The 65,407-nt window shown below is 41.9% G+C and overlaps 1 protein-coding gene and 1 non-coding gene across 6 annotated transcripts; one reads left to right on the top strand and one right to left on the bottom strand.

Annotated features, from left to right (window-relative positions):
- Positions 1–11,337: 11,337 nt before the first annotated feature.
- Positions 11,338–58,761, top strand: Zdbf2 (zinc finger DBF-type containing 2). Of its 5 annotated transcripts, XM_076550259.1 has the most exons (5): positions 11,338–11,475; positions 15,915–15,967; positions 18,265–18,371; positions 33,327–33,460; positions 44,505–58,761. In XM_076550259.1, exons 3-5 carry the CDS (start codon positions 18,312–18,314, stop codon positions 54,040–54,042), a joined length of 9,732 nt encoding a protein of 3,243 aa, XP_076406374.1. In that variant the 5' UTR covers positions 11,338–11,475; positions 15,915–15,967; positions 18,265–18,311; the 3' UTR covers positions 54,043–58,761. The 5 variants fall into 5 exon arrangements, with proteins under 5 accessions (XP_076406374.1, XP_076406378.1, XP_076406379.1 ...); XM_076550263.1 differs by lacking the exon at positions 18,265–18,371; XM_076550264.1 differs by lacking the exons at positions 11,338–11,475; positions 18,265–18,371 and adding an exon at positions 13,217–13,281.
- On the bottom strand, positions 42,008–42,110 carry LOC121822199 (U6 spliceosomal RNA). Its single transcript, XR_006063209.1, has one exon. It is a non-coding gene; the product is annotated as a U6 spliceosomal RNA (small nuclear RNA).
- Positions 58,762–65,407: the final 6,646 nt, after the last annotated feature.

Raw genomic sequence — 65,407 nt, 5'->3', positions numbered from 1 at the left:
AGGAAGCAGAGTGGGCAAGTGTCATGGAAACAAGAATTTCGATCCTGGACACTCTCCAGTCGGACTAAAAGACTTATCAGAAAGAAATGTCTCAAATCACGGAGGAAAGGCGTTCCTTTCCCTGTGGTGGGGGCCCGGTAGGGTGAAGGAAGCTTCCAGGCATACCTAAATGGTTTTAAGGGAGCGCCATACCCAACAGGAGGGGAGAGACGAGTGCTTAGAATAAGAAGAGGAGAAGTCAGCTGGAGAGATGAGTGAGAGGTGTGTGCCACCAGCCCCGCGGCTCCCCTTTGCTTTCCCGGGAAGAGATTGGCGTGGTGCTGATTTCAAATATTCCAATAACTGAACATAGATTTACAAATAATAAGCTGAAAATAATGATCGCGAACTCCTTGGCAGAGTACATTTCTCCAGGCTGGATGAATCAAGCAGAAATATAAAGTAAGAAATACACACTAGTGTGAAAATAAAATACGACCCACTTGGTGTTTCAGTGGTTAAAAGTGATCTTTACAGTCAGATGAAAAATTTGACACAACTATGGGGTAAACCATTCTATCATTAATGCTTTCAGTTTTCCTTTACCCAACACTAGAAAAAAGGGGGCATTTGAAGCTGCCTAGAAATCCTGCACCCCTGTATGTCTACAGAAACCAGGCCAGACAGAGCTAGTTAGGAATTTCGAGAAAAACATTCGTAAGTCTTTAAAGAATCTGCGGCAGGACATACTTAAAAGGGTCCTGCTTGTAAAGAATCTGAAATCCATCACCAGCACCGTGCTGTCTCTTGGTCCAGTATCAGCCACCCATTTTTCACCTAATCCCTATGGGCTACTGGTTTCAAGTCTTACTGTGAGTCTCTGGTCCCTGGTAGCACTGTGTACCCTGGTACCGCAGTACAGTGTGTCTCTCAAAACCTCCACCAACGGGTCATCTCCAAACCTAATGTCCTTTGGGGGACAGCAGGGACACTGGGTACCACGCTGCTACGTGGGGTGGGGGAAGCCCAAACTGGCTTTTGAGTCAGCTTAGGGGTAGTCAGGCTGACCCATTTCGGGGCATCCGGGCCTCTGGCTCCAAAGAGGCCTCCAGTCTGTCCCTCAAACCAGCTTGGGCAGCACAGGCTTCTATCTGGGGCCACAGCGCTCTCCACAGTCCCGCTGGGCTGCAAAGTGGGCTAACCAGCCCAGGCTTCCAGGTAGCGGATGCAGACTGTCACCACCTGTCAGTGTTAGTTCCTGTAATGCTCCCACCTCAGTTTCCCCAAGTGTGCACTGGGATTTTTTTAGTATTTCGTTCTTATTAAATATCTATAGTACGAAAAATGCCAGTTCCTTTGCCCCAAGTTTGTTTTGTTTTGTTTTTGTTTTTGTTTTCGAGACAGGGTTTCTCTGTGTAGCTTTGGTGCCTGGTCTGGATCTTGCTCTGTAGACCCGGCTGGTCTTGAACTCACAGAGACCCGCCTGGCTGTGTCTCAGGAGTGCTGGGATTAAAGGCATGTGCCCCCGCCATCTGGCTCTAAATTTTATATTATACATAAATACTTACTTTTCTGAGACCAACCCTACCCGGATTCACAGCTAGAGAGATATGAATAAGTAAAATTGTTTCAAGCGCTGGGATTAAAGGGGCAGGAAATCGCCTTTTGGAATTTCCAATTTTGTATCGCGGACCCGAGGTAGAACCGTACTGTTACACATTTTCAAGAACAACAATCTCTCTCATTCAAGACATATTTATAGAAATTGGGGTGATTCGCCTCCGATCCTGTCAGCACTGAATCAGAACAGCTCCCGGGATCTGAAGAGAGAACTGGCATCCCCAGACAGGAAACCTGAGAAGCATCAGCTCCCAAGGAATTTTGGGGGAAGATATGTGAGAAAAAAAAATGGGGTTTCCAGGAACAATCACATCTATCCCATGCATGATTGACAAAAGGACATTAAAACCGCCAAGGGAATCATCAATATCATGAGCGAAAAGACAGTACACAGATCGGTCGCGTGGTCCCAGCGGTATACCGTGTGTTCCTGAAGTCCAATGCTCCTTGCCAAGTGAGACTGTCCCATCTGGAGACCCATTGGACAAGCACTCCTATACTCGTCCAAAACTAGGCCACAGGGCTTCAACATCCTTTTCTCTCTCTCTCTTTTTTTTCTTTGATTTTTTTGAGACATGGTTTCTCTGTGTAGCCTTGGCTGTCTTCGAACTCACAGAGATCTGCCTGCTTCTGCCTTTGGAGTACTGGGATTAAAGGTGTGCGCCACCACCACCCGGCATCATTTTCAGTTTCCCAGACTCAGGAGGCACATAGCTTCTCGGGGACATGAATGGAAATGTCTAAGCAAGCTAAGCTAGCAGGAGGAGGTAAACTGCAGGCAACAGGCTTCCTTGAAAGGAAAAGGCATACCAGGTACAGGCATACGAAGACAAAGGACTGGCTAGTTTGAACAATTTTTGTAGCAACTGTAGAACAATCCTACAGAGTAGATCCCCAGCGGTGGTACCTGGACCGCCATAGTCCTTAGGACAGAGGGGATATCTAATTCAAAGAGGTGATTGGGAGCTGTGAATAGGGAGGGAATGGTTATTTTGCGCAGCAAAGGCAGGTGTACTGGAGTTAAATTTGTGGACAGAGTTAACCCCGGGGCAAAGTGAGTCCTCAGATTGCTGCCTCAGCTTTATCAGGAATGTGGGAGCTAGGGGCCAGTGGGTAAAAGTGCATGGAGTGGCGTCTGGAGTTCTTCGCTCCTCAGAGCACAGTGGAAGGAGAGAACTGACTCCTAAAACCGATCCTCTGAGCTCTGGCACATTCCCATTGTGGCATGCACACACCCGGGCACACACACACGTTGGGGCACATACATGTTGTAGCACACACGCACGCTGCGGAACACACGCACCGTTGACACACGCTGGCACATTTGTGTCATGGCACACATGGACTCCCTGGAGCACTCATGCTGTGGCACGCGCTGGCTGTGGAACGGCCCCGTGCCATGCGCGCATACCCAGTGGCACATTTATACTGTGGTAGTGGTATATGCATGTCACGGCAACACTTGTGCCGTGGTACACATGTGTACCATGGTGCCATGGCTAGTGAACCTCTGCACACACACAGATAAATAGAGTAAAAAAATAACATGAATAGAAACTAGGAACCGAGGCCGAGATCAATGGGAGAGCGTGGGTGCAGCCTTCTCCAGGCGGGAACTCAGTCTCCTCGGCACTGAACTAAAGAAAATCAATAGCACAGCACTCCTGGTGTTCTTCTGACATGATCGACTTTTCTAATACTCTTTGTGTATCACGATACTCGAATGCCATGCCAGTGATAAAAAAAATTTTAGGAATACAGTCTATGGAAAATAAAATTAGCCTCAGTGTTTTCCTCCTCGTAGCGGCTTATGTCTGCACGGAACAATTAGCTCTCTTCCGTGGTGCCTGGGCGGCAGTCAGCTGCTTCCTTCCAGTAGCTTCTTCCCAGCCACCTGCTGCCAGAAACGTGTTGTGGCAGAGTGTGACAGCAAAGCTTCGTACTCCGAGTAGTGTTTGGCCACAAACATTGCTGCTGCCGCTCTGAGTGAGGACTGGAAGGGCTGGGTTTAGGTTTCCGTCAAGCCCAGTGTCCTGTTCTCCTCTGCCGGCTGCTGAGGAAGGGTGATTCCTGTTAGAGACACCGGCAGCACTGTAGAAAGTGCATATCGATTTGAGGTTGAGGTTTTTTTTTTTTTTTTTGTTTTTTTACTAATCTGAATGTTTGTTTGTTTATTTTGTTTTGTTTGAGACAGGGTAAAACTGGCTGTCCTGGAACTCACCATGTAGGCCAGGCTGGCCTCGAACTCCTAGAGATCCACCTGCCTCTCTGCCCCTCAAAGATGTTCTTGGTGATTATAAAAGAAAGAGAGAGAGGGGAAAATGACGAAGGAAAGATAATTTGTGAATCGATCGAAACTCTCTTGTGTTGTAGCATCTTACCAGCCTGGAGCCCACAGAGATCGTGGAATCCATAAGCTTCTCAGCCTGTGAAAAACAGAATGTCTTCAGTATGTTCTAAGAAAAACCTTAAAGGGGACGCCGCTGAGGTGGAGCCCCAGTGAACGCAAGCCTTCAGGAGGCTCTGACCTGAGCTGGTGCAGCGAGTGGCCTCAGCTGCCAGAGAACCTGTGTAGCGTGCAGTGTGTTAACATGGAAACCGCAACAGCATTCCGCCTCAGGTTCTGTGCGTAATGGTGGTGTGGAAGAAAAAAAAAATACTGCTGGGCTCCCAGCACGAGCCTGGATGGAGTAGCTGCAAGTGTGCCTAGTGTGCCAGCTTGCCTAACGGAGTAGCTGCAAGTGTGCCTAGGGTGCCAGCTTGTCTAACTTGCTCACACGAAGACCCTCACAGTGTTTCTGAAGTAGATCTGCGCAACAGGAAAGAAAACAAAACTCTCCGTCTGGGAGAAGGAAAGCCGTTGAAAAGTGTCTCCAAGAAACGCCTCGTAATGCTTCTAGGAGTGTTTTAAGTAGGCCAGAAAATATTACCCACTGGAGTTGCTTTTTTAAAAAAGAATTCATTCTATTAATTTATATAATTTATTATTGTGCCTGCACTACTTCCATGGTGAGCTCTGAGGCTCAAACCCAGGTTGTCGAGGCTCTCCCAGCAGGTGATCTTACCCATCTCATGGGCCCCAGGAGTTCAATTTTAAACACTCAGTGTGCAGTGCTGCGTTGAGCTTGAGAGACAAGCGTTAGGCAATAAGGGGGGCATTTTCTCCGCAGCATTTCTAACGGGTTTTCTTCCGTCTCCGTCGGATCTCCTTTCCTTTGGCTGTTGGATTGGGGGTTTATATTGAAGGCATATGACAGCCTCCACCGGCACAGTACCTTTGATAAAGAACTGGATCTAACTCGCTCTCACATAGCAAGGATTTATAGCCGAGCTCCGAGAGCTAACTGAAGAGCCCTTGTGGTCCTTGGGTGCCCGCGCGGCTTGTTTACCCGGTCCGTAAATACAGCGTTCCTGATTTAGTGAGAAGAAAGAGCAGACACTAAAATCATGACCTGTAATTATGTCGATGAGATCAATCAGTAAGCATATCAGATGGGCGGCAGCTAAGCATTTGGCAGTCAATTTCCTTTGGATATTAGTTATAAATATTATCAATAATTTTAATATACCAGTCATGGTGTTTGTAGTATTTAAAAATTATCTGTAACCTTAATTAGGTTAAAATAATTTATATTTGAAAAGAATGAGTAACACTGATATTAAATCACTACTTTCAGGGATTTGTCTAAAGGGAATATTGTGGCCTTATAATTGCGTTACCTTGTAGAAAATAAAATGCATTTAGTTTAAATGGCTGCTGTCTGTGTGTAAAGACCACTTAACTCTATGCGGATTGTTATTAAGTAATGAGTATCAAGATCCATCCCCGAAGCTCACTGGACGGTTTCTATGGTGTGCAGAAGCAGGACTCCAATATCGCTGTCAGGTCATCACCCCAGTCAGTCAATTTTCTTGTGTCTTGTGTTTTTCATCATTCTTGATTGCTAGATTTAATCTCATTGTTTGGATTTAATTTTTATGGGTTCTTGAAATCAGTTTTATTGTAAGCAAATCTGTGCCTACTTTAAAAGACTGGAAACAGAAAAAGAGAAATCTTTGCCAAGTCAAAACAAAACAAAACAAAACACGCACACACACACAGAAAAATCAAACCCAGGACCAGAAGCACTGGAGACTGAGCATCTTGTTTCTTCATTGTTGTGCAATAGGAACACTGGCTCTCGGGCTCTAAGAAACCACACAGTCGAAGACAGATAAGGGGACCTGCGAGATGGCTCAGCGGGCGAAACAGCTTATTACAAGCCTGCTTTCTGAGAGCTGAGGGCTGCAGCGCGTCTGCACCTGCACACAGACACACAGGATCACCGCTCCTATTACCATTACCTCTGAACAACACAGGCAAGGGAAAAAAAAAAGGCTGTGGACATGCAGAGGTTTTGACTGAGACCAGTTCTCCAAAACACAGGGGAGAAGGAATAATTTTTATTGTCTTAGGTAAGCCAGCGAGGGGACTTGAACAGTGGGGAAGCCTGAAAACTAGACTTTCTGCAGAGCCGGCACAGTGAAACTCAGTTGTTAGGTGTATGCTGGAGCATTTGGTGAGCACCCTGGGCTTGAGCTCCAGCACCATGGAAGGCCTTCATGATTAGAAGTCTTCTATACTGCGTAGCAAGTTTGAGCGATTTTAAAGTCAGTTTGGACTACAAGAGAGCCTGTCTCGCAAAATAAAAAAAATTATAAAAAGGAGGGGGAAAGATCTGTCCAGGACCTTGCTTACTGTGCCTTTGCGCACATCTGACATGCAGGAAGAATTTGTTTGTTTGCAGCACTATTTGACGATTTACTAATTTTGTAGGCACTAGCTATTATGTTTGTTTCCGTGATACGGATTTTACTCTTTTGCAGGCTTTCCCCGTTGCACTCTGGTTCTCACGTGGAGTATTCTGCCAGCCTGTCATATGCCTGTCTTAGAGCCCGGCAGCAGACTCACCCGTCTACCTTTAAGATGCATGCTTTTCACCAACTTTTTTTTGTTGTTGTTGTTGTTTGAACAGGCGGTAAAGCAAGGGCATTATCATCTTTAAATTTTCAAAAATCCTTTGACAGTTTCTACGTTTGTATAAAGAATTTGGGTCGTTTTCACTCTCAGTCCCCTCTCCGCAGTTAAACCCTTATCAACAAGCCCCCTCCTATTTCCATGTCTTCTTTTCTGTGTGACCCACTGAGTTTAATTAGAGTTTCTTGCTGGAGCGTGGGTAGGAGGTAATTTACTGGCGCATTGGCCACTCATCAGTGAGTACATCACTGGAGAAAATGACACCCGCCTCCCCCATCAACCATTAGCTGTGGATAGTCCCTCAGGGAAGGGTCTGGCCTCTAGGACCCCTCTCCCATCCCTGATTAAACGTAGACAGGCCCAATCTTGTGCCGGTTTTGTGTGGATTGTTACAGCTTCGGCGAGTTCGCGATCGCAACAGCTATGCCAAGCACAGAAGATGCTTTTTGCTGTCCATCTCCCACCCCCCCGTGCCGTGGCTCTTGAATTCTTTCCGCGCCCGTCCCCTAACCGTTCCCCGAGCCTTAGAGCTGGCGATACAGCTGTCCCTTTTAGGGAGGCACCCTCCACCATCGTTTACTCTGGGCACTTCAGCCTGTTAGGGGTTTGTGCAATAGCGGCTGCCAGCTGGAACCGGCAGCTTTTCTGACTGCATTATTGTGCTCTCTACCATTCAGACGGAATTCTCGTGTGTTTCTCAGAGAGGAGACAACAGGGCAAAAAAGGCAAATATTTGGTGACCCATCTCATGAGTTTTAAAATTACGATTTAGATGTGAAATAGGAGTGAATCATTAACCCTTAAAAATGACACATGCTTTTTGCTATACTCATGATCAAACACAGGATTTTGCACACACACACACACACACACACACACACACACACACACACACACACGTTGAGCAAGTGATTTAAAGCTAACCTACATGTGCTTCCAACGCCAACATACACCTTTTTTTTTTTTCATTGTTGTTGTTTTGTTTTGTTTTTCAAGACAGGGTTTCTCTGTGTAGCCCTGTTTGTCCTCGAACTCACTCTGTAGACCAGGCTGGCCTCAAACTCACAGAGATCCACCTGCCTCTGCCTCCCACGTGCTGTGATAAAAGGCGTGCGCCACCAGTGCCCTGCTGCAACATACACTATTGTTTTATTTTGCTTTTTGGACAATGACTTCCTGCTGTATAGCCTAGGCTGGCCTCATACGGGTGATCCTCCAGCCTCCTTTAAATTTTCTTTTTGACATAGGCTCCTCACTGTGCCATCCTCGTTGAAGTGGGGCCTGTCAACTCGGTAGGCGGGCTGGTCTCAGACTCACACTAATCTACCTGCCTCTGCCTCTTCTGCACTGGAATTAAAGGCGTTTATGACCATGAATGGCATCTCAACTGCTTTAAAAACATTTTCTTGTGTGTGTGAAGATCGGAGAACATTTTGGCAGTAGTTCTCTCGATGGACTCAGGTTGTCAGACGTGGTGGCAAATGTCTTCACTCACTGAACCGTCATCCTCTTGTGTGTTAGGATTACAGGCATGTGTCCCTCCCTATACCTGATCCACACTCTTTAAAATGGTAAAACGCCAGGCCATTGTTTGAAAGCTTCAGAATGACCCCGTGGACCATGAATAGGTACAATACAGGACACAACAATAGATTTTGGGAAGGGATAACAAAACCCCCAATTTGATGATAGTCTAAATTTGTTTTGTGACTCAACAGTGAGTTCTAGATTGCCTGTACAGTTTTTCCCATAAGACATCAACCTAATGTTAGCTGAAATGACAATCGGAAAGTAGACACCGTGGAAATGATTTCTGGACATAGATGAGCATTCTTTTTATTTAGGGGAAGAAAATCTGAGAGAATACAAAGCTAGGATCCTGTTGTCCTAAGACCAGGTATACTGAGGAGGAGAGGGTGCAAGCAGACCTGTTGACCAAGGAATTGTGGACGAATTCCTGCTGTGTAGAGCTCTATAATGTATTGAAAAGGATGTCACAACGCTTGATCTTACTCTTATTGATCACGACCCCTCCCATCACTTGTTACCAGCAGATGGAAGTTTGATCGGAATGGGCTGCAAATCCGACGAAGCGTGACTCCCCCCCCCCCCCCCCACCATTCTCCTCTTCGCAATGCTGGATAGTATCATACTGGAAGAAAGTTCTGTGCGTCAACCCTCAGCACAGGGAGAGTTGTTATTTTTCCTACATCAATGCACATAAGGAGAAGTAGAAGTAAAATTGGCTAAAATGCCCCCCCTGAAAACTTTCTGGCATTCAGACTTTAATTTTGGTGACTCACACGTTGAGTCAGTTGTTGATTGCTGCGATACAAAATGCCGGTGATGGGCTGATGGGCCGGATGACTCAGCTCGCCTTGCAAACCTGCCTGCCGGCAGGAGTTCAAGCCCTGGAACTCGCGATGGAGGAAGAGATGTGATTCTTTTCAGCTCTCTGACCTCCACTGGGGCTCTGTGACGCACACGCGAGCTCTGTGCCTCGCACACCTACACATGCCCGCTGACCCTCCATATAATACAGTGAAAATGAGTTCTAAACGCTTTGAATGGCTGGTAATGTACGAGAGCTTAGTCATTCAAGCAGCTGACCGTACCCCTCCCTCGAATTTTGATGCCAGCGTTTTCTTCATCTAAGTAGACGGACATCCAAGCCATGCTATTGCTCTTCAGTGTTTTCCATTAAAAGTTTAAAAGGGATTATAAGTGATCAGGCTGGCAATCAGTAATAAAAATGACAGATAGTCAGATAGTCAAGTTGTTTTTTTTGGGGGGGGCACAGAATTAGATTTATAGCTGTATGTGCATGTGTGTTGTTTTTTAAGTCATGGTCTAGCTATGTAGCCCAGGCTGTGGCACGTTGCCCAGCTGGCTTGTCTCAGCTACAGGTCACCCCGAAAACACAGAGAACTAATATCCTCGGTGAATAACTGGGCACTGTCACCAAGGTAACAGACAGCCCATCCTATCACCCTTATTTCAAAGACCCGGAGAAACTGTTTTTGGCTTTAGAAAAATCCTCTTTTTAAGAAAAATCACCCCGTTCCTCAGAAAAATCTCAAGTTTATTGTTTGTGTGTGTGTATGTATGTACATACGTGTGCGCTCGGCTGTGTGTGAGCGCGCACAAGCTTGCGCGTTGTTTTCAAGTTAAAACGACACCCGATGTCTGATAATTCCCTTCCTTGTGGGTTTCATTAAACAATGCATTTTACTTATTTGAAACAAGGACAATTTGAACAGCTGCATACATCTTTTGTATGTGGAAGCAATACTGCCACCTGGCCAACAAAATCAAGAGGCCCCGAGTTTCAAGATGCATTCTGATTTCAGAGATGTTGCAGTGGGAAGATTTAAAAAAAAAAAAAAGAAAAAAGCGTGCCTTCGCTGAAGTACAGTTATGTCCGGAGGGCTGGGTTAATGTATGATCGGGTTTCTTTGATAATCCCAAGGCTGATTTGTGTAAAACAGTTTCTCTGAAAGAAATCTGTGTTTTTGGTGTTTAACAATCTAGGGACTGGGAGGGTTTTGCCTGGCGTGTGTTGGGTTGAGTGGCTGGGATGAGTTTCCAGAAAGGCAACACCAACAGCTCCTTCTAAAGCCATCAAGATTATTACACAAAGCATGGCTACCTAGCCGTGAGCCATGCTTGTACTCCTGGTGAGGAGGCCAGTGCAAGAGAATTGAAAGTTTGAGGCCAGCCTTGGCTATTTAGTGGACACCCTGTCTGCAGAAGAAAAGAGAGAGGAGAGAGAGAGAGGAGAGAAAGAGAGAGGAGAGAGAGAGAGAGAGAGAGAGAGAGAGAGAGAGAGAGAGAGAGAGAGAGAGAGAGAGAGAGAGAGAGGAGAGAGAGAGAGAGAGAAAAGATTGCTTTCAGAGGCTGTCCCTCTTTTAGGTAACGATTATTTTCTTTATCACATATCATTAGTATATATTAAGTAGTGTGTCTGATTTAGTTTTGTGTCCCTCACGACTTAATTGTTTTTGCTCACCACCGCATTTGTAGGAGACAGGGCAGTGAATGTAACTGAGGATTAATAGACATTTGTTAATATTCGTAAATCCTTTCTTGTGCAACATAAGGCTTTGAATACCTTGCCTCTTTAAAGGAGCCTAGGTCCTCGCTTTGTTAAAGGGGGCTCAGGATGCATTTTATGCTTGCTCTTTGGGCAGTGAAACGCAGGACGAGATAGCAACCTTAAAACAGTGTCTTAGCCCTGAGTAAACGGATCTTTGAAAAGCAGCTTTTGGTTGAGGCACCCTCACTGCAGACTCCGGGCAACCGAGCGCGCTCGATTAACCCCTTGAACGCCGGTCTCCTCGCCTGCATTCACATGTTGCTCGGCCAGACATTTTTCAACTGGTCATTTGGCTCCCATTTCTCCCAAAGCTGAAGCTTGGCGCGGAGTCCCTGCCCCAAGCTCCGATTCCGGCGGGGGCCGCGTGGGGCGGCGCCTGCAGGAAGTGTGCGCTTTAAGAGCGGGAGGAAGGGGCTCGCAAAGCAGCGGTGGCGGGGGCTGGCGCGGGGGCCGGGGGGCGGCGCCGGGGCCGTGCGTCAGAAGGGGCCCAGTGTTCGCACCTTGGTTGACGTCAGAGCTGCAGTGGGGCTGCGGAGTCTTGACCAAGCCCCTTGACAGTCGGCAGCCCAGTCGCATCTTGGAGCCCGCGTCGAGCGACACGCGCTCCGCAGAGCTCCTCTCTTCTGTCCCCCGGCGGGCGTGGCCGGGGGGTCTGGCGGCTTCGGGACCCTCGCGGCGCGGCGGAACCCAAGCGGCGGGCAGCGCGCTCAGGCCGGCAACGGCCGGCCGCGGCCCGGAAGGAGCGCAGGCGGCTTCCACGGAGGTGAGTGCCCGTGGCTGGGCGGGCCGTGGGCAGCGCGCGGGGGCCCGGGAAACCCGCTCGCTGCCCGGGAGCAGCGTGGACGGCTTGGCGGGGCTCCCGCGCGCGGCGCGGCGCGGCGCGACGGAGCGGAGCGGCCCTTGGGCACGCAGCTTCGGGGCGGCTGCGGGGCACAGCGGAGGGAGGAGGTGGGCCTCGGGGGGCAGCAGGGGCGCGGGCGGCGGGCGGCGGGCGGCGGGCGGCGGGCGGCGGGCGGCGGGCGGCGGGCGGCGGGCTGCGGGAGGGCCGGGCCGCGAGGCAGTCGGGCGCCACCTGTCCACACACCCCCTTCCCCGCGTTGCCCGCGCGCTCGGTCCCCGGCCTTCCCCGGGGCGCGGAGTTTTGCAGGAGGCCGTCGATGCTGGGGCGTGTGAGTGTGTGTGCGCGTGTTAACGATCGCTTTGCTGCCGTCGTGCAACAGTTGTGTGGAGCTGGTCAAAGACGCCATCGTCTTTGCTAACTCCCAAGAAGGCCCTTTTCAGGTCCTGCGGTTTCTGACGACAGTTCTGGGTAGCTCGCGAAAGAAATGCAAAAGATGCGGGGGTCTCAAGGCACGGAGACGGTTTCGGTCCCCAAATGATAGTATTTTTTATGTGTATCTGTTTTTACTGCAGTTCTGCGCTCCCAGGGGCGGCGAGGGGCATGTAGAAAAAGCCCGTGGCAAATCTCACCCACTGGAGAGAGTCCATTAACAATTTCAGATTATCGGTCCCTTCTTTTTGAGAATGTATAAATTCATGTACTTGATTTATATGCGTGCTTAACGTACGCGGGGGTGTTCATTTTCTGTTCTTTTCACTTAATACATCGAGGACTTTTCTGTATGCTCTGAAACCAAAGCGTAAAAGGCTAGCAAGAAACTCGTTGAAAATTTGATTACGTATCACTGCAGTAGCCAGCCTATTGGCTGGAAGAAAGCTGAAATCAGGGTAGCAACCAGTTTCTATAAAATATTGTTTGCTCTGCCTAATAATTTGGGGCACTGTTCTTCACACTGCAGTTTTCTACAGGTTAGTCAATTGTCAAATTGATTTAATTATTCATGACTAACATTAAAAAAATGAATTAAGATAACATAGAAAGTTCCAGAATGTACAGTACTAGGGTATTGTTTTGTGAAACCTTAAAAAAAAAACTGCGTATGCGTGTGTGTGCGTGCATGTGTGTGTGTGTGTGTGTGCTTGCGCGCACCTCTGCGCGCGCGCGCGCGCGCACGCTCTCAAGCACTGGGTTGTAATATAAAAATGGTATTGCTTCTTATGGTCTCATGCTAAATAAACTTAAAGTCATTAAAGTACTTTAAACATTCAGAATGAGATAAACGATGGAATTAAACTAAATGTTAATTTTATCCTTCCTTCTTTTTGGAGTAGTAGCATTGTGTATTGCACCAAATTTGGTTGTTTATTATTTGTTTTCTTCTAATATTAAAACAATGATTTCTAAATTATTCTAAAATATTTCTAAAAAAAAAAATCAAGAAACGTTTTATGGAACCGAAGCCCCCTTTGCTCAGAGTCACCAGCCACCCCGGGTTTGGTGTGAGACCTGGAACAATATCTCTCCTCTTTCTAAATGTCGTCGGTTTGCCTCCTATCTTTGGATAAGATAATGCATATAAAGCTGTTGACAGCATGCCTGGCTCAGATTAAGTGCTCACGGTTAGCTATTATTATTTTATTAGGACCCAATGGAAGTGTCCAGGATGCTTGTCGCCATCGGGAAGCCAGCATAGCATGGATAATCCAAAAGGAAAAAAAAAAAGCAAAGGTGAAAATTAGCTGATAGTGTTATATGAAGGAAGTGACACTAAATTAAAATATGGTCTTTTTAAATATATGGCTTGGCCATTGTTAAGGTTATGATTGTTTCACATATTTCCTACTGCTAGACAGCTAATTTAGATTGTGGGGTTTGTTTGAAATTTAACTTTTTAATTTATTTTTTGTTTTTGAGACGGGGGTCTCCCTCTGTAGCCCTGGCGGCCCTTGAATTCACGATCCTCCCGTGCCAGTCTCCCAGATGCAGGGTTTTAGGTGTGCACCACCATAAACAGCTCAGACGGTTTTATTTAAAAATCAGATACCCTTCCATTGTCTTTTCTTATTTATTTATTTATTTATTTTTATTGCGTTGATGTCCTTTGTCAGGCAGTTGGGAAGTATTTCCCATGAGGATTCTGAATTTTGCTAGTTCTCGTCACAGGGACACAGCTGGAAGACAGGTATAGCGCCAGACAGTGTCACTGGGTTATCTCGTCGTCGCCCAGTACGCATCTGAGATGTGCGAGAGGTGGTTTTTTTTTTTTTTTTTTGTTTTTTTGTTTTTGTTTTTTTTTTTTTTTTATAAAAAAGAAGCAGCAGCAGCAGCAACAGCAGCATCCCATGCAATTCAGATATCTGTTCAGTGCCCTAGACTGGTTTATACAATTTTAGATGTTACAAAAACCAATGAATGAAGAGTGTAAACATTGTCATTAAAAATAGTATTAGAATTTTTATGAAAAATGGTCTGCTTTGGACTAAAAAAAAAGGCGTTTCTTTCAAAACTATAGCGGGGTGTGACATCTGTAAGAGGTTGGGAAAAATGGAAAACAATCAAATCTTGGATTTGAAAATGTATTTAGGCTCTTGTGTTACAGCAGTAAAAGGGAGGCTTACTGGGAGTGAATCACGTTGGTTTGTGAAAGAAATATGGCTTGAAGTACAGGTTAATTTCCCCCCCTCCCCTCAAAAAGACAAAAACCTCTCTAAACATCGAAGCAAAAAAGAAAAAGAAAACATCTAACCCGATTTTAAACAAATACATATATGTTTTAAATCAAAACACTAAGATTATGTATGTATGTGTTTTAAAAATTGTTGGCTCACCAACGACTGGTTTTTATCTTGTTGAGTGAGAGGTTTTTGTCTTGCACAAATAAAATGAGGGACTAAGCAGCAATCCAACATTGCATTTTGGAGTTCTACGTAATGGCGTGGAAAGGTGCTTATCCTTACGCGTTTAGAGGAAAGCGGAGGGTGACAGATTGGAGTGCCCCATATCAGTCCCTTTCTGTAAAAATGACAAATGGTAAGATAGGGTCGCAGCTTATATTTATATTTATTTACTTGTTTTTACCATTGTGCAACAGAAATGTCTTGTATTAAAAAGGATATTTTAAAGTGAAAAATAGCGTGTATTTTCTTGTTACACAATTTCTTTAAAACATTAATATACCTCTTGTAAAAAAAAAAATCCTACTCTAAATTTTCTTTTGGTTGGCTTTTGAATATGTCCACACTCACCCTACTTTTTCTGTTTTGCTGCCCCGTCAATTCTCAAATCAAACCTTTGTTTCACAGAACTTACTAATTCAGTCTCTCCAAATGCACTTGACGCCTCTTTGTTTTTATACCTATGTTCGTCCATTTGCTTCTTGGACTATTTTTTCCTAACCCTATTGTAAGTAAATTTTACTCATTCACAAAATTTGGTTAAAAACAATACCCGCCTTTATATCCTTAATCACTAGATTTCTCAGTTGATCTTGATAACTTGACCCATTATCACATTTTTATTATTGGCAGTAGTGGATCCAGTCCAAGCCTCTCGCATGCCAGGCAAGGGCTCCAGCACGCAGGCTTACTCTGCCTCATGCGTACTATTTTTACTTCGTCAGTTCTCAGATACCACTTCACACTTTTGCATTGGTTTGCCAGTTCCATCTTACACTCCTCGGTGGCAGGAGAGCTTGTGTTCATCCCCCAAAGCTCCCAGGACAGGGTTCTGTACCAGGCAGGTGCCTGACAACATATGCTTGCGTCGTAAGAAATGGTTTTTTATCGGTTCTTTTGAAACTAAATGTTGGAATTTTTCTTTACAAGTGGTCCTGGGTACAGGTTAACACTTGACCCATAATTACAAGGAATTTTAAAAACCTCGATCATTCTGCATAATTGTCTGCTGATACAGATGGATGATAAGAAGTGACAATTATTTTTTTTTTTTAATTAAAACTAGTATGGTAACTGAGAATTAGGTACCAGGACCAAACTTACGTTTCACGCGTGTGTGTTTTCCTTTCAAAATTTCACCAGAAGCCTACTTTGGTTTTGGGCAATTTTTGTTTCCCTTAACTTGCTGAAGGCACAGGTGTGCCTTCCCTTCTTTTACAGCTGTTGTTCCTGCAGCCCAGAGAGCCAAGTGCATGGGGGCTTGGTGGGTCCACAGTCTCTGCTCTGCCTTTTGGGGAGGTGTATGGTAGTATGTAAAGTGCTTTGTGTTCAGAATTTAATATTTTCTCCTGTTACTGAAAATAATTGTGTTACTTTTCAAATACCAGTCTGACTAGGGAGTGTTTGCTCAGTCAACTATAGATGTGAGACTTACTGTCTAAAGAGTTGTTTTATTTTAATTTACAGACGCTTGTCCAGATTGATGCAGCTGAAGACCTACCTGATCTTTTCTACTCAAGGTAATCCACTTGTTAATTTAAAAAAAAACAAGCAGTCAATCAACCTGGTTCTAGTAGAATTCAAATCTATATAAAAAGACCTATTGACCTATGCAAAGCAGTATAATTCTAGACCCTGGATAAATGATCCTTTTAATAATTAAACTTTTATTAGTTCATAAAAAATGTACTGATGTTCTTGGGTCAATTTAGAATCAGCTTGAATATTTTAATTGTGTAATATATGTGTGTTGTCTTCCTACTCCAAAGGGATTGGATCTGGTAAGTTGTAGGTGAGGTCCTGGAATGTTAAATTTAAAAAATGTCAGCACGTGCTTCTGATCTGTTGTAACTCACCGTGGCGTGAAAGGTGATGGAAACGGCAGCTGCGGGAGCCCTAGAGTTCAAGGCTGTAAGCTTTCATATTTGTGTATGTGACGTTACACTCCTTCTGCCTTCATTTAGTGAATGTTTTAATTAGATAGTAAGTGCTTAAAACATTTGTTATTTTATAATTTTCAAAGTTTAGTTTTATGTTCTAGGATTCACTTAGGATAAAAATTGTCTTATCTACAAATAAAACTATGAGCTTTGTCCTGTTCTCTGGTTTTTTCAGTTAATAAATGAGGTAAATTAATGGGGGGGGGAAAGATCCACTTTTAAAATTTCACATATATTATTTCAGATGTTGGTTTAATTGATTTATTTTCACTATAAGTGTGGGAAGTCAGAAAAGCAATGGTTCTCAGTACAGAGTGATAGGTAAGTGAATATCATGATGGGGTGTTGACTTGACAAAGCTTTTGCTCATTTTATTAGTTTTGAGGTAATTTAATTTTTCAACCATTGGTTTTAATAGTTACACCTTTTACATTGTGGAATAATCTTACTCAGAAGTACAGAGCCAGGCTTGGTGGCACAAGCCTGAAATCTCAGTGCTTGAGATGCTAAGGATTAGGAGTCAAAAGGCAGCCCGGGCAATACATCAAGACTGTTTCCACCTTCTCCCTCTAAATACAGCACATTGAATGATTCTGTTGTATATATCCCAACAGACAAGAATGTTTAAATAATTAGAATTAAACTTTTCACTTTTAACAAAACAGCAAGTCCACTGCGTTGAATTTATTAAAATAGCTGCAACGGTGCGTGTGCGTGTGCGTGTGTGTTGCCAACAAATTAATTGGCTATGTGTGGAGATATCTAGGGAATCAATCTCTCTTTTAGCAGAGTAAATGCACATTCATTTAGAAAAGTAAGAGAGAACGACAGACAGTGGTAAGGACTTCAAGAGAGGAACACCTTTTTATTTTATTTTTGCAAAGCAGCAGGGGTTTCTTTAGAGGCAAAGTACAAGCACAGAAGAGATACACTGTAGGGGAGCAGTGTAAGACTTACTCTGAAGCCCCCCTTTAAACAGCATGGCAAATCTTTAAAAATGCTGAATCCTAGGTGCTAACTCAATTCTACTGATTCAGAATTTGGGGAATGATTTTAGCATTCAGCTTGATTTTGAACTTTGGTATATTATGGAAGACTTAATAGTTTTAGGTACATAAAAACTAGTAAACCATTTATTGGTCAAGAAATCTCAAAAGGTACTACTAATAAAAATTCTCAATTGTTTGTGGTTTATACAGTTAGGAAAGTTTTGATTCAGAGACCACGTCAGTTGCTCTTTATATTTTTAGCAACTCTGATAAATTATAATAGAAGCTTTGAGCTGAGCATAAACTGCCACATGACATCTTTACTCTTATGATAGAGAATTAGATGCTCTCTATGATACCACAAGTTCAGATAACCTGGAGTTTTTGTTATAAGAACTCGGGAAAATAGTCTTTCAGAAGGGTTTAGTAAGTATATTATAGTAATATGGTTTTTAGAAATCTAGTGCTGTATTATTTCATGTGGAATAATTTTCTAGTAACTCAGAGCTATAGAAAATTGATAAGAACCTTCATTGTCTTCAGATAACTGCAGCAAAGTGCTCTTTCCAGTGATGCATATTGACTCAGTAGCTCATGTCTGCTTTGTATTTTTCTCCTCATCAATAGAAACAGGGCAGGTGGAAGTTAGGCATGATAGTGCATGCTTATTATTCCCGTGCTCACGAAGTCGAGGCAGGAGGATTGCGATTTCCAGGCTAGTCTTGGATTACATAGTGAATTCTAGGTCAGCTTAAGGTATATAGTGACATCCTGCCTCAAAAAACAAACAGGAATGATTTTGAGCTATTTTCCTAATAGTAATAAGGAATTATTGTTTATTATTATTATTATTATTATTTTTATTGCTTCTTTTTTCTTCCTTTGTAGTTTGACCATTTGAGCTCAGCCAGTAGCCTCCTGACTGACTAGTTAAGATGCAGAAAAGACAAGGGTACTGCAGCTATTGCCGTGTGCAGTATCCTAACCTGGAACAGGTGAGAGGTTCCCCACACGATCACACTCAGCACCTTAGATGGGAGTTTCTCTTTTCCATTTGAGTAGCTTGGCTCATTCATTCCCTGAATGGACTTTGTTGAGAATCTGCTGGTTCGCAGATACTGCTTAAGAGTATGAGACTATGATCACAAACAAAAACAAAAAAATTTTTTTCATAGAGTTTACAGTATAGTTTAGTAAGACAGAAAATAAGTAATCATATAATTTTAATACATAATATGTCAAATTATGATTAGTTTTATGAGGAAAAGAAGGTAAACGAGAGAGTGTTGGTTAAGTAGAATGGCCAGATAAGGCTTTTTTTTTTTAAAGTGACATTTGAATTGGCATTTGAAAGAAGTTCAGTGCCAGGTTTGCATATATATGGAGGAAGAGTTCAGGCAGAGGAAATACCCTGAAGGAGAAGAGTACTCTGACCGGAGTCAAGAGGCCAGTATGACTCCAGTGGAATTTGGACGATAGGTGCCAGGTACCAGGTGAAAAAGGGAGGGTAATAGAGTCTGTAAAACTCAGTAGGTTCCTGGGCACGGGGCTGCCTGCCCTTAATCCCAGCACAGAGCGGTAGAGGCAGGTGTACAGTGAGATCCTGTCTCAGGAAACGTACAACCATCCTTGTAGGTTAAGGTGAGAACATTGACTTTTATGCCACTGAGGTTGGTGGCCGTCATAGCACTATGAAAAGGGTAACTATTACCGAACTCATATTAAGGATCTTTCTGGATGCTGATGAGAACGGTTGGTATGGGGGTTCTTTCCTATTTATTTTGTTGCAGTGTAATTCTTTCATTATAAACTTCCCCCCTTTAAAGTGAAATTCAGTGACTTTTAGTGTATACACAAAGTGATATATTGTCTAATTTTCATCTTTAAAAGGAAACCACATACCCACCGAACTGTACCCTTGGATCTCTAACCTCTAGCAACCACTAATCTACTTTCTGTTTCAAAATATTTGACTATCCTGGATATTTCCTCAAAATGGAAGCATATGCTTGTGACTTTTGTGCCTGACTTTCCATTTAGCCTAATATATTCAAGGTTCATTCATATCATAGCATTATGATACCTCATTATGGCTGAATAATATTCCATTATAAAAGTAATATCACATTTTATTTATTCATTCAACAATTGATGGATGCTTAGGTTGTTTTTACTTTTTTTGGCTACCATGAATATTGTTGCTATGGATATTTGTGCATAATTTTTTTTGTGTGAACATACATTTTCAGTTCTCTTGGGTATATATGTAGGAGTGGAATTGTTGGGTCATATGATAACTTTTTTTTTTTTTTTGAGGAACTGCCTCACTGTTTTCCAAAGTGGCTCTAGTATTTTATGTTACCTCCAGCAATGCATGAGGGTTCCAGTTTCTCCTCATCCTTGCCAGCACCTTTCTCTCTCTCTTTTTTTTTTTAAATTATAGTCCTTTTGTAGATGTGAAGTGATATCTCATTGTGACTTTGATTTGCATTCACCAGTGTCATTAAGCATGTTTTCATGTGCTTATTGGCTGTTTGTGTACATGCTTTGGACAAATGCCTATTCAGAGCCTGTGTCCATGTTTTAGTCCGTTTTGTCTTTTTTATTTATAGCCAGCCTTTCTTCTGGCTAGCAGACCTTTGTGAAACAATGTGATTGTAATACTTTGTCCTACTTCTGTGGCTTGTCTTTCTACATTGTTGATGGTATGCTTTGATGCGAAAACATTTTAAATTTTGCTAGGTGTGGCAATGCTTGCCTGCATTCCCACAATTTAGGAGCTGAACGCAGGAACATTACAAGTTCCAGGCTGGTTTGGACTACATAGTGAGATCTGTTTCTCCCTCACGCCCCCAAACAATTTCAGTTTGTTTATGTTCTCTTTTCAACATGGAAGACAGTTCTTATGTGCAGCCCAGGCTGGTCTCAGGCTTGAGGAGTCTTCCTCTTTCACCTCCTCAGTGCTGACTGCAGCTCTGTACCACGGAGCCTTTCTTTGTGTTGTCTTTGATGAAAGATTGCCCAGCCCAACATCATGAAGATTTATGCCTGTATTTTCCTCTTAAGAGTTTCATAGTTGCTCTTATAATTAGGTCTTCTGTTCAATTTGAATTAATTTTTATATAGATGAGAGATGGAATCCAGTTTCATTCTTTGGCTTGTGATATCCAGTAATCATTAGACTCTCAGTTGGAAAGAGTAGTCTTTCCTATTCAGTTGTCACATCTGCTGAAAAATCAACTACTTAAAATTGTAAGAGTTTATTTCCTTGTTCTCAGTTCTGTTCTATTGGTCTACATGTGCATCGTAATGCTAGTACCATAGTCTTTTTAAAAACAACATTTTAAACTGGCATATAGTAATTGTATGTACTTATCAGATAATTGTGTGATATTTCAGCACATGTATACAATATGTAATGATCAGATCATGATAATTGGCCTGTCATCTCAGACATGTATTATTTCTTTGTACTAGGAACATTCTCTCTGCTCTTTTGAAATAGACAGTTAATGTATATCATTATATGGTAAAGTAAACCATAGTTACTATTCCTATTCTGTAGAACATTAGAAGTTATTCCACTTATTTACCTGTCCTTCATCCCCATTAACCCTCCTCTTCCCATCCTTCTGTCCTTGTCAAGCTTGGGTGACCACTCTATTCACTCATCCGTCTGTGGACACATGTAGTGATTCCTTTTTTGGCCATTGTGAATATTCTAGAGTAAACGGAAGAATGCAGATGTTGCCTTGGCATACAGATTTTATTTCCTTTACATATGCATCAGTAGTGGGATTTTCTATTATAAGAGGTTCTGTTTTTAGTTTTCCAAGGAACCTCTGTCCTGTTTTCTGTAATGGTTCTACATTTAACATTAGTCTTATAGTAGTGCTCCGCCTTTGCCACATCCCATTATAACTTGCCATTTTAAAAATCTTTTTCTTAGTAGCCCTTCTTACAGGATTGAGAAGATAGCTTATTGTCTTGATTTATATTTACTTGATGATTAATGATATCAAACTTTTTCATATATTGGTTCGCTGTTTGTATATTGTATATTATCTTTTAGATATGTCTATACAGGATATTTGCCCATTTTCAAAACAAATTATATTTTGCTGTTGAGTTGTTTGAGTCCCTTATATATTCTAGAATGAATCCTTTGGGTGGCTAGATAGGGTGGCTCATGCCTTCTCAGCAGTTAGGAAGTGTAGAAGCAAGAGTATCAGGAGATGAAGGCTAGCCTTAGCTACATAATGAGTTTGAGACAAGGCAGAGATACATGAGATCATATCTCAAAAAAACCACTGCCACCACCAAAAACCAATAGTAAAGTCTGGTGAAGTAGCTTGATGGAACACATGCCACACAAACTTCAGGACTGAGTTTGGATCTCTAGAACACTGTAGAGCAAGTCATGGTAGTGTGCTTCTGTACTTGGAGCGCTTCTGTGCCAAGATAGGAGGAGGCAAGGCAAAGAATGATGTGTGGCAGTGAACAAGTACTGGGCAGAGACCCTGTCTTAAAACAAAGTAGAAGGAGAGAGCTGGCACCTGAGGTTGTCCTCTGACTTCCATATGTGCACCATGGCATGTTCATGCCTCTTATGTTTTCTTCTAGTAGTTTCATAGTTGTGGGTCTTAACACTTTCGAGGAGTGTGTCTTAGTTATTGTTCCATTGCTGAGAAGACACACCATATCCAAAGCAGATCTTCATTTTATTATTTATTTACTTATTTATTCATTCATTCATTCATTCATTCATTTACTTTTGGTTTTTTGAGACAGGGTTTCTGTGTGTAGTTTTGGTGCCTGTCCTGGATCTCACTTTGTAGACCAGGCTGGCCTCGAACTCACAGAGATACGCCTGGCTCTGCCTCCCAAGTGCTGGGATTAAAGGCGAATGCCACCACTGTCCAGCCTGAAAGCAACTTTTTTTTTTTAAAAGATTTATTTATTATGTATACAATGTTCTGCCTGCATGTATGCCTGCAGGCCAGAAGAGGGCACCAGATCTCATTACAGATGGTCGTGAGCCACCATCTGCAGGTGCTGGCAATTGAACTCAGGACCTTTGGAAGAGCAGCCAGTGCTCTTAACCTCTGAGCCATCTCTTCAGCCCCCTCAAAGCAACTCTTATAAAAGAAATCATTTAATTAGGGGCTTGCTTACAGTTTTAGAGAGTTAGTCCACTATCATCATGGTGGGGGAGTTTGTTTGTTATGTGTATTCTCCTCAGTTTCACTCTTTTCTTTTTTTTTTTTTTTTAGAATTAAAGAATTAAAGATTTATTTATTTATTATGTATACAGTGTTCTGCCTGCATGTATGCCTGAAGGCCAGGAGAGGGCACCAGGTCTCGTTACAGATGGTTGTGAGCCACCATGTGGGTGCTGGGAATTGAACTCAGGACCTCTGGAAGAACAGCCAGTGCTGTTATCCTCTGAGCCACCTCTTCAGCCCAGTTTCACTCTTTTCATATTTTGTAACTTTCGTTGTAGAGATTACTTATGTCTTTGGTTACTTCATCCTTAGGTGGTATTATTATTATTATTACTACTATTGATAGCTTTCTTGGTAAACTTTTAGCAATATGTAGAATAGCTGCTTTTTGCATGTTTTTGTTGCTCCTGTGGAGGACCTGGGTTTGGTTCTCAGTACCTACATGGCTGTAACTTCACTTTCAGGGGGTCTGGCACTCTTGTCTGGTCTCCATGTGTACCAGGCATACATGTGGTGCACACACATACATGCAGGCAAAACACCTATACACCTATAAATAAATCTTTTTATTTTTTTAAAGATTGCCATCTACAAATGAATAATTTAACACATGTGCATGTAGGTAACTTTTAGTCTATTTCTGCTGTTTGCTATTTATTTCCTCTTACTGCTATGAGTTTGATATGTTCTTAATTCTTTGTTTGTTTTAGATTTATTTATTTTATATATATGTGAGTGCTTTATCTGCATATATGACTTTATGCCAGAAGAGAGCCTCAGATCCCATTAGAGATGGTTGTGGGCCTCCAAGTGCTTGCTGGGAATTGAACTCATGACCTCTGGAAGAGCAGCCCGTGCTCTTAACAGCTGAGCCAACTCTCCAGCCCGTGTTCTTGATTCTTTTAGGTTGTTGATTTGTGGTGGTATTTATTTATTCATTCATTCATTCATTCATTGATTTATTTATTTTACAGAAGAGTCCTAGACTCTTTTTTTTTTTTAAAGATTTATTTATTTATTATGTATACAGCATGTATGACTGCAGGTCAGAAGAGGGCACCAGATCTCATTACAGATGGTTGTGAGCCACCATGTGGTTGCTGGGAATTGAACTCAGGACCTCTGGAGGAGCAGTCAGTGCTCTTAACCTCTCAGCCATCTCTCCAGCCCTGTGGTGGCATTTATTTTAAACACACACATATATACTATATACTATATATAGTATGTATGTATATGTATATATATATATGTATGTATATATATATTATTTCCTTTTGTTGAGTTGAATTTTTTTGTCATTATGTCTTGTTTCTCCAGTTTTTGACTCCAAGTCTGTTGATACTGATACAAATGTGGGTACTCCTTCCTGGTTTTGCTTACATGGTCTGTCTTTTTTTTCTGTCCCTCACCTCTAGGAAGTATTGTCACTTTACTGATGAAATAAGTTTCTTAGAGCAACATAACATTGAGTCTTTTTTTAAAAATCCCTATTGAGGCAGTCTACATCCTTTCTTTTGAGAATGTGATGTTGTTCAAGCTTATTATTGACAAGTAATGATACACTCTTGTTATATTTTTAATGTTTTTTCCTAATTTTTGGTATATGTTTTGTTCCTTACTCATTTTTGTGGTTTGATGACCTTCTGTATGATTCTTCTCTTGTATATCTGAACAACTGTTGAGTTTTATATTTGCATATTTTATGATGGTAGTGGTCTTTACTTTTAGTGTAGAACTCTAACAGACATTTCTTTTAGGGATGGATGGACTGACGGTGGGGAATTACTGCAGTTTTTGTGTTTTGGAAAAACTATATTTCTCCTATATTTCTGAAGGATAGCTTTGCTGGGTATGATATTGGTTGGATTTTTTGTTTTCTTTTTTCCAGAACTTTGAATATTTTTCATCCTATAAGGTTTCTGCTGTCAAATTTTCTTAGTCTAGTGATAATTACCTTTTATATGATTTGATGCTTTTCTGTTGCTATCTTTAGAATTCTCTTATTTTTAGCAACTTGACAGTGATGACTGGGAGCAATTTGTCATCTTTCTGTACCATAACAAAATACTTGAGATAGTCGACTTATGTAGAGAAGTTTGGTTTGGGTTCTCAGTTTGGAGACCCTTGCGTCTGTAATTGATGGGTTCTATTGCTGGGGGCTTGTCGTGACACAACACAGCTTGGCATGGAGTGTAGTGACACAAGATGTTGAGTGGGAAAACCAGACACAACAATGGGACTCCTAAATGTTCGCTGGAGGCATTCTCTGAGTGACCTCAAACCTCCAGTCTAGACTAAAGACCAACCTTTCAATATATGAGCCTTTGAAAAGCATTCAAGATCTCATCTTGTAGTACATATGACCCTTTTGGGTCAAGTTTCAGAGGTCCTTTGATCAGCCACATCTTTTCTAAGATAGACAGTTTTAGTTTGTTAGGTTGAATAGGTTTTCTGTCTTTTTTAGAACACAGATAGACCACCATATCCCCATCTCATCGTCCCCACTAAACACCATAGGCTTTCTCTGTTCTTCAGTTTTTTTCCCCTAAGGTTGGGTTCTTCAGAAAGGCAGGCAGATTCTGATAGGGATTGTGTTGCATCTGCAGAGGAATTTGTGGAGTATCCATCTTGGCATTGAGTCTTCCAATTTGTGAGCAGGGAGTATGTATTTCCATTGTATACAGCTTCTTAAAAACCTTTCAACCTCGTCTTGGGCTTTTCATGGTACAGTTAAATTTATTCATTAATATTGCTGATGCTATTGTTTTGTTAAATATACTTTTGTTTATCTCTAGTGTATAGAACTATAATTACTTTTTAAAATATTGCTCTTACATCATGCAACTTTGTAGAACTTACTAGTTCTAATTTCTTTTGTGAGTCCTTAAGACTTTTTGTATGTAAGATTCTTCCATGTACAAAGTCATCACACTAGTTTTCTAGTCTGGATACCCTTTTTCTTTCCTTGAACCTCTCTAATTTAGTAAGTATCTAGTAGAAGTGGTGAGAATAGGGCTGGAGAGATAGCTCAAAGGTTAAGAGCACCGACTGCTCTTCCAGAGGTCCTGAGTTCAATTCCCAGCAACCACATGGTGGCTCACAACCATCTGTAATGAGATCTGGCGCCCTCCTCTGTATACATAATAAATAAATAAATCTTTAAAAAAAAAAAAAGAAGTGGTGAGAATAGATTATCTCTTGTCTCTCTTGATCTTAGGGAGAAAGCTTTCATCCTGTCAATATTAAATATGATACATAGTGTGGTTTTATATAGAAGACCTTGTTAGATTTAGGAAATGATCTTCTGTCTCAGTTTATTTCCTAGTTTATTGAGTGTTTCCTTATGAAAGAGTGCAGGATTTGTCACATGCATATTTGTTATATAAGTGTAGTAGCTCAGGCTGCCATTAAAAAACATGGTAGTACTAGCTGGCTTAAACAACTTGAATTTTTTTCTTAGTGTTCTAAAGGCTAGGAAGTCCAAGAGCAAGATACTAGCTGACTTATTTATGTACTTTCCTAGCTTGTACATGGCTGCCTTCTCAATGTGTCTTCCCTTGTGCAGGGAGGATAATCTCTCTTCCTCTTATAAGTTCAACAATCAATGCTGTATTAGAACTTCATCCTTTTGGTGTCATGTAATCCTAATTCCTTAAATTGTATCTAAATTTAGTCATATTAGGGGTTTTGGTTAGCTGTGGGTCAGTGTGTAGTACAGACTGATTTTTTTGGATGTTACCCTACTCTTAACATTCCTGGGATAGATCTTACTTGGTTATGGCATACAGTTAGTTCTCTTTTGATGTTGCTGGATTTTGTTTGTTAATATTTTTTTTGAGGATTTTTACATATATATTTGTAAGGAGTGTTGGTGTGTGAATTTCTTGTGGTGTCTTTTGTGTCATTTTGGTATTAGGGTAATAACAGTTTCATAGACTGAATTGAATAGTGCTCCCTTCCATTTTTGTTGAAAGAGTTTTACTGACTGTTGTATATATTTTGACACAAGTATTCGTGGTAGTAGTAGCTACTGTTTTCTGACCAGGGTTGTTCGTTTAGAAGTGTCTCAAGTTTTTCTTCTGGGTCTAAGCTATAACTTTGTACATGTGAAACAGTTTATAATGATGTTCTGGTTTTATAAATGCTGACTTGTTTTTATCTTAGATGATATCTAAGATAACTGTATAATATGTGGTGGCATTTGTCTTCTTTATCTAATAGAAATCAATTAATTTCATAGTAAAAAGTTTTTTTGTTGTGATTTTTTTTAACCCCTCTATTCTTTTAATTTTTTTTTTTAATGCTGGTCATAAACATGAGGCAGAAAATAAATGAAGTCTCTTTGTCTTTCTCTTATGAATGATAAATTGTTTCATTACATGACTGGACATGTTGAACCTTTGGCAGTTTTCAAACATTACTTCTTTAACTACAGGTTCTATTCAATAAAGATTTGATGCAATTTCTTTTTTTTTGCCTAACATTTAAAGTATTTTTTATTCATTTGGACACTCTTGCACTAAATTGGGATTTAAAAACATTCTGTTGATGACAGCCAGGATAATTTATATTAACTTTGAAAACTTGGGAAAAAAAATATATATGTGTGTGTGTATATATATATACATAAAATATATATATTATAAAATATATATATATTATATATATTATATACACACACACACACACATATATATATATTTCAAGGCTTTGGAAAACTACTAAGGCAGTGAAGAAATATGGGGCCAAGACCTAGTGGAGTATTTGATAGAAAAAAATGGGAGCCAAAAGAAAAAACAACCGCCAACTTAGAATTCTCTACTCAATAAGTATAACTTTTAAACATAAGGTAAAATAAAAATATTTTCAGGAAATAAAAATTAAGGGAATTTGTCACCAGCAGACCCTCACTAAAGGAAAAACTAAAAGGAGTTCTTCAGGCAGAAGGAAAATGATTCCAGATGGAAGCTCAGAGCTATCAGGAAGTAATGAAGAACAATGGACAGGTAAATATGTAGGCAATCAATAAATCATGTTTGTGGGATTAAGAGCGATGTAGGTTGGGAGGGTAGTAAGTGGAGTTAATTTCTAAGGACCTTACATGGTTTAAGGAGAGAATAAGGTAGTAATTGTAGACTTTGATAGTTTAGACTTGTCATTTGTCCCTACTGGTAGACTGTGAAGAGAGTCTATAACTACCGAGCTAACAAAATGGGGAAATTAGAATAATGAAGAAGAAGAAAGAAGAGAGAAAATACCCATAAGAATCATAAATACCAGACTGCCAAGTATACCTAAGTGAAAATAGACTTACTGCTTCAATTAAAAATCTATCCAGTGACTACAGTGTGTGCGCGTGTTTCCTTCTGTGGTAGAGCACTTGCCTGCTCTAGATGACGGCAGCTCAAAGGTAAAACTAGAGCTCTGTTTAATTCTTTATGGGAGGCCTTAGTCACAGAAGTAAGAAAGAAAAAGATAAAAATGACTAAAATGATCAAGATAATTGGGTAAGAAGATAAAAAGCAGTTAGTTGTCATAACATGATGGTGAACTAGAAAACAAAAAATAGATAAACTATTAGAATTGATGAGTTTAAAAGCTTGTTGGAGCTGGATGTGGTAGTGCATGCCTGTGGTCCTAACTTCTGGAGAGCCGAAATAGGAGGATCATTTGAATCTTTCTGTGCATTTGGCATCAGCCTGGGCACCATGGGGAGCCTTTGGCTAAAAACAAACCAAAAAACCAAGGTGGTTGGAACAACAGAAAAAGTATATTCATATGAATATGCAGATACTCTGCAGAAAATGAGATCTAAAGATATCATTTACAGTAACATTCATGAAAATAAAATTCTGAGGAATAATTATAATAAAATATGTATAAAATGTTTACATACAATCTGTAAACACTGAAGGCTGAGGATTTAGCTCAGTTGATAGCATGCCTGCTTTAGCATACTTTAGGCTAGGTTTAATCCCCAGCACTGGGCAGGAGAAGGACGTAATGTTTTCATGGATTGAAAGAGTTAATATTAAAAATGTCCAGTTTCCCCAAATTATTGTACTTATTCAATGAAATTACAGTGAAACTCACACAAATTAATGAAAATTAAGCCAATATAAATGTGGAAATGAAAAAGATGAGTACTAGATTTGAAGAAGATCTGAGTGAGATGGTGTATAGTAGCAGCGAACCATTCTTTTTCACCTTTACTCATTAGACAAGGCAGTCTTGGTGCAAAGGTAGAAAGAGCATAGAAACAGAGTCCAGAGATGGAGGAGTGTGTGGACTGGATTTGGGGCAAACGCGACACTGCAGAGCAGCCGGGAACAAGACTTGCTGCTAGTAGATGCTGATGAGTAACTAGTTGGGAAAAAAATGAAAGTGTTGTTGAATCATCTTGTGTGTAAAAATCATTCCAAAAGAATTATAGATGTGAATGTTGGAGGCAATATAATAAAGGAACTAATAACAGACTGGAGAAACACTTTATAATTTGTGAGGAAGAGCTTTCTGTTAACAAAATACATTAAAAGAAAATTAAGAAAGTGGCTGCAATAAAATTAAGATGGTGGTAGATGGTTAAAAAAGTGGGAAAACAAGACCAGCTACAGGAAGGCAGTAAGAAGACCAGCTACAGGAAGGAAGTGGGAAGACCAGACTAACTACAGAAAGGAAGTGAGAAGACCAGACCAGCTACAGAAAGGAAGTGAAAAGACCAGACCAGCTACAGGAAGGAAGTAAGAAGACCAGACCAACTACAGAAAGGAAGTGAGAAGACCAGCTACAGGAAGGAAGTGAGAAGACAAGACCAGCTACAGGAAGGAAGTGAGAAGACAAGACCAGCTACAGAAAGGAAGTGAGAAGACAAGACCAGCTACAGGAAGGAAGTGAGAAGACCAGCTACAGGAAGGAAGTGAGAAGACCAGACCAGCTACAGGAAGGAAGTGAGATGACCAGACCAGCTACAGAAAGGAAGTGAGAAGACTAGACCAACTATAGAAAGGAAGTGAGAAGACCAGACCAACTATAGAAAGGAAGTAAGACGATAAGACCAGCTACAGAAAGGAAGTGAGAAGACAAGACCAGCTACAGGAAGGAAGTGAGAAGACAAGACCAGCTACAGAAAGGAAGTGAGAAGACAAGACCAGCTACAGAAAGGAAGTGAGAAGACCAGCTACAGGAAGGAAGTGAGAAGACCAGCTACAGGAAGGAAGTGAGAAGACAAGACCAGCTACAGAAAGGAAGTGAGAAGACCAGCTACAGGAAGGAAGTGAAAAGACCAGACCAGCTACAGGAAGGAAGTGAGAAGACCAGACCAGCTACAGAAAGGAAGTGAGAAGACCAGACCAGCTACAGAAAGGAAGTGAGAAGACCAGACCAGCTACAGGAAGGAAGTGAGAAGACCAGACCAGCTACAGAAAGGAAGTGAGAAGACCAGACCAGCTACAGAAAGGAAGTGAGAAGACCAGACCAGCTACAGGAAGGAAGTGAGAAGACCAGACCAGCTACAGGAAGGAAGTGAGAAGACAAGACCAGCTACAGGAAGGAAGTGAGAAGACAAGACCAGCTACAGGAAGGAAGTGAGAAGACCAGACCAGCTACAGGAAGGAAGTGAGAAGACCAGACCAGCTACAGGAAGGAAGTGAGAAGACCAGACCAGCTACAGAAAGGAAGTGAGAAGACCAGACCAGCTACAGAAAGGAAATGAGAAGACCAGACCAGCTACAGGAAGGAAGTGAGAAGACAAGACCAGCTACAGAAAGGAAGTGAGAAGACCAGACCAGCTACAGAAAGGAAGTGAGAAGACCAGACCAGCTACAGGAAGGAAGTGAGAAGACCAGCTGCAGGAAGGAAGTGAGAAGACAAGACCAGCTACAGAAAGGAAGTGAGAAGACCAGACCAGCTACAGGAAGGAAGTGAGAAGACCAGACCAGCTACAGGAAGGAAGTGAGAAGACAAGACCAGCTACAGGAAGGAAGTGAGAAGACCAGACCAGCTACAGGAAGGAAGTGAGAAGACCAGACCAGCTACAGGAAGGAAGTGAGAAGACCAGACCAGCTACAGGAAGGAAGTGAGAAGACCAGACCAGCTACAGGAAGGAAGTGAGAAGACAAGACCAGCTACAGAAAGGAAGTGAGAAGACCAGACCAGCTACAGAAGGGAAGTGAGAAGACAAGACCAGCTACAGGAAGGAAGTGAGAGGACCAGACCAGCTACAGAAGGGAAGTGAGAAGACAAGACCAGCTACAGGAAGGAAGTGAGAGGACCAGACCAGCTACAGGAAGGAAGTGAGAAGAGAAGACCAACTATAGAAAGGAAGTGAGACAATAAGACCAGCTACAGAAAGGAAGATGATACTTGAAAGGAGATTGTGTCCAGAATAAATAAATTCTACAAGTTAATAAAGAAGACAATCTATTTGAAAAACAGGAAGAGGAGCTGGCATGGTAGCATTTGCTTGTAACCCAACATTCTAGAGACAAGGATACTGAATTCAAGGCTAACCTGAGCTACATAATGAAGACCCCACCTTGGGAAAAAAAAGGACATCAGGAAAAAATTTGAATGGAGCCATAATTAGACACAATCTGTACTGCCAGCAAAAATGAAAAGCTGTCAATCAGATTATGGATTAAGACCACAATATATGGCATTGAACACCTTCCACAATAGCTAAAATGTAAAAAAGAGAAGACTGAGTGTTGATGATGAAGGAGAGCAATGCAAAGATAAAGATATACTGTTGGTTGAGGCATAAGTTGTTCCAACTACTTTGGAAAACTAGATACTGAAGCTAAACATACATGCACTGTATGGCACAGAAATTCTACTCCTAGTAATCTATCCCCCAAAATACACGTGCCTTGTCACACAAGACAAATAACAAGGTTCATTGCAGCATTCTTTATAATATCCAAAATCTATCAAGAGCAGAATGCACAAAATAGGATACATTCATACAACAGAGTTCAGATGTGTACTTGAAGGTGAACAGAGTACAACTAATGTTGAATAATAATATAAATGCAGTGCTGAAGGAGAGGAACCCAGTACAAAAGAATACATTTTGTATGGTGTCATTTATATAAATTTCAGAACCTTTCAGAACTACAGTATCAGAAATCAGGGTTATAGTTACACTTGGCTAAGAGAGAAGGGCTGTTAGATTGGTATGGGGCAGTAAAGGGTTTTCTAGGTGCTATATTTGTGGATAGATGCTTATGGATGTGTTTGTTCTGTGATGGGGTAGTGTGCTACATACAAGTATTTTGTGTGTTTTATGTGATCTCTGCTGGAAAATTCTCGTGAGCCCACGTGGGGCATGTATAATGTGGCTCTTGTAGCTCACACAGGCGCACTTCTCCATTCACATTGCTCTTCTTTGTTGGCCTTAGCAGAGAGGGCAGGGTTAGATTTTAGTGGAATCTCTGTTCCCTTGTGCACTTGTCCTCTTTATTACCAGCAGCCTAGCTCTGGTGATGGGTCCTGGACAGTGGGGGAGTGTGTAGCGAGAGGATTTTGAGGCTGGCATACTTGATTTTCCTGGGGCTAAGGTAACATTGCAGGAGGAGTCTCACATCAGCATGATGGGGCATAATTTCAAGCGTTGTAACAGTGGTCAGGAACTAGCAACCTGTTTTTTGTTTTTTGTTTTTTGTTTTTTTTTAATAGTACCTTAACTATGATATATGAAAACATGGTTTTTCTTAGGTATTGTTAAAACATGTTATTGTATTATAAAGAACATATGTGATTAATATGCCATTTATACTAGCCATGTGACAGTGAAAAGCACATAAACTACAGTTTGACTCACATTCAGATCCTGGCTTTGTTGTTTGCTGGGTACAGAACCTAAGGCGGTTTGCTTTTATTTTTTTATTTTTTGTGCCCCACTCTCTTTGTGTCAAAAGAGGGCACTGTTCTTGCGGAGTGAAACGCAGTGAGCTTTTGAGAGGGATTGAATAGCCCTGTGTGTGGCATTTGGTCCGTTTCAGCCTGTGGTAGAGTCCTTCTTACTGTGTTGCTAATCCACTAATACTAGTATCTGTGCAAAGCTGAAGACTTTAATGTGCTTACACTAATATTCTGCCAAGGCAGGATTCTTCTTAATCACTGAAGGAAAAGAAATGAAGGGGTTTGAGTTATCTTTGTTCTTTTTTAATACCATAATCCAACCCTGTTCTCTCTTTTCACAGTTTTTTTTAATTGTAAAAATACTCATTGGAAAATATAAAAATTGTAAGAAAAATTAAAAATTATCCAAAAGTATATCACTTAAAAGTATGCTTTTAAGATTTTAGTTCGTTTTCTTCCATTTGCTTGTCTGAATATTTTTAAACTGTAGTTTGAGATAGAGCCACACGTATGATTTTCTTTTAATACTTAGCATTTCTTTATGTTATTATGGTTTCTTTATTATTTTAGGTAGCCGCATGGTATTACATCTTAATGTACACTGTCATTTAAGGATATTCTTACGCAGTTTCCTGTTGAATACTATATGGTGTGCTAAGGTTCTTTTTTGAGATCATCCTTAGGATGGATTTAGAGGAACGTGACAACTGTATTTAGGGAGACACACTGTTATGGTGTTAGGTACATGTATTAGAAGTGCTAGATGGAAAGAATGTCAGCTTCTGCAAGAAATGCATGCATGAGTCCGTATTGTGCTGCACGAGTAGCAGTTACTCATTTGCAATCCCCCGTTTGTCTTTGTAGCACTTGTTCAGTGCTCAGCATAGAAGCCTGACCAGACAGAGCCGTCGTCGGACAGCCACCAGTAACACTTTGATGGAACGCTTCCTGCAGGATGTACTTCGACACCACCCGTACAATTACCAAGACAACAACGGGTAAGGCAGTTCAGTGCAGTCTTGGGTTTGTGTCGGTGTCACAGTCCACCCACCCTGCCGTCTTGCTTTGTAGCCCAGACTAGCTCCATTCACACTGTTTTCAGGAGATGAGATTATATGAATGCCACCATACCTACCTTTTAAGGTCTGTAATTGAATTAAAAAAAAAATAGAAAGTACAGCCAGGCAGTGGTGGTGCAGATCTTTAATCCCAGCACTCAGGAAGAAGAAGCAGGTGGATTTCGGTCAGTTGAGGCCAGCCTGGTCTACAAAGCAATTTCCAGGACAGCCTGGGGTACATAGAGAAACCCTGTCTTGAAAGATCAAAAAAAAAAAAAAAAAAAAAAAGGTGCAAAATTTTTTGCTTTTATGGTACTAGGGATTTAACCTCAGGGCTCAAACATGCCAGGCAAACACTTTACTGTGGATGTATTCTCAGCTCTGTAGTGAACTGTCTTATTTAACCAATAAAAACAAATACTTGGAAATGAAAGTTATTGAATACAATTTTGTTTTCTTAAGAAATTTTTAAATTTTATTGTCTTTATTAAGAATTTTTTATTCATTTTACATACCAACCACCTATCCCCCTCTCATCCCTTTTCTCCCTTACCCCCCATCCCACCCCCATCCCCTCCTCTGAAAAAGTAAGGCCTCCCATGGGGAGTCAGCAAAGCCTGGTACATTCAGGTGAGGCAGGTCCAAGCCCCTCCTCCCTGCATCAAGGCTGTGCAAGGTGTCCCACCATAGGTAACGGGCTCCAGAAAGCCAGTTCATGCACTAGGGATAGATCCCGATCCCACTGCCGGGAGCCTTTCAAACAGACCCAGCTACACAACTGTCTCACTTAGTCCAGTCCCATGGAGGCTCCATAGCTGTTGGTCTAAAGTTCATGAGTTCCCACTAGCTTGGTTCATTTGTCTCTGTAGGTTTCCCCATCATGATCTTGATGCCCCTAGCTCATAGAATCCCTCTTCCCTCTCTTCAGCTGGACTCTTAGAGCTCAGCCTGATACTTGGCTATGGATCTCTGCATCCGCTTTCGTCAGTGACTGGGTGAAGGCTCTATGATGACAGTTAGGGTAGTCACCAATCTGATTCCCGAGGTAGGCCAGCTCAGGCACCCTCTCCACTATTGCTAGTTGTCTAAGCTGGGGTCATCCTTGTGGATTCCTAGGAACTTCCCTAGCACCAGGTTTCAACCTATCCCCGTAATGTCTCTATCAGGATATCCCTTTCATTGCTCTCCCACTCTGTCCCTGTTCCAGCTTGACCATCCCATTACCTTATGTTCTCATCCCCCATCCCTTGCCCTCCATTACTGCCCCCCCCCCAGTTTACTCATGGAGATCTCATCTATTTCCCCTTCCCAGGGTGATTCATGGGTCCCTCTTTGGGTCTTCCTTGTTAGCTAGCTTCTCTGGAGTTATGGGTTGTAGTCTGGTTAATTGGATACAATTTTGATTTAGGGCTAGGAGAAGAGTTAGTACTTACCTAGCCCTAAAGTGAAGTTTTATCTAGTAACTTCCATTTCCAATTGTTTATTTTACTTATGTCTTTAAAGATTTATTTGTAGGGGGTCTGGAGTGATGGCTTAGTGGTTAAGAGAACTTGCTCTTGCAGAGAACCTGGGTTCAGTTCCTAGCACCCACACATTGGCTCACAACCACCTGTAACTCTAGTTCCAGGGGATCTGACACCTTCTTTGGACCTCTGTAGTCATGTATGTGGTGCACATACATACAGGCAAAACATTCATAGACATATTGTAAGAATAAGTATTTTTAAATTTATTTTTAAACATCAACTTGTGTGTGTGCTTACATGTGCTAGCACGTGTGCGAGAGCATACGTGTGTGCATGTGCACCTGCATGCCGAGGTTAGTGTTTTCTGGGCTAGGCTAAAAAGTCATCAAGTCTCAGCAATCCCCCTGTTTCTACAGACCACCTCTGAGCTACTTTTATAGGCCTGTGTAGAAGCCTAGCTTGTTATATGGCTATTGGGATCCAAACTTTCGTCCTTATGACTATGTAGTAAGTCCTCTTGCCTGCCGACCCATTTCTCCACCTCAATTATTTGTATGATATTTCAGTGTAGGTCTGGGAGTGTTAGCTGAGTTGTACAGTGCCTGTCTAGTAGTAGTGAATCCCTGGCTTCGGTCCTCAGTCCTGGTAATAAAAACAATCCACTGCAGAAAATATGGCCATAACTATGCTTTTTTCCTAAGTAAATGTCTTCGGCTGATAAGTGATTATGTGTTCTTAAGGTGCTTTTTAGGTGTGTCATAAGATTAAATGTTGGATGGAGGTGGTGGAGCAAAATGCTTTGGAAGATTAGTAACATAAAAGTGAGGTCATAATAGGGTAAGATAGTAAAAGTGAAAATCTAAGTCAGTTCTATATAATGGAACTGAGTGCTGATTGAGTGGAGGATGTGTTAGGTTGAAAGGACTCTTTTTTTGTTTGTTTGTTTGTTTTTGAGACAAGGTTTCTCTGTGTAGTTTTGGAGCCTGTCCTGATCTCACTCTGTAGACCAGGCTGGCCTCGAACTTACAGAGATCCGCCTGACTCTGCCTCCCAAGTGTTGGGATTAAAGGTGTGCAACCACCACCACCCAGGGAATGGTCTCTTAATATATCAGGATCTTAATGTCTTTTCAAAAGATTTTTGATTACATTTTTATTATATTTATTTATTTGTTCATTTGTGTATATGTGGAAGTTAGAGGACAACTTGCAGGAGCTAGTTTTCTCTTTTAAGTACCATGTATGTTTTGGAAATCACACATAGGCTTGGTGACAAATATCTTTACCCTTGAAGCTGTCTTTCTGGCCTTTGATAGCTCCCCCCACCAATCAGCTTGTTTTGGTGGTTTTAATAAAAAGAAACATTTGATAACACTTAAAAGTTAATGGTTAATTTTCTGGGCTAAAAAAGCCTAGCAATCAGATTATGAAAAGTATACAAGATAAAGCAAAATGGGAACATATCTATCTATGAAGAATTAGTTGAGGTGCACACCAGTAGTAGAAAAAGAAACTTATGTTTTGCAAGATACTAACCTAGAATGATGAAATGATGAAAATGTTTTAATAGGGAAACGTTTTTTCAAATGTTGTTTCTTATAAGAGATTAGATTAACCATGGGATCGTACATAAGACTTTCTGACTTAGAAACCTTATAAGCATTTCTTCAACAAATATGTTTGTACAACTGTCCAAGATACTTTTTTTCTTCTGTGATAAGACTCCTTGGCCAAGGCAACTTAAAAAAGAAAGCATTTAACCTGGGACTCTTGGTTCCTGAGGGTTAGAGTCCAGACTATCATAGCATCATGGCAGGGAACATGATAACAAGCAGGCATGGTGCTGGAGCAGTAACTGAGAGCTTAAATCTGATCCACAATCCACAAGCAAGAGACACAGAGAGAGAGAGGGAGGGAGGGAGGGAGGGAGGGAGGGAGGGAGGGAGGGAGGGAGGGAGAGAGGGAGAGAGAGAGAGAGGGAGAGAGAGAGAGAGAGAGAGAGAGAGAGAGAGAGAGAGGGAACGTGTGAGCGCTAACTGGGAACAGTGTGGGCTTTTGAAGCCTCAAAGCCCACCCCCTGTGACATACTTCCTCCAACAAGGCCACACCTCTTAATCCTTCCCAAATACTTCCACCAACTGGGGACCAAGTATTCAAACATATGAGCCTATGGAGGTTATTATCATTCAGATCATCACAACAACTATTTCTATAGTTTAATTTCATAGGATTTGAATTTCTAGGCTAAAGTGTATAGATCATTATAAAGCAGCAGTTTTCAACATGTAGGTCATGATCTCTTTGGGGGTCAAAGGGCCCTTTCATAGGGGTCACCTAAGACCAACAGAAAACACAGATGTTTACATTAAGATTTATAGCAGTAGGGGCTGGTGAGAAGGCTAGGAGCACTGACTGCTCTTCCAGTGATCCTGAATTCAGTTCCCAGCAATCACATGGTGGCTCACAACCATCTGTAATGGGATCTGATGCTCTTTTCTGGCATGCAGGTGTACATGCAGGCAGAGTACTCATACATAAAAAATAATTAAAACAAAATAAGGATTTATAACAGTACAAAAATTACAGTTATGAAGTAGCAACAGAAATAATTTAATGCTTGGGGGTCACCACACCATGAGGAACTGAATCAAAGGGTCACAGCATCAGGAAGTTTGAGAACCACTGTTATAGTCTTTATTTTTTAACTTTTCATTTTGGGATAACATATAAGGCTTACCAAAAACATTTGTAAAAGTGTTAGAAGGAATTTGAGCCCTAACTGTGCAATCTAAAGTGAGCACAGTGTAATTCTCTAAACTAGGAACCACTTTGCTGGATGCTGCTAGCTTGTCTGTAGATGTACCCTTTGTCATGCCGTTGCCCTGTGCTTGGGACCACCCATGCTCACACACTGCAGTGAATGTCTGTCTCCTCAGTCTCCCTTCATCTCTATCGTTTCACTATTACTTAGTTACTTATTAAGACTATGACACTTTAAGAGCACTGGGCTTATTTATTTTATGGACAACACCCCAATTTGGGCTTGTCTGATGTTTTCCCATGACTACTAAGAGTATACATTTTGGGCAGTAGTTCCTTAGAGCTGAGATTGTATCCTTTGAGGCACAAGATGTTGACATATTTAATTGCTGGTGATGTTTTTGAAAGATGACTAATCTCATTTAGTTAGGCTACACAAGAATGGATTTCATTGTGACATTCTGTTGTGTGTGTGCTGTTGTACTTTGCTTGCAGTCACCCCTACTGCCCTTGGTGTTCCCACTCCTGCTAGTCCATCCTTCAAACATGGATGGTGTTAACTTGGTTGACTTGCTTGATTAAAGCTGTGCCTGCCAACTTACCCACTGAGCCAGTAGTCCTTAAAGTACTCCCTTAGCTTAAGAGTGGTGTACAAGAGTGGGTTTGTTGTTGTTGTTGTTGTTTTGTTGTTTTTTTTTTAACTTTTAATAGTTGTATATTTGAAGGGTTTTTTTTGTGGTAAAATGACAAATGACTAGAAATTGAATTATAATTTGTTACTATTAAATACAGATATAGATGCACATGGAAGCTTCTAGGTGGTAGATGCCATATCATTCTATCTTTTCTCCTCCTCTTAGTTTTGGTTCCTTCCATTTTCTGTATTGTCTTGTTAAAGAAGTAGTTATAAGTATGTTGTGATAGACTTTAAAACACATGAAGGTAGCCAGGAGGTGGTGGCACACAGCTTCAATCTAACACTCAGGAGGCAGAGGCAGGCAGATCCCTGAGTTTGAGGCCAGGCTGGTCTACAGCGTGAGTTCCAGGACAGCCAGGGATACACAGAGAAGCCCTTTCTCAAAAAACAAACAACAAACCAAATGAAGGTAATCCAGAGTTTTGAAAAAGAGGTGAAAGTGGTTCTTGCATTATCATCTCATTGATTAGAAGTCAAAGTTGTTTTTAACCATTACGTAATGCTGTTTGATGACAGTTACCTTTTTTATTACACATATTCCAAATTAGTATTAAATAAAATGAATTATCAAGGGGATGGAGTGATAGCTCAGCAATTAAGAGAACTTCCTGCTCTTGCAGAGGATCCAGATTGAGTTCTCAGCACCCACATGATGGCTTACAACCATCTTTTACTCCAGTTCCAGGGGATCCAACACCCTCTTCCTACCTCAACAGGCACAAGGCACACACATTGTGCACTTAGATACACACAGGCAAAACACTCATACACATAAAATAAATTTAAAAACCTTTTTAAAAAGATGACTGTTTTAGTTAGGGTTTCTATTGCTATGAGGAGACCCTATTACCACAGCAACTCTTATAAAGGAAAGCATTTAATTGGGGCTGGCTTATAGTTTCAGAGGTTTAGTCCATTATTATCATGGTGGATCATGGTGGCATGCAGGCAGACATGGTGCAGGAGAAGGAGCTGTGAGTTCTACATCTCGGTCTGTAGGCTGCAGGAGGCGTCTGGGTGTGGTTTGAGTATCAGAGAACTAAAAGCCTGCTCCCACAGTGACATACTTCCTCCACAAGGCCACACCTCCTAATAGTGACACTCCCTATAGGCCAAGCATTCAAACATGAGTCTGTGGGGGATATACCTATTCAAACCACCACAGTGACTTATGGAATGACAGCAGTATTACTTCTGATAGGTTAATAAAAGAGCAGCTTAGGGGCTTAGAGGCTGAAAGCACTTGCTGTACTTATGGAAGACCCACATTCGATTCCCAGCACCCACACCAGGTAACTAACAACCACCTGTAACTCTACTACAAAGGGCTCTATTGCCTCTTCTGCCCCTACAGATACAAGGCATACATGTGGTGCACATATAAACCTGCAGGCAAAGCCCACACTGTTGGCCCTGGCCCCACTCCTTGGGTAGCTGCTGCCTTGCTTGCTGACCTTCACCAGATGTCCTCCCTATGTAGACTTCCTGCCAGCTTCCTTCCTGGAAAACAGGTTCCTTGTTTAGTGTACCCTGTAGTGTGGGGTAAACAGCAAGCGTGTGAAATAGTGAAACTTCTGTAGCAAACTTTTGCCCTCCCAGGTTCTTCCACTGTGCTGTTAGTCTGTATTCAAGGCCCCTGCTTCCCTTCAATAAAGGGCATTCTACTGAGATGAATGACCTGCTGTCTTGTCTCTGTTTTAATCCTCAGCCCCTTGCTCGGACATGGTGAATGGGTTGTAGCGCGGGCGCTATACTACACATAAAATAAGTCTTTAGAAAAAAAAAATAAAAGCAGTTGTCTATTGGTGAAATTATTAAGGCCACTCCACGTAGTTAAAAGGGAGGTTTATTAGTGGCATAACTTACAAATGAATGGATAGGTAGGTTGTAGGGTCTGAAGAAGTAGTAGCGCAGTCCAGCGGTGTTCTCTGGAGAACTCTGCTCGGTCTACCTCTAGCATCCAGGGTCCAGGAAGCAAGAGAAGGCGGTGCATCCGGATCTCGGGTCTTCAGGACCCTCTCGGCCCCGCCTTGTAGGTGTGACAGTTACTGAAGCCTCAATGGGGGTTGGAACTTCCAGATCAAAGCTGGAATGGCTACCCACTACATCTCCCCTTTTGTCTAAATAAGAAGGTTATAACTTAATACAAGACTATATACAAAGGAATGGTTATCAAATATTGTCCAGGAGTAATGAGGGATAATGACCTAGATAAGATGGAACTACAATCAATGCGAACAATATCAAGCAAGAAACACATACTAAAATCCAGAGAAGTCTAGAGCGTAGGTAAATGGTATGTTACAAAGATCATTTCAAAAGGTGTCCTATTCTAAATTACCTGAATCTAATACTTAATATGTTCTATATAAGATAATATTTATAAGATATATATTATATTAGTATAATATATATAAGATAATATATAATATATAAGATAGTATTATATATAAGATAATATATATACACACTAAGTTGTAACTATAACTGCTAGTCTTCAATCCCATCAAAGACCTGAGAAGGAATATAATGGTACCTGAGAAATGGAAGATGGATGCAAGCAACTTTTGGGAATCTTGCAAGAGTAGACAGAGACAGCTGGCAGCCTGGACAGTCACCTAATGTTTCTCAGCATTGGTGGTGCATTCAAATTGGCTACAGGCCTAGAGTATCTGACAGACCATTTTCAGAAGCAGGAATTCTGAAAGACCATCTTACCCTGTCTTGGCAGAGTACAGTGGTCACTTTCCTTGTGTCCCGCTTGTCCAGAAAGGACAGCATTTGTACTGTCAGCAGTCGAGGCAAGGGCAGTTCTTTGCCCAGTAGGCCATTTTGTGCCAAGAAGACAAACTTCCAAATGGAAATGTCTTAGAAGCCCAACATTCTCTTGGGATCAAATTGGTGCTGCCAGGAGCAATTGGGCACCAGATATTGGTGAAATTATTAAGGCCACTCCATATAGTTAAAAGGGAGGTTTATTAGTGGCATAACTTACAAATGAAGGGATAGGTAGGTTGTAGGGTCTGGGGAAGAGGTAGCACAGTCCAGCGGTGTTCTCTGGAGAACTCTGTTCAGTCTACCTCTAGCATCCAGGGTCCAGGAAGCAAGAGAAGGTGGTGCATCCGGATCTCGGGTCTTCAGGGCCCTCTCTCGGCCCCGCCTTGTAGGTGTGAAGCCTCAATGGGGGTTGGAACTTCCAGATCAAAGCTGGAATGGCTACCCACTACAGTTGCCACTTGCTGGCACATGCACACATGCTTTCAGATAAATGTGGCATTTCTCAAGTTTAAAAAAAATACTTGTTTTTTAATTTTTACCATTTCTTTTTTTTCTTTTGAGATTGGGTCTTACTATGTAGACCTGACTGGCCCAGAACTCACTATTTAGACAAGGCTGGCCTCAAACTTACAGAGCTCCACCTGCCACTGCCTCCCATGTGTTGGTATTGAAAGCATGCACCACCACACCCAGCTGTATTTTCTAATTTTTATAAACATTTGTTTGTCACTTTTTATGGTAACACACTATTTCATTTAATATTTTAAAAACACTAAATGCACACACACAAAGATATGAATGCTTCACAAATTTGCATGTCATCCTTGTGCAGGGGCCAGTGCTCATCTCTGTCAGTCCGGTTGTTGTGTGTGTGCTGCCGAAGTGAGCACCTGTTGGGTGTTTTTCAGACAGTGTCTCAGAATGTGTCCCAGCATGGCTTTGATCCCCTTCTCCATAGTCTCTTTGAGTTCTGAGATGACAGGTTTCTGAGATGACCACCTTGCTATTGCTAAACTGTAGTATTATATGTGTGTGTAAGAGGCTACAGCTTGATGCTGTGAGTGTCTTTGGCTCCCCACCTTATTTTTTGAGACAGTCTCACACTCAAGGTTGAACTACCTGTTTTGACTAGACTGGCTGGCCAGTGAGCTCCTGGGATCCATCCAGCTTGCACTATGCTGGTGTTATAGATGTGCACTGCTTTGTCTGTTTCTGGTTCTCATGTGGGTGCTGGGGATCCAAACTCAGGTTCTCAAACAGCAGGTACTCTACCATTGCAGCCATCTCCTCCAGCCTTAGGCTGTAATCTTTTAAAGAAAATTTTAGCAGAAAAATTAAAAGCGCTAATAAAGAAGGGTTTTCTTTGTTTTTATAAAGTTGGGCATAATGGCACACGCCTTTAATCCCAGCGCTCAGGAAGTAGAGGATCTCTGTTTGACGCCAGCCTGGCCTACATAGTTCCATCACATCTGGCTACATAGTAAGACCTTGTCACTCCCCACCCTTAAAGAGGGTCTTTATAATATGACTTCACTGAATTTACCTAATATTAATGCCTCAACATTAGTCTGGTACATTTGTTATAACTAGTGAACTGATAATACATTAAAGTCTATAACTTGTTTCTTTAATAATTTTTTTTTCCCGAGACAAGTTTTTTCTGTGTATCTTTGGCTGTCCTGAAACTCACTTTGTAGACCAGGCTGGCCTTGAACTTATAGAGATCCACCTGCCTCTGCCTTCAGAGTGCTGGGATTAAAGGTGTGGACCACCACTACCCAGCCTCTTTAGTAATTTTTAAATTGGATTTTTAAACCAAGATTTTCAAGTTTGATTTCTTTCTGTTTTAGGATATCCACCTTAAATTAGCTTATGATACCTTAGGCTTCTCTTAGTTGTGATACCTTTTTTTGTGGGTCTAAATGAGCTGATATTGACATTTTGTACTGGATGTTGCTGCCAACTGAATGCTGCTTGAGAGCCAGATTGTCTTTCTTTGAATTTGTTCACTGTCTACCATAGAGAGTACCACTGAGTAGAGAACCTTTAGTAGATGATTGCTATGACTTGAATGAAGACTGTGACTGTCTTGAGGACAGCTGTTTGTATATATGAAAGAAGATTTTCTAAAATGTTTTGAATCAAGCTTGTTGTGCTGGCGGTAGTAGAAAGATGACCTACAGATGTTTAGATATGGAATTTCAGATCTTTAGAAAAGTAATTTAATCAGCCAGCCATGTCTGTAATCCCAGCACTCAGAAGGCAGAGGCAGGTGGATCTCTGTGAGTTTGAGGCCAGCCTGGTCTACACAGTGAGTTCAAGGACAGCTAGAGCTGTTACACAGAAAAACCCTGTCTCGCCGGGCGGTGGTGGCACACGCCTTTAATCCCAGCACTTGGGAGGCAGGCAGATCTCTGTGAGTTCGAGCCCAGCCTGGGCTACCAAGTGAGTTCCAGGAAAAAGGCGCAAATCTACACAGAGAAACCCTGTCTCAAAAAAACCAAAAGAAAAAAGAAAAAAAGAAAAGAAAAACCCTGTCTCAACAAAACAAAACACACTAACAAAGAACAAAAAGTAATTTGAACTTTTGAATGGAAAATACAGTGTATGTAGACATAATTCAGAAAGAACATTCAGAAGTGACTCAGTTGTAAGCTAGGTGTAATGCTGTTGTGCTTCTAATTCCAGCTGCCTGGGAAACTGAGGTGGTAGCATTGCTCATCCTAGAGAAAGGTCAACCTGGGCAGCATAGCCAGGTCACTACCTTTAAAAAAAGGAGACAAATACATATTCTTTGTGTTCCTGTTGAGGCCCCAGACTTTTCTGTTCATTTTCCTAAAGGTAACAGATAGGACTAGCTTCTTCCATGTGCTTCTATAGATAGAATTAACTCTGTAGTTTGTCTTTTTTTGACATAGCTCTTAAAAACAGAGGTTTCTGAGGACCAAACCCAGGGCCTTGCACATACTTGGCAAGCGCTTTACCGACTGAGTGACATCCTGAGCCTCTGGATCAGACTTTTCTGTCTTTTGTGATAACTGAAAAATGGAGACAGGGATTCATTTACATTTTTGTATGTTCAGGAGCCATTTGTTTATGAAATAGCAGCTGGTGGACTTACTGTATCTTCTCTACCAGTTAACTTCTAAAGTATATAGAGTGTACAATCTGGTGTGATAACTTGTGTTCTTTTTCCAATAATAGTCCATAATACAAACAATACCATGAATTCTAAGCAAAAACTTGGGTATTTTAATGTTTTTTTTTTCCCTCATTATTCTTAGACCTGCACCAGAGGAGGCAGCGGTGGCAGCAGCTGGAGCAGTAGCGGGAGCAGCCATGGCGGAGGGAGCAGCGGCGGAGGGAGCAGCTGCGGAGGAGAGAGCAGCGGCAGCGGCGGCGGCGGCGGCGGCGGAGGGAGCAGCGGCGGCAGCAGCAGCAAATCCTGAGTCACCTGAAGTGGTTGTTTTGGATGACTCCGACGAAAAGGAGGATGATACTACCGAGAGCACTGGAGAGCAGAACTCGGAGGATTCGGAATCTGTTGAAGAGATAGATTGTAGACCTGGTACTTCCCAGGAGTGTGCAGAGGTTGCGGTTCGACCATCAGTTATTCAAAGGCTGGAGCGGGGGCAGCAGCAGCCCTTGGAGTTGGCTCAGGAAGTTGAGAGTGGTGTGGAAAGAGTTAATTCAGTCGGTGTTCAGGCTACAACTAGTGGAAAAGAGTTAGTGCGTCCCCCAGTGATTTGTAATGCTCCTGCCAGATCTTTGCCTAGAGGCTCTGAGAGACCAGTTGCGGCTACCAGTGCTCCTCGGTTAGTACTGGCAGTTGCTTCAGATTCCTTTCCAGCTTGTGACACAGAAAACCTTGAAACATACTTTGACTCCCCAGATCAGGGCACTAGCAATCCGCCATCTCAACCCGAAACTAAAGACCCGAAAAAGAAACCTTTAAACATAAATTTAGACAAATTGCTTGCACAGAAAAATCTCAGAGCTCAGGGTGCGTCTTTTTCCCCCGTTGTACGAGTTCGTGAGTTAACAGGTGATGAGCTTTGTTCTGTAAGAGCTGGGCCGTCTTCTGAGGCAGGGGAAGGCACATCGGGAAACCCCAGTGAGACTGACACACTAGCACGAGCACTTCGTGAAGGTGCCATTCCAAAGCGTCGTGGTGAGGCATCTCGTTCAAATGTGGTTCGTCCCCGAGAAGAGACATGTTTGGTCTTTAACAGACAGGAACGCCCAGTGAGTTCTGAAGTGACTTTCCAGCGTGGCTCTCTTCAGCTGGTACCTGGTCATTCCCAAGCTGCAGTACACGACTTACGTTATCTGGAGGAGGAAGAGGAGGAAGAAGAGGAAGAAGAGGACGAAGAGGGACCCGATCAAGAAGATGAGAGCTACGAATCTAGAGGTTCTGACACGAGTTTTGATTCTGAGTCCTCTGGTCAGTCTCCGAGTGCCCTATCTGAACTGACGGCTAGAGAAATAAATGGATCAGAAGAAACACATGCTGACAATGTACAGCCTCAGGATGAAACACCTACTGTTTCTGGAGCAACTTCAGACAATGGCAGCAGTTCTCATCAGGTGCCTACCAACCGTTCTCCAGTGATTACACAGAACATACAGCTCATCAGTCTGGTTGATGAAAGCTACGAGTCTAGTGGCTCTGAAGAGAATTTTGATGGCGATGACTCTCTTCCGTCAACTAGTCACCATCCTGCACAGCCTATGAGAGCAGCAAGCCTTCGTACACAGATGGCCATCCGTCTGGTTGACAGCTATGGAAGCGGCAGCTCTGAAGCATGTGAAGATTCTGGGTCCTCAGCTGATGAGACTCCAGCAGCAGCAGCAGCAGGACAGCAACAGCCTCCGAAGAATGCCCATGCACACCTGGTTGATGAGAATTACGGGTCAAGTAGTTTCAGTTCTGACAGTGACGCGGCTCCCCAAATGCCCGCTCAAGAAAGAAGCCCCAGAGACAGAGCTGGCCAACAGGAAAGTGAACACCAACCCAGTAGTGCTGAAGCACAACCTGAACGTGATGGTTCTCTTGAGACAGTGGCTGATGAACCCCAGAGAGAAGCAGAAGAAATAAATGTTCCGAACCAGAGTACCAGCCGTGGGGATATGAACTGTGAGTCTCATGGTCCTGAAATGGGTTTTCATGCTGATGCTCAATTAGAGGCTGATCAATCTCCACTAAATCCTGAGGAAGTAGATCTTGACCTAGAAAATCAGAGTGTTCACTCTGGCATTTCTAACCTAAGTTCTGATTCCCGTGCTTCTTATCAGTCAGCTAATGATCAACCTCAAGGGGCTTGGGGTGAAGTAAATCTTGATGAGTTAAATGTCGACATGGAAGTTAAGAGCAATGGGTGCTCCAGTTCTGAGTTGACATTTGATTCCGATTCCCCTCTTCTGTCAGTTACTGAGCGGTCTCTGCTGGATGTTGAAGGAATAAACGAAGATGACTTTAACCTGGAAGATGAAAGCTGTGTGTCAAGTAGTTCTGACATAACTTTTGATTCTGATATTCCCGATGACTCAGTAGCTGACCAACCTCAAGTAGCTGTTTATGAGGAGGAACCTGTTGATCTGGAAAATAAGAGTAATGCATCTTGTGTTTCCGAAATAACATATGATTCTGATATTCCTCTTCATTCAGGAAATGATCACCCTGAAGTAGCTGTTAAAGAAGTAATCATTCAGGAAGAAGAAAACGTTCCTTTAGAAGGGAAGAATGACAGTCCCAGTGGTTCTGAAATATGTTTGGATTCTAATGCCCCTCTTCATTCAGTGACTAATTCTGATGTAGCTGTTGAAAAGATAAATTCCCCTAACGAAGAGCAGGTACACATAGAACAGAAGGAAAATGAACCTACTGATTCTGAACTAGACACTCTTAACTCAAAGCCTGGATGTTCTGAAGATCCTATTATAATACGTGCTTCTGAAACAACACTGGATTCTCATATCCCCTTTCAGTCAGTTATTCGCAAATGTGAAATAATTGTCAAAAATGTATGCCCTCCAAAAGAAAAGCATGCTCAATTGCCAAGTCAAAGCACGGAGTCTCTTTCTGAAATCAATTCAGCTTCTTCTTCTGCTCCTCAAGCAGTGACAGAACCTTACGTAGGTAAGAAAGCCAAGAGAAAGACAAAGCATCTTGAGGAAGTCAAGAGCGATGATGAATATGACTGTCCACCAACTTTCCATTCTGATGGTTTGCCTCAGTTAATGACTGAAGAACCTCAACCAGCTGCTTTGAACGAGGACCATGCTGACCCAAAGGACGAGAGCACTGATGGCAGTCTGAATGCTGCTGGTTGTCTTGATTCAGTCATTAGCCAACCTCAGCCAGCCGAGAAGGAAGACCATGTTGAACTGGAAGACACAAACGGCCAACCCAGTGATTCTAAAGCAAGTGTTGATTCTCCTGGCCACTGTCAGTCACCACCTAAAGACGATGTGATCACAAAAATGAGCCAGTGGAAAAACGAGGCAAAGGACCTTGAAAAGAAGATCAGTGAACTTATTTATTCAAAACTAATGCATGATTCTAGTGTTTCTTTTCGTTCTGCAATGGATCACCTTGAACTAGCTCTTAAACAAATAAATCTTGATAGTAATGATCAATTGCCCTCAGAAGATAACAGCCAGGATGCCAGTTCTGAAACAAACTTGCACTCTGATTTGTCAGTCCAGGCAGTAGTTGGAGCACCCGAAATAACTGTTTTGGAGCCTGAACACATTGAACTTGAAGGTAGGAATAATGAGTCTTGTGATTCTAATGACTCTGCCCAATCAGAGGCTGATCAGCGTAGTGACAGTGAGGAAAACCAAAGTCAGAAGGATAAAGAGGACACGGAGGGTAAGAAGGATGAGGTGCAGGGTTTGGGAAATACATGTGTTTCCAATGTCCCTGAGCCATTGGCTGGCCAAACTGAAGTTGAAGTAGTTCAGGAGAGCAGCCATTGGAAGGAGCAGGGGGATTTGGAAGATACAGTTGGTGAATCTATTGACTCACAAATCAACTTGCATTCTGATGAACCACTCCAGTCTGTGACTAATACAACCCAAGAGCCTGCTGAAGAAATACATTTACTGAGGGGACATGTTAGACCACATGATAGTGACTGTGACCCCTGTGACTCTGAAATAGTGGCTATTTCAAATGTCATTTTTTGCTCAGTGACTCGGAAACCACAGTGTTTGCAAACAGAGTGTACCAGTACGAAAGTAAAGAGCAGCAGTCCTTGTGGTCCTGAGGTGAGTGTTGATTCTCATGACGGTCCTGAAACGAGTTTGGATTCCAGTGATCCTTGTCAGTCAGTAGCAGGCCATCCTCAGAAAACTGTCAAGGAAATGACTCTGAAGGAAGACCATATTTACCTGGAAGACAAGAGCTACAGGCTAGTTGATTTTGAACCAACTTACTATCCTGATGATCCTGTTCAGTTGGTGACATATCCATCTGTGGAGGATGCATCTATCACAGAAGTAAACTTGCAAAGAGAGACTCATAATGACCTAGAAAATGAGACCTTCCAGCCATGTTGTTCTGAAGTACCATGCAGTTCTGGTGTTCATCTACAGTCAGAAGTTGACCCACCTCAAGTGGCTTGCACAGTAGCAGATCTTGAGAAGAAAGAGCCTGACATAGAAGAAAAGTACAACGAGTCTTGTGAGCCAGAAATGCTGTATGATTCTGATGTCTCTTTTCAGATAGTAGTTAACCAGCTTCAAACAGCAGATGATGGAGAAACAGATTCACCACAGGTGGTGTTTGTGGATGTTGTGTCCAGTGATAGTGATTGTGACCGGGAAGTAATTTCTGATTCAAATATCCCTCTTCAGCTAGAAACTGAGCCACCTCAGTTGACTGTCAGAGAAACCAATGAGATAAACACGGATTCTGCTGGTTCTGCAGCAATGGAAAAGTACTTTTGCAGATTCTGTGGTTGTGATTATGAAGCCTCTCAGTCAGTGACAAATCAGTCCAAGGAAAGTTTCAAAATAATAAATCGGAAGAATGACTACATTATTCTGGGAGATTCCACTTGTTCATCTTGTGGTCATGAACTCAATTTCAATGTTGATGCCTCTGAACAGCCCACTACCTGCCAGTTACAAGGGCCTGATGGTAATTGTATTGCCCCAGAAGTTAAGAACTATGACTCTAATTGTCCTGATGCCTCTGAACAGCCCACTACCTGCCAGTTACAAGGGCCTGATGGTAATTGTATTGCCCCAGAAGTTAAGAACTATGACTCTAATTGCCATGATGCCTCTGAACAGCCAACTACCTGCCAGTTACAAGGAACTGATCGTAGTTCTGTTGACCCAGAAGTTAAGAAGAATGTCTCTAATCCTCATAAAAGACATTTCACCTCGGAAGATACTGTCAGAAGTGCCAGTCCTTGGAGAGAGCCAAGAAGTGTTGTCTGTCGAGACAGGAACTGGGAGTCTAGCAGTTTTGCACCAGGCTCTTCTCTCTGTCCTGTGTCACTGATGGGCCGGACAACTGTGATGCATATCCCTTTGAAGATACCGGACGAGGATCTAGAAACTTCTCCATCTGACCTGCATTTTTACTATGATTCTGACACTGATGAACCTCAGCCTGCCAAGAAAGCACGCTCCAGTAAGAAGATAACTTTTGACATGAGAGTAACTAAGTATGAATATGAAGACCCTGAGGAAATGGAAGGAGAGGAAGAGTTTGCAGAACTATTTCTTGAAGTGCCACCTCAGGTCCCTCCATTGGTTGTTGTAACACCTCGGTGTCAGATGAGCCAAACTCCGTTGGTTGTTGAAACACCTCGGTGTCAGATGAGCGAAACTCCGTTGGTTGTTGTAACACCTCGGTGTCAGATGAGGGAAGCACCATTGGTTGTTGAAACACCTCGGTGTCAGATGAGCGAAACTCCGTTGGTTGTTGTAACACCTCGGTGTCAGATGAGGGAAACACCATTGGTTGTTGAAACACCTCGGTGTCAGATGAGCCAAACTCCATTGGTTGTTGAAACACCTCGGTGTCAGATGAGCCAAACTCCATTGGTTGTTGAAACACCTCGGTGTCAGATGAGCCAAACTCCATTGGTTGTTGAAACACCTCGGTGTCAGATGAGCCAAACTCCATTGGTTGTTGAAACACCTCGGTGTCAGATGAGCCAAACTCCATTGGTTGTTGAAACACCTCGGTGTCAGATGAGCCAAACTCCATTGGTTGTTGAAACACCTCGGTGTCAGATGAGCCAAACTCCATTGGTTGTTGAAACACCTCGGTGTCAGATGAGCCAAACTCCATTGGTTGTTGAAACACCTCGGTGTCAGATGAGCCAAACTCCATTGGTGGTTGAAACACCTCGGTGTCAGATGAGCCAAACTCCATTGGTTGTTGAAACACCTCGGTGTCAGATGAGCCAAACTCCATTGGTTGTTGAAACACCTCGGTGTCAGATGAGCCAAACTCCATTGGTTGTTGAAACACCTCGGTGTCAGATGAGTGAAGCAGGATCAGTTGTTGGAACAACTTGGTCTCAGATGAGCCAAACTCCACTGGTTTTTGAAGCACCTCCGTGTCAAATGAGTGAAGCACGATCAGTTGTTGGAACAACTCGGTCTCAGATGAGTGAAACTCCATTGGTTGTTGAAACACCTCGGTCTCAGATGAGCGAAACTCCATTGGTTGTTGAAACACCTCGGTGTCAGATGAGCCAAACTCCATTGGTTGTTGAAACACCTCGGTGTCAGATGAGCCAAACTCCATTGGTTGTTGAAGCACCTTGGTCTCAGATGAGCGAAACTCCATTGGTTGTTGAAGCACCTCCGTGTCAAATGAGTGAAGCACAATCAGTTGTTGTAACACCTCGGTCTCAGATGAGCGAAACTCCATTGGTTGTTGAAACACCTCGGTCTCAGATGAGCGAAACTCCGTTGGTTGTTGAAACACCTCGGTGTCAGATGAGGGAAGCAGGATCAGTTGTTGGAACAACTCAGTCTCAGATGAGCGAAACTCCATTGGTTGTTGAAACACCTCGGTGTCAGATGAGGGAAACACCATTGGTTGTTGAAACACCTCGGTGTCAGAAGAGGAAACCACGATCAGTTGTTGGAACAACTCAGTCTCAGATGAGCGAAACTCCGTTGGTTGTTGAAACACCTCGGTCTCAGATGAGGGAAGCAGGATCAGTTGTTGGAACAACTTGGTCTCAGATGAGCGAAACTCCATTGGTTGTTGAAGCACCTCCGTGTCAAATGAGTGAAGCACAATCAGTTGTTGTAACACCTCGGTCTCAGATGAGCGAAACTCCATTGGTTGTTGACACACCTCGGTGTCAGATGAGCGAAACTCCACTGGTTGTTGAAACACCTTGGTGTCAGATGAGCGAAACTCCATTGGTTGTTGAAGCACCTCCGTGTCAAATGAGTGAAGCACAATCAGTTGTTGTAACACCTCGGTCTCAGATGAGCGAAACTCCATTGGTTGTTGAAACACCTCGGTCTCAGATGAGCGAAACTCCATTGGTTGTTGAAACACCTTGGTGTCAGATGAGGGAAGCAGGATCAGTTGTTGGAACAACTCAGTCTCAGATGAGCGAAACTCCATTGGTTGTTGAAGCACCTCCGTGTCAAATGAGTGAAGCACAATCAGTTGTTGTAACACCTCGGTCTCAGATGAGTGAAACTCCATTGGTTGTTGTAACACCTCGGTCTCAGATGAGTGAAGCTCCATTGGTTGTTGAAACACCTCGGTGTCAGAAGAGGAAACCACGATCGGTTTTTGGAACAACTCGGTCTCAGATGAGCGAAGCGCCATTGGTTGTTGAAACACCTCGGTGTCAGATGAGTGAAGCTCCATTGGTTGTTGAAACACCTCGGTGTCAGAAGAGGAAACCACGATCGGTTGTTGGAACAACTCGGTCTCAGATGAGTGAAACTCCATTGGTTGTTGAAACACCTCGGTCTCAGATGAGCGAAGCTCCATTGGTTGTTGAAACACCTCGGTGTCAGAAGAGGAAACCACGATCGGTTGTTGGAACAACTCGGTCTCAGATGAGCGAAGCTCCATTGGTTGTTGACACACCTCGGTGTCAGAAGAGGAAACCACGATCAGTTGTTGGAACAACTCGGTCTCAGATGAGCGAAGCTCCATTGGTTGTTGACACACCTCGGTGTCAGAAGAGGAAACCACGATCGGTTGTTGGAACAACTGGGTCTCAGATGAGCAAAGCAGAATCGGTTGTTGGAAAAACTCGGTCTCGGATGAGGAAAAATGAGGTGAAAAGCAACGCACAGGAATCTCAAGGTCATCTCTCCAGTTGCTCTAAGACCAAGATAATTCTTCTGGGTGCAAAAGAAAGGACTGCCTGCTCTGACAATAACCAGAACACATCAGTTCACGCATTGTCACATCTTGAATATATTGAAGGTAAAGTTGGAGACACCAATGACGTCTCAGTGGCTGTAGGTAAACCGTCTTGTTCCCTAGCAGAGGGGCTCCATCAGCAACATGGGCATGTGGCTTCTGAGAACCAGGTAGAAGGAGTCAGATGTGGAACTCAAGCAAGGTCTCGGAAGAAAAGAAAAACGGCAGGACAAGAACAATTAACAAAAGGGAAGCATTCCCAACCTGACAGCCAGAAAAAGAAAACCCGAACTAAGAAAACAAAGTCACCCAGACCACAGACTAAAGCTTCGGAGCCTGTACAGCCGGATTCCTTAGTCTCTATTTTTTCTTCTCTAACTATGAAGGAAAATCAGTCTTTGAAACTGCCTAGAAAGAAGGCTGGCAGGGAGAGGGACTTACAATTCTTATACAGTTGTAAAGAGCACAGCGCTCCTAGCCCAGCACATAAGAAACCTGTGACTAATCCTCCCCAGACCGCAGCGGTAGCAGACTGGGACAAACGTGAGGTAGCTGGCAGTGGTCTCAGCAAGACTGACCCCATGCCCAGTGCAGGAGAGAGTGGTGCCGACAGACCAAGCGTGGCTTCGAGACCCATTCTGGCAACGCCGAAGAAAAGAAGGGTGTTCAGGATCCTTGGGGCCAGCCAGTCTTCACCTCCAGAAAATTCAGGTGCAGTTCCTGCAGTTCCAAAGGATAACAATTTCCAGCAAACTCTTTCCAATCGTGAAAGTCCCAGAATTATTCCCAAATTAATTCTAAAGGAGATTATAGACAGTAAAAATCAAAAGAGATTTTGGAAAAAGAAGATGGCCGCTACACATCAATCAAGCTTACTCAAAAATGCTTACAAAACAGTGGTTCTCCGGAAAAGAACGAAGTTTTCAGAAAAAATGGCTCTTTGGCTTCAGCTGACAGCCACCGACATCGTTAGGAAGTATATTCGCGGCCGTAGTTTTACACGCCTCCGGAGGCGTCAGTCAAAGACTGTTTTATTTCGAATGCAACTGAGGAAGAAGAAGATCGTCGCCAGGAAGATAAAGGAGGCCAAGAGAGCAGCCGCTGAAGCGCGTGCGCGTGCGCGTGCACGTGTACGTTCGCGCCTCTGCGTGGTCTCAGTTGTCCCAGCTGTTCCCGAAGAGCCGTCCAGCAGCGCGGCGGCGGCGGCGGCGGCGGCGGCGGCGGCGGCCGCGGCGGCTGCGGCGGGGCCCGCACTGCTGCCCGCTGTCTCTCCCGCTGCGAATGCCGCTGCGGGAGTAAAGCGCTACCGGAAAACCTACCGAAGGAGGAAGAAGAAGAAGCTGCTGCCCGTGAGAGAGTATGACCTGAGAAGCTCAAGTTCCACATCAAACGCCGACAGGATGGTGACACGTCGCACAAGGAAATCGAGAAGCACCGAGGCAAAGTAAACGCCGCATATCGTGGCGGATGGAGAGATCAGTCCTCACTTGGACGGGACACATTCGGACTTGAATGGACATACTTTTCCCAGCTTTGGCGGGGAAACTGACACTATCCTTACACTATTTTGCTACAGATATTATTTTTCAGAGATTTTATATTCATTTAAGATTAGTGTTTAGGGTCCTTTTTTTTTTTTTCTTTTAAAGGTTTAAAAGCAAACTTTGTCCTGTTTCTGTAGAAGAGCTTCATCTTAATTTGTCTTATAATTTAGCATAGAATTTTGTCCCTTAAATCATGTCCACATTCATTTCCTCTGGAAATCTTTCGTGCCAAAAAGTTATAACACTGGGAGAATGAACACAGCAAACTTATTAATGTCATCTTTTAAACAACTGGACAGACGTCTTTACTGAATTACCACGCTTACAAGTTGAATCGTCAATAAGTATTCTAACTGGATGAATAAAAAGAGCGGCATTGTGCTATCTGAGTTTTCGACTATGATTGACTTGAATGTTCACAAAAATATAATTTATTTTTCTTTTAAAGGCATTCCACGAAATAATTCTTTAATTGAGGTTTCTTTTTTCTTTTTTCTTTTCTTTCTTTCTTTTTTTTTTTTTTTAAGTGCCTGGTGATTTTTATAGACAGCAGAAATTCTCCTTCATTTAGATTGGATCTGCAAGTCTGGAGCTTTCCTTTTTTGGACACATACCCACAAGTCTGTTCATTGGCATTATTAACCTTATATGGAAAAAGACTTTGCAAACATGATTAGGCTTTTAAACTACCTTTTCTCCCTTTACTAGTAGTCTAAAATGAAAATCCAGGTAATTTTTATCATCTTATTAATATTTCAGGCACCATTTAAAATATTGAAGTAAAGTTACTGGTTTGATAATAGTGTGTGGGCTGGCCATTGTCAATGAGTGAAAAGCTTGAACATTTCAGAACACTTAAACTAGTAACTTAACTAGAGACCCACTTTACAAGTGAGAAACGATTTATACATCAATCAGTTTATCTTCAACTGTCTAATTATCTTAAACTAGTTAGATAGTTCAAGGTGAGACTAATTTGACATCTTCAACTACCTGATTGATTTTAACAGTTCAGATAAAAGATGCTTGGATACACAGTGTGAGCCTCTGGTACTTGATTGAGTATATATATTCCTTTAAAGGGACCTTGACTGACCTGGTGCAGATGCATCCTAGTTCTTGTTCAGTCAAGACCTCAATCTCTTTCTGTCATCAATGTTACAAGGAAACAAAGTTTCCCTTTATTGTGTAACTAATATATCTTAGTGAAACTAGTGTCAGTGTTAAGCTGTGTGGTGATTTCAGAGATAAAACTGTGTTACCTTAGAATTAATGAAATATCAATGTGGTTTTGTTTCAGGTGCCATTACTTAACCTGTGAGTCATTAATGGTGATACTGTCATTACTTCTAAATATAAGCAGTAATTATATTGCAGAGTGGACAAATGTGTTTTTTTTAGTTGGCAAGTAACGTGTTTAATTTCTTCAACCTTGCCTCCTGATTATACAAACATTTTAATTCCCTTTCTTAAAAAATATCCCAGTAAGCCACTAGTCTTTTTTTTTTTTTTAAATCTTCAAGTTTTAATTAAGGAAGAAAACTGTTTCACTGATTATGAAGTAAACATGTAAAAGCACTCTGTTTGCAGGTATTAATGTCTTTTGTAGTTCCCAGACACCCTAATGTCTTTTGTAGTTCCCAGACACCCACTAAAATAAACACTCCTGCAATATAAGTTAAAAGAGAGAGTTCATACTCAAATAACCTACCATGGAATTATGCCAGATTATGTCTACTACGATTATATTCTGCAATGTGGATTATTCTTATAATTCAAATGATAAAAATTTCAAGTTCAAAAATGTTACAGTTTTTTTTTTTCCCCACAAATCGGAAACTTTTCTAAGTATCATTTTAAGGAAAAGATTCCTATGTAAAATTCACATCACCCAACTATAAAATGTCTGCTACAGGTTTTGTTTAGCATTTTGCAAGTGTTTACTAAGTTCTTCTAAGGAATATTATTTTAGGCAAGCTTGGAAACTTGAAATTATAAAACGTAAGTTAAATTGGAAGTGAATTTTTCAGAATTTGATAGGATACAAGATGTGCCCCTTTGTCTACATGAATATTGGCTTAATTTTCAGGCTAGGTTGAAACAATTGCTTATTTTGTGTAGTCAAGAGTGCATTTTAGTCTTTTAATAGTAGTACATCAAATTACAACCATAGTGAATATTTTGTTAATCTTGTCCTTTTCAGTATCTTGAATAGATTTTTATTGTAATTGTCCTGGTGTATACAGTGTGTGGACAATATTGTGTAAAGAGTGTTTTTTGCATTTGTGCATTTAAATTATTTATGTAACTAGGGCTCTGAGTAACACTTTTTCTTTTGCTTAAAGAAAGCTATATTTAAATATTCAAATAATTATATATTTCCATGTAAAACTAATGTGAAGACCGATGTATTTTTTATAATGCAATTTAAAGTGTAAGCTTGTTTTGATGTTATCAAGATAAATTTATTAAATATTGAAATTTGTGTGTACTCTCTCCTCATATTAGAACCTTTTCCTGGAAATACTTAAAAAGAGTCAGAGAGTAACCAAGTCTGAAGTAACTCTGTAAAAGGCCTGAGAGATGATAAATAAGAGAGTGCAAATGTTGATGCTGGCGAGAAAAGAGTTTAACCAAAGATGCACAGTTGTACTCTAATCAGTAGTTATTTCAAAAGATTAAACGACCACTCATTTGCATGGTGGAGTGATGGGGCAGCTGTGATTGAGTTCAGGAGCAGGATCCATCCCACCATCTGACCCATTTTGGGAAAGGAGAACCCCAGACCTTCCATCTACCTCCCTGTCTTCTAGTGCCATAGCGTAAGACCGTGCCGACAGGATGACATGGAAGAGTGTGTCAGGGGAGAGTGAGACAGGCGTTGTGACCCTAGAGTTGTTGACTTACAGGGTTTGTTTCTAGAATGAGAATATCTTACTCTCTCCAATGAGAAATTACTTTGTAGTAAAGGACTTTTATGTTTAGAATCATGGAATTACAGAATTATACACCAAAATGCCAACTTGGGGAAATGGAAGGTAAGGAGAAGGCATTTCCTCATCTCTTGTTCAAATGAACTCAGATATTAAAGGGGGAAAGGATAATTTAAAACATTTCCCTTTGTCCTTATACTTTATGTGTGTAAAGTTCCAAGTATTTTAAGCCATGGGCTTTGTTTTTAAAACTGATTTGCTTTGATAAGGATTAGGTCGAGGCTGAAGAAGGTTGTTGCTGGGGCTTTACATTATTTCTAGGTTTGTCTATTGATTTTAATAACCTTTAAACCTGGAAAGCAGTTTATTTACCAGATTTACTCCCCCCAAATTTAGTGTTTGTACATATTGAGCCCTTCTTGAGGACAGCACATTTCCCTAAGCTTTAACTGCTTCGTGTCCCTTGATCTTTGTATTCGGGAGCCTTGGATTCTAGAACTATTACTAGGGAGAAAACTGAGGCATAGAGTAGTTAACCCCCATTTATAGGCCATCTCTCCCTTCTAGGTTCTGTCTCCTTAGTTTATAAAACGGTACCTTTGTTAGCCTTGGTGTAGTTGTTTGTTGCTTTGTTTCACTTTGGTTTTTTTTTTAAATTTGTTTTGTTTATCAGGGTTAGGGTTTTTGTTGTTGTTTTCTGTTTGTTTGGTTGAGAATCTCCTTTGTTATATATAGCATGCTGAGTATTTTGGGTTTTTTAGTTACTTTTTAGCAAGTAGTTTTAAATTGACTTCAGATTTAATTTTGTTGTCTTTCTGCCTCTGAGAGTTGAACCCAGGGCCTTGTGTGTGTGTGTGGATTAGGTGCCCTGTTGCTGTGTTGTATTCCAGTTCTCAGACAGTTGTTAGTGACCAGAGTTTTTGTCTCCTGACAGCAAGTGAGAAAGCCAGCAGGTGAGGCTAGCATTGTTCCCTTCATGGCTCTTCTTTATGATCTGATTACTCCTCAGATCCAAGACTGGACAGCAGAGTCGCCTTTTGGGGTGTTCTTGTGGCACACTTGAGTGTTGAATGCTCTTTGGATCTTTGACTCTCCTTTTCCTGCCCAGCGTGAGCATTCCCTGTGCTTAGTCAGTCCTCAGTTTCAGCACACACACGCACGCACGCACGCACGCACGCACGCACGCACGCATCACCTCATGCTCTCAATCCTTTCATGAGGGATTGCTTACAGGGAACTGAAATCTGAGAATGGTAACCATCAAATTGCTGGTTTAATCCAGATGTGTGCCACAGAGCCAGGAACTGTGTTGGTGACAGCCTCTTGGTTACGTTGTTCAGCATATTTAGATAACATCAAAACCAGGAAGTCAACATTGATCTCATCTATCTACTCTGCAGACCTTATTAAAATTTCACAAATTATCCCAAAATGTCCTTATAGGTCCTGGATTTGATCCACATTTCTGGACTTGATGGACTTTGTTGGTTTCTTCGGTATGGAGCAGTTTCTCGCCTGTCTGTACTTGATAGCATGGCATTTTGACGGTACCGCTTTATTTGTGGAATATCCTTGAGTTTGAGCTTGTCTGATGTTTCTTTGTAACCTGCATTTTTGGAATTCTGTGTTCTTCTCAGTGTGTATTAACTGAAGCCATGTGATGTCAGTTTGAATAAATGTGGTGATAGAATATATCCTGTGTTTGTCTTTATTTTATGGAAAAAGCCTTTGGAAAATCACAGAAATGGGGTGGGAATTACATCTCATAGAGGTCTTCAAAAACTAATTGACACTTAAAGTTTTCTTAGATCTGTTCATTGTGTGTGTGTTTGCTCACCTTGCCTGTGTGGGGGTTGGGGGACAATTTACAGGAGTCGGCTTTCCTCCTACCCCGTGGGTCCCAGTGATCAAACTGATCATTTCCAGTGATCACACTGATCATTAGGCTTGGAAGGTATCTGCACTTGCACGCATCTCACAGACTTTTGTACAACTAATTTCGATGGTAATTATTACTGAAAATTTGGTGCTACACACCTGTAATTCTAGCCATTTTGGGGAGACTGAGGCAGGAGGGTTCAAGTTCAAGGGTATAGTGAGACATCCTGCAAACTGGGGCAGAGTGTGGTGATGGTGGCCTCCAGGAGTCCAAAGCAGCATTATTGAGAGTTGAAGACCAGTCTGGGCTATACAGCAAGACCCTGTTTCAAAAAACAAGACTTCACAAAGAAAAATCCATAATCGTGTAAGACAGATGGCAAGCTTATATATTTAATATTCTATGCTCCCCCAATATCCCTACATGTCTGGGCCAACGGTGGATTCCAAGAATCCAAACATAAGTGGCAAGCAGTCTACCGCACTGTACTTCTGTGCTGAGATGGGTACATTCTTTTCCTACATCTTTTTCAGTTAAAACTTCACTCACCAGGGGTGAAAGCATGTGCAAAAATTCCTTTTACTTACTAGGGTTAGAGAAACATTTTATAGGAAAGCATAAGCACTTTATAGTACAGATTACATGAATTATTCCAAACTCTATGGAATAGTCATGAGTTCGAGTTTCTTTTCTTAATCCCTGTCCAGTATTTATGACAAATATTCGATATGTAAGCCTTCTGTGGATTAGTATTATATATTATTTAGAATTTAGCATTCCCAGGCCTGAGTAATTTCCTTCTGAGAAACAATAGTTATATGGGAATTAAGTCAATACTTGCTGGAGATACCAGTACACACTGATAACAATATTTGGAAGCATCAAGATTCCAGTCCTTAAGCTGGGTCCGTTCTGCTAGGGAATCACCTCAGTCTTGAACATGTGTGATTAGGAGAATAACATACTAAGTTCACACAATTTCCATCATTTCACTTACCTACAAGTTTTCCCACAGTCAATCAACATGTGAATGGATATAAAATCAGTCTTCTGTTTACAATGAAATACTATCCAGCCACAAAAAAGAAAAAAAAAATTCACTTAAGACAATTTGGGTCAACTCAGGGGGAACATTCTAAATGAAATAGGCTAATGCATATAAACTTAAGAATCTCATTTATGTGTGGATTCTAAAAATGTCAAACTCAAAAGCGGAGAGGAGAGCCTGGTTGAGAGGACGGAAAAGGAGAGATCCCTGGTCTGTCACCACTCTAGGCCATGGGATCTTGGGAGAATGGAGTTAATGAATGAGTCTCATTAACAGACAGTTATAATGACTAGTCTGAAGGACTATCCACTCCTATCCACTACACCTGGGAGGGCCATGAAAACACATTCCAAGAGCAATTCCATGTTCTGAATAACCTGAGATCACAAGACTCTTGGAGTTTCCTCACAAGCTCTCAGAATTCTCCCAGGACTCCATTCCTGGACCATGTTCTGACACTGTTCTGTGGGTACAAGGGCACAATCAGGAGTAATAAAAGGTCACAATTAGTGTATATTTCAAAACAATGATTTGTTTAATGTTTTCACTACAAAGGATATTTGAGGTCATAGGTATTGTTGCTCTGATCTTTCTACTACAGAGATACAAAACTACTGTATTTTTTTTTTACATCAAAAATTGTTAAAAACACTAACCCATCAAGCTATACTTAGAGTGATTAAAGTTTGTATATAACCTACACCTCAATGAGGTCTACAAATAATTCTCCCATAATGCTTGTCTCCATGCCTGTGGCCACAAAATTAGAACATCATCTCAGAAATTTTCATTTAACTTCAAAGAGTCTGGAGCTTCTGGAGTGTTAAAATGAAGACCTCTGTAAATCTGTCCCTTCCTTAAGAACAATGAGAAAACAGAAAGGTAAACAGCTTTCTGGTCTCTAGAAATTGAAGGCTTGCAATACTATAATGAATATTAACAAAAACCTTCCAAGTCTCAGGATTGTGTGCCTGACAGCATTTTGAATTGCTCTCATTATATACTCACCAGCTCTACTGTAACCTTAAACTAGAAAATCTTGGTATTTAGTTGCTATGAAAACCAGTAGCCTTGTAGCTCCAGAGGAGGTATTATTGTGGTGCTCCTCCAAAACCTTATCCCCAGAATGTTTTTGACATACCTTCATATCTTCCTGGGAAAGCTCCATTTGAAGGGAGTTACATTAGTTTGTCCTGACATGGAGTTAATTCTGCTGAAAACTATTCTCAGGGCATTTTTCTTGAACACTCACTGGAAATTGTCTAACAACATGGCCACCCAGGACAGTATTACCACATGAAGCAAGCAAGAACTTGATCCAATCTGGACAGGTTGGGAAGCAAAGTGTCAATGGGAAAAGCTCTGATAACTCCTGGTGATCTAAAAGGTTACACGAAGGTTGGCCTCGTGCCCTAGAAAATCTAGAGAAGACCTCATTCATGTCTGACTGACTAGAGACCCCATTTAAGCAGGAAGTTAGGGCCAAGGCAGAGTTATAAACTGCCAGAGATCTGAGGGCAAATACTGATAACACATACGCATAAAGCATTCTCATGGGATATTAATTCTGACCCATCATTAGCTGACCAGTAAGCTCAATGAACAGATAAGTCAGTGGATTCACAGTACAGGGAGCCGGGCTTCACAGAAATAGCTCGTGAAAATCACCAAACTATCAAATAGTGACATTAATAACCAACTTCCAGAGATGTCATATACAAGATACTGTTTTGGGGCTGGGAATGAGGTTCAGTAGAACAGTGCTTTCCTGGCATGCACGAAAAGCCCTGGATTTGATCCCTAGCAGCACAGACTTAAATACCTGTGCTGTCTATGTGTGTGTGTGGTGAGGTGGGGTGGGGCATGTACATGTTCCCATGTGTGCATGTGTAGAAGCAAGAGGCTAGATTATCTGGCCAGAAAGCCTCCAGGATACTCCTGTCTCCACTTTCTCAGCATCAGCATGCCCATTTTTTTTTCCTGGAGTACTGGGGATTTGAACACAGGTCCTAATGCTTGTGTTACAAGAACTTTACCTACAGATTCATCTTCTCAGTCCTAAAATACCCATTTTTTTATTTAAAAAAATAGAAAAAAAAAGAAACAGGAAACTATGACCACACATAGAAGAAGAACCAGATACACTTAATAGAAAATGTCCTCAAAGGGTGGACTTGCAATAAAGACATTAACCCAGCTACTATATACGTGTAATGTATATGATTTATAAATATCAATTTAAAAGCAAAACCAAAAGAAATCATATGTGAGGAATTGTATTAGTCAGGGTTCTCTAGAGTTACAGAACTTATAGAATGAATCTCTCTCTATATATAGAAAGGGGGTTTATTAGAATGACTTACAGGCTGTGGTCCAGCTAATCCAACAATGGCTGGCTGTGACCAGAAAGCCCAAAAATCCAGTGGTTTCTCAGTCCACAAGGTTGAATGTCTCAGCTGGTTTTCAGTATATGCTGGAATCCTGAAGAAGTAGGCCCTAATGCTAGGAAAGGAATGAATTTGCCAGCAAGGTGAGGGCAAGCAGGCAAAGAGCAAAAGCTTCCTTCTTCAAGTCCTTATATAGACTTCCAGGAGAAGGTGTGGTCCAGATTAAAGGTATGTTTTCCTGCCTCAAGATCCAGATTAAAGGTGTGTTATTGGTGAAATTATTAAGGCCACTCCATGTAGTTAAAAGGAAGATTTATTTAGTGGGTGACTTACAAATGAAGGAATAGATAGGTTGCGGTGGTCTGGGGAAGGTGTATTGCAGTCCAGCGGTATTCTCTGGAGCTCTGCTCAGTCAACCTCAACCGTCCAGGGTCCAGGAACAGAGAGAGCACTTGCCCATCCAGGTCTCGGGTCTCCAGATGCCTCCCTTGGCCCCGCCTAGTAGGCGTAACAGTTGCCAGAGTCTCAATGGGGGTTGGAACTTCCAGATCCAAGCTGGAATAGCTACCCACTACAGTGTGTCTCTTCCCACCTCAAAGATCTGGAATTACAAGTGGGTTTACTTTCTTCAGATTAAGCAAAAAAAAATCCCTCATAGGTGCGTCCTCCATTTTTGGGTTTTAGTTCATTCCAGATAAAGTCAAGTTGGCAACCAAGAATAGTCATTACAGAAAGTAGGAAAATATTTTCCCAAAGGGTACCAATAAAGAGAAAGTAGGGGAAAAAGAACTAGAAATTCTGAAATCGAAAAGCATATATATATATATATATATATATATATATATATATATATATATATATATATATAATGTGTATGTTTAGGGATGGAGAGATGGCTCAGTGCTTAAGAGCACTCCCTGTTCTTCCAGAGGACCTGGGTTCAATTCCCAGCACCCACATGGCAGCTCACAACTGCTTGCAATTCCAGTTCCAGGGATCTGATGCCCTCACACAGATAAACATGAGGGCAAAACACCAATGCACATGAGAAAATAAATTAAAAAGTGTATGATTTGTACAAAGATGTAATAATTATGTAAGATACTGCATTCAGGCCGGGCGGTGGTGGCACATGCCTTTAATCCCAGCAGTTGGGAGGCAGAAGCAGGCAGATCTCTGCGAGTTCGAGGCCAGCCTGGTCTACAGAATGAGTTTCGGGAAAGGCACCAAAACTAAATGGAGAAACCCTGTCTCGAAAAACCAAACCAAACAAACAAACAAAAAAAAGATACTGCATTCAGCCAAATACTTTTCCTTCTTAACACTTGGTGTAATTTGTGCATATGCATTTTCTGTGTGTCTGTTTTCCTCACTGGCACATAGACTTCATCAGAATTGGGCCTCATCTACTTTATTCACCAATATTTGTCCATCCTCTAACAATATCTGCCTGTCAGTAGGTTTGCAAAAAGTGTGTTGAATAAGTAAATTATGAACAAATTAATGAATGAAAGGAAGTAGCACCTCACAGTCACTTTTAGATAATATTACTAGTTATCAGTGCTCCACACATTAATATCCTTATTTTGGAGGTTGGAAAAGCCACTAATTGTTTTGACTTGGCCAAGGTACAATTTCCAGGTAGACAGACAGGGGTGATCTCTATATGGGTCTGGAATTCTTGGCCTGTCTGCTTGCCCCTGCTGAATGTGGTTGGGTAATGGATCACCTACTCTAATTCTCTTCAGTGAACACACAGAAATTGTTTTTCCCTCAGTAGATGAATTCATTTTATTCTATTTTATTCTTTTATTTTTCTCTCGTGTTACATCCCAATGACAGTCCCCCGCCTTCATTTTCCTTAAAAAAAAAAAAAAGAGTAGGCCTCCCAGGGATATCCACCAAACATGGCTTAACAAGTTACAATAACACTAGGCACAAAACTTCATATCAAGGCTGGATGAAGTGACCCAGTAGGAAGAAAAGGGTCCCAAGAGTAGGCTAAAGATTCAGAGACACCCCTCACTTCTACTACTGGGAGTCCCACAAGAACACCAAGCTACACAACCATGAGATCTATGCAGAGAACCTAGCTCAGACCCACACAGTGTCTGTGTTGGTTGTTTCAGTCTCTATGAGCCTCTAAGAGCCCTGATTAGTTGACTCTGTGGGCTGTGTTCCAAGGTGTCCTTGACCCCTCTGGCTCCTACAATCCTTTCTTCCCCTCTTCTCTGGGGTTTCCCGAGCTCTGCTGTAACATGAATTTTAAATGGTCTTATAATATAAAATCCAGAGCCAGATATTGGGGTAAATGTTGAAAGATCAGAGAAGGAACAAACCACCACCACTTACCTCTTGGACTCCTCAGCCTGAGAAAGCTTCAGTTCCTGTCTCCTCACGCCTTATATACCTTTCTCTGCCCAGCCATCACTTTCTGCTTAGTGCTGGGATTAAAGGCATGTGATTTCCCAAGTACTGGGATTAAAGGTATGTGCCACTACTGCCTGGCTCTGTTTCTCTCCTGGACTGAGTCAATCTCATATAGTCCAGGGTGGCTTTGAACTCACAGAGATCTAAATGGATCTCTGCCTCCCGAGTGCTAGGATTAAAGGTGTGTGCCACCTGGCTTCCGTGTTTAATCCTAGTGGCTTGTTCTATCCTCTGATCTTCAGGCAAATTTTATTAGGGTACACAATATATCACCACACTCCACCTAGTATTTGGCTGTGTGTCTCTGTATTTGCTCCCATCAGTTTCTGTCCCTTCTGATGACACTTGGGCTAGGCACTGATCTATGTGTATAGCAAAATATCATTAGGAATCATTTCACTGACTATTTTTTTTTTGTCAGTTGTGTTTGGTTCTATCCTGGGTTTTTGGGTTATCCTACCTCTGGTTCCTGGCCATCCAGGCAGTGTCAGGTATGGGCTTCCTCTCATGGTGTAGTCCTCAAATAGGACCAGTCATTGGTTGGCCACTTCCACAAATTCTGCACCACCATTACCCTAGCACATCTTTCAGG

Source organism: Peromyscus maniculatus, chromosome 13 (assembly GCF_049852395.1).
Source record: "Peromyscus maniculatus bairdii isolate BWxNUB_F1_BW_parent chromosome 13, HU_Pman_BW_mat_3.1, whole genome shotgun sequence".
Lineage (NCBI taxonomy): Eukaryota > Metazoa > Chordata > Mammalia > Rodentia > Cricetidae > Peromyscus > Peromyscus maniculatus.
This window is presented reverse-complemented; position numbering and strand designations above follow the sequence as displayed.

Bases quoted from the DNA above. Each gene is read 5' to 3' on its own strand.
- Zdbf2 (XM_076550259.1), top strand. From the start codon at position 18,312: ATGCAGAAAAGACAAGGGTACTGCAGCTATTGCCGTGTGCAGTATCCT. The intron at 18,372-33,326 runs GTGAGAGGTTCC...TTGTCTTTGTAG, and splicing joins AGTATCCTAACCTGGAACAG to CACTTGTTCAGTGCTCAGCA. The intron at 33,461-44,504 runs GTAAGGCAGTTC...CATTATTCTTAG, and splicing joins AATTACCAAGACAACAACGG to ACCTGCACCAGAGGAGGCAG.